The sequence below is a fragment of the Rutidosis leptorrhynchoides genome, chromosome 3 (assembly GCF_046630445.1).
Source record: "Rutidosis leptorrhynchoides isolate AG116_Rl617_1_P2 chromosome 3, CSIRO_AGI_Rlap_v1, whole genome shotgun sequence".
NCBI classification, from domain to species: Eukaryota; Viridiplantae; Streptophyta; class Magnoliopsida; order Asterales; family Asteraceae; genus Rutidosis; species Rutidosis leptorrhynchoides.
The window spans coordinates 486,006,435-486,078,523 of NC_092335.1; the positions used below are offsets into that span (position 1 = coordinate 486,006,435).

At 35.9% G+C, this 72,089-nt stretch overlaps 2 protein-coding genes across 2 annotated transcripts; both read right to left on the reverse strand.

Moving 5' to 3' along the window:
- Nucleotides 1–1,849: 1,849 nt before the first annotated feature.
- On the reverse strand, nt 1,850–39,482 carry LOC139898177 (probable aspartic proteinase GIP2). Its single transcript, XM_071880894.1, has 3 exons — nt 39,075–39,482; nt 16,261–16,264; nt 1,850–2,742 (listed from the first exon to the last, which is right to left on the reverse strand). Exons 1-3 carry the CDS (start codon nt 39,480–39,482, stop codon nt 1,853–1,855), a joined length of 1,302 nt encoding a protein of 433 aa, XP_071736995.1. The 3' UTR covers nt 1,850–1,852.
- A 3,131-nt stretch (nt 39,483–42,613) lies between these two features.
- On the reverse strand, nt 42,614–44,134 carry LOC139898178 (probable aspartic proteinase GIP2). The gene has a single exon (XM_071880895.1). The coding sequence runs from the start codon at nt 43,987–43,989 to the stop codon at nt 42,688–42,690; it is 1,302 nt and encodes a 433-aa protein (XP_071736996.1). The 5' UTR covers nt 43,990–44,134; the 3' UTR covers nt 42,614–42,687.
- Between the last annotated feature and the right edge of the window lie 27,955 nt (nt 44,135–72,089).

The following is a 72,089-nucleotide window of genomic DNA, read 5'->3' on the forward strand; positions in this document are numbered from 1 at the left end:
AACGAGCAACCGAATCACTAGTGTGTTCACAACGCTCATTATATGATGTACTCATACGTTTGTAATCATAAGATAATTTAAGATAATTTTGGATGTAAGTTATGGTAAGTTTGTAACCGTTTAATATTTTGGCATGTATATTAAGTTTGTAATGAATAGCTGACTGTTGGTAAGTTTTTAACCATGTAATACTTTCCCATATAAACTGATTGTATAATAAATAACCATTAATCACATACAATTATCAGCAACGAAGCGCGCATCCCTACGCTTTGGATTAAATTACAATAAGTTTTTAACGTTTAATATTTTCGCACATAATAAATACTTTGTAATGAATATCGCATACAATTTTAAGCAGCGAAGCGCGCACCCCTACGCTCTTGTTGGAAACCATTACATATAAACCACTTTTGGTACTTTTTTTCTTTCATTTTTATTTTTTATGCTCCTAATGTTTTGGGCATCCGAATATATACCTGTTAATCCGATGTTCACTCTGCCTCATATTGTACCGACAAATACAACAACTGAATCACCCCAAACACCAAACACTGCGTAAAGCGAGAAACAAACTGCAACCAAGTTAGACAAGGAATCACCTAAACTACTTCTAGAAATCGCAAGTCCTAATCCAGGACCGTTGAACACGAACAACAGTTGAACAAAAGGTTGAGCCCGGTCGATATACACCAAAAACCTCTAGGGGAAAAGCAACATATGAATGGATTTCAAAAAAAAAAAAAACATCCTGTAAGCCCACAAACACCTAGCAATCGACAAAAACAGCAACACCAAGATTCAAAGCCCACTAAAGAGGTAGCGACAAGGTGAAAAAGCTGCGGCACAAGGCGACATACAACCGAAGAGGAACAATGAGGATAGCGAGACGGGTAAAGGAAGTTGACCAACCAAACTTTTACCACATAAACCACGACTGTAAAAAAAAAAAAAAATCCTAACAATTACCACGTGAATCGGTCAAATACTTGAAGAAACAAAAACCATCACATTAACAAAACGAAATCGGATGCAATTGAGAACTTTTCCGGCCAAACACTAGTTGAAACAACCATCAGCAACTACCACATAAACCTGACCGACATATATCTCCATGCTCGTCGCTTGTGACCGAGCGACGGGAGATAGCGGACGACAAACGCCTACCCTGAAAAAGAAAAGAAAAACCCAAATGCCGATGTATGAATTAGGAGGAAAGCCAGAGATTGACGATCCAGCAGAGCTTACAGAGTACAAATGTACTCGCCGCTCGAGGAACCGGTGCCAGAAAGAAAAGTCATAGGCAATATTTCTGCCAAACGTCGAAAAAGAAAGAGAAAATAAAGGAGGTGAGAGAAGGAAGAAAACGAAGGTTGAAAGAAGAAACCGAACCACCAACGAAGATGCCGATGGCTGGAGAAGGAAAATCAGGGAGCGAAGCTAGTTTTCTGAGTTTTTGGAAAAAGCGTGCAGGAAAGGAGTGTAGTCGAAATCTAGTTGACTGCGAGTTGTTCCCAACACTGATGGATGTGATTACAAGATCCGAACGAGAATGAATACCACAAAAAAATGAAGTCTAAAAAATTTGCTGTAATCTGTAAACTAAGTATATAGATAAATTTTCACCAACTAAACTAAGTTTTGACTTATTAGATTTATTTAGTTGATTTGATCACTGTTTTTCCAAATAATTACAACTTTGGTTTGATCTGTGGACTCAAAAAAATAGGACTATGCTGATTGAGACGATTGCACAACAACATTAATGACAAACAGTTGAATTACAAATAAAGAACTTCAAATCAAAATACAACATTATATGGTAGTTTCAAATAATTCATACTTCAAAACCTTACGCATTTAATGTGAAATTAAAGTTTCCACATGTTGTTTGTCGACCAAACAGAAGAGAGCTGAACCCCAATCTCGATCTAGTAAGATCGAACTGCAGTAAATTATTATCAATCTGATATCCACCTAAAACTATTGACGTCATCACATCAACTCCTCCATCCACAACCCCTAAACACAAAGCATCCTCACTAACTTGCACCATCGAATTAGCACCAAATATTCTCCATACAACATCCTTATTCTGAAGAACCAAATTAATCGAAGGCACACCAGCACCAAGCCAAGTACTTCCAATAAACGTCGAGTTAAAACACAACCCAAAAGGCGCAACAGACGACACTCTAGGCACCGCAGAAAGCGAATAACCAAATGCTTTAATAACCGCTTTGTAGATCGAACTATGCAAAACTGTGTACGGATTCACAGTACTAATCTTGGTCCCACCAAATCCTGTATTGTTGATTTTCAACAAAGTCTTGTTTACAGGAACATCCTTTTCGTTAACCTGAATCGATTTAACACCGACAAAGTATTCAGTAGACGTGTCACCTTGTATGAAAGCTGAAGCTGTGCTAACCGGGTTTTTTATTAACGGCGTGTATTGAAGGTTAGTAGACGCATCAGCGTTTAGTAAAAATTTATACGCGCCAGGTCCGAAGAAAACGACACCCGGAGAGTTAGTAGATGCAGACAAACAAATAGCGAAAATTTTGGGGAAGCTAAACACCGAAGAGAATTGATACGGTAACGATATTTTAGTTCGTCCTAGGCCTGCCATGCCCATAACGCCACTAGCAAGCCCATCTAGTAAAGCCCCGCAAACAAACAAGAACCGTGGAATGGATACAACCCGACCCGGGTTCTTGCCATTGGTTGATTGGATCGTAACTGATCAATCATTAATTAGTGATGTTACTTAATTACGGATTGAGTGCAATAAGATTACAATGGAGGATGGAATGTTTGATGATTATTTTGGGCCCCGATGATCGTCTTTCACTTTAACTATTAAGTGATCAACCACCTCGACCCGGTCTTGATTGTTAATTTGCATAATTCACCTTTGTGCAATGTAAAAATCCCTTGGGCAGGATCACAAGTGGAAATTACAAAGGCTTAGGCAAAATGGCAGAGAATCAACAACCCATAAATGAGAGGTCATGCTCCCTATTTATAGTATTTAAGATATCCGCGGTATGCGAGTCACTTAACTATCCGCGGAAACTCAGCGGATTAAACCGCAGTCATTTATTAGCGCGGGAATCCATCTGCTGATCTTATTTTCAGCGAACCCTTCATAACTTTGCCTTATAGTTCGCGCAGTTCTGCCCTTGGCCTTTAGCAAATAAAATATACATATACAATGCTATGTATATGATCAAGTCCCCCCAGTTTATTATGATACATATCGCAAAGCAGATGTATCATGATAAACTCTTAAAAATGCGCAGTTTTTGCAACCATCATCCGCATTTAGTCATTTTCGCATTTACTTAGTTACCGTTGCAGGACAAAAGTGTGATGACCCGGGAATTTCCGACCAAATTTAAACTTGATCTTTATATGACTTCGACACGATAAGCAAAGTCTGTAATGTTGAGTCTCAAAAAAAGTTTGAACTATGTTCATATATATTGACCTTTGACTATTCCCGACGATTCACGAACAATTAATTGTAGTTTGATATGAAACATATATATATATATATATATATATATATATATATATATATATTATAATATAAGTAAATTGTAAATAATATATATATATATATATATATATATATATATATATATATATATATATATATATATATATATATATATATATATATATATATATATATATATATATAGAAATTTATAATATTTCAGCCCATATAAATAGGTATGTAGTAATATTATTGTGTTATATTAAAAATTATTATTATTATTATTATTAAGTATTAGCATTATTTTTATTGTTTTATTTTATTTTTATCATTATCATTATTAATAAAATTATTATTTCTATTAAAAACTATTATAAGTATTGTTATTTTATACAACTTATATTATTATCATTAATATTATTAACTATAATATTAACATGAATATTAACAATTATTATTATCCTTATTATTATCAATTATTATTATTAATATTAATAGAATTTTTATTATTAATATATTCATATTTATTTATATTAAATCATACAGAAAGATACAAATACTGTTATCTATAGAATATTTCCTGTCTTTAATCTAATTATATGTCCAAATCGATTCACCATTCAAACAAAGTTAGTTGAGGGTCGATATCAACTTTTAAATTATATATTATTATTTTTTTTTTTGTTTTTGTACCTGATTGCACAATTCTTGTCGACAAGCTTTTGGCTACTTTACTTAAATTATGAATCACTGAATTCTAATATGATATTATAAATGATACAGTGTTTTTAATATAAATATGCTATATATGATTATATGCGCACGATCGTCATTATCAAACCCACATACCAACTACACATGTTTCTGTTTCTAATTAAACAAACCATCACTACCCTCTTTAAACTCATATTGTTGCTGGTAATTACGGCTGTGAAACAATATCAAGATCAACCATCGACCACCGAGACCATTTTAATCATCCTCCATCAACAACCACGATCACCACCACACCTGTATCAACACCATCCCAACGTTCCACCACCACCTTGTTCTTCTTCCTGTTTTCGCAGTTATAACCACACGCACCACCACCTTAAATCACCACCCAACCAACCGTCACCATACTCACATCGACAACCACTATACTGCTACGTGTAACGACCCTAGAATTTCCAACATTTATTTATTAATAATTATTATTATTAATACGTGTGATTAAACGAATGTACGTTATTACATTTACATGTTGCCATGATTGCCCGTACTTGACTTTAATTGCCCGAAACGTCTTTGTGACACCCGGAACTTGCACGAATAATATTTTTAGATATTATTTACATTCATGATTAAATTTATTAATCATTTTAATTAACTAAGGCTATTGGTTAATTACTTGGGCTTTAAATGGATTAATTTGTTAATTAAGTGAACTTGGGCTTTATTAGTGTAATGGACTCTTGATGTTGGGCTTCTAAGCCCACCCTACATTACTAATGAACTTGGTTAGTCCACTAAGATCATGTAAGTGTCACCTTAAATTGTAACTAGTTAGTTTCATACAATAGGAATCTAGTTTGCATGTGATCCCCATGTAACTCCACCCATTAACCACCTTTATGAACTTTACATGCTAATAACCATTAAACTTAGCCACCCACCCTTTGAAATGCTGCAGGCCGTGGCCTAAGATGGGCACAAAGGGTGTTCATATTTTTTTTTCATTACTTGTTTACTAGCATAACTCTTCTCTTTTCAAACACTCACATACTTCTCATTTTCTCTCAACCATTTTCTCTCTTTTCTCTCTTTCTTGTAAGTATTTTGAACATCTTTTTCTCTCTTCTTTTCCTTGTAAAAACTGAATATATACACCTCTAAATCATCATCATCTTTTGTTAGTTGCTTGATTAATTACTTGTCTTGTTGTTGTAGTTACTTACTAGCTTTCAAGAACCTAACTTTCTAGTTTTGGTTCTTCTATTATCTTGTAAGTTCAAGAACACAAGAACATAAACTCACTAGTTTATGATTCTACTTCAATTGTTTCAAAAGTTGCAAGTTCCATGTGTTGATTAAAGACATACTTGAAGCTCATGAAGTAAACTTTAAAGTTTACTTTCTAAAGATCAAACTTTGGTTTGAATCTTTAAAGTATGAACAACCATGAACCTTTTCTTGTTTATTTAAGTTTACTTCTTCAATTTATGCACTTTAATTTCATGTAGTTAGTTTATATGGTCAAGTACTACAAGTTAGTCTTGATCTCATATCTCTTGAACAAATTAAGTTAACTTTGAAAGTTCAAGAACACACAAATAAGTTTTCTTTAAATATAACTTTGGATCTAGACTTTTGAGTCTTGGATCTTCAAGATCAAACTAAAAACTATGTTCTACTACTTATGATCTTGATTAGTTAGTTTACTTTCAAGTTTGTAACTTGTTATTAGCTTTAAAGTCCATGTATGTGTTAGATCTAAGACTTTGATGCAACTTTGGTTCATCAAACTTCATACAACTCTTAAGTGAGTTGTGCTTCATGTCTTAGACTTGCACATGGGTTATGATGGTCAAGACTTGGTTAAGATGATGTAGATACATCAATGAGTTGTACACTTGAAGCTATATGCATCAAGGATGAGAACCATGATGAACATCAAGCACCAAGACCACCGGAACCCTTTTAAACTCACTGTTCAGTCCAAAAGCTACAGGTCTGGTGATTCTGTAACAGACCAGTAGACCTGGGATGTTCTAACCTTGATTTTTAGATAGATCTTTTCTAGTAGATAACTTTTCATATAGGACTCGTCTTAATCCGAGTTACGGTTTAAGATTTATGGCCCTCCGATCGTTACTATGTCCTTTAACGTTGTGCAGAAATTTCTGACCTACTTGCACTTAGACCGTCGCCACGGTCAAACCAAGACGAGTTTGCTTCTGTAAATTTTACCAATCTTAAGGGACTCATAGACGGAGCCATGGCCACTGGTCTCACCTTAATTCAGTAAGGGTAGAGGCCGTGGTGACTGACTGAAGTCAGACTTTGTTGAAAACTACTTTCATAAACGAAACTTACTTTACGCCTTGTGTTTGATGATGAATGATGATGACCCTTAAGACCTTAAATACATACTTTTAAACCTATTAAGACGATTTACTGACTTAGTACTATTTGACTTAGGTTGAGGACTTCGGACCATTTACTTGCACACCTTTCCCGACTACTACTTTACCGCTACATATCATTGTGAGTTATAGCATTCCCTTTTTTACTTTAACTTATTTTGGGAACTGAGAATACATGCGGATTTTATGTTTTACATACTAGGCACGAGTACTTAAACTTTATATATGTGTGGGTTATATTACGGCAGAAACATTCCCTTTAGCTCGGTAACGTTTAATCATTGGTTTATGAACCGGTGAACGCGAATCTTAGATATGGATCCATAGGGTTTGACATCCCCACTTGGGCTAGTCGCGCTAGCAGTCAACGAGTGTTTAATACTTCGTAAACATACGCACTAGCCAAGTGTACTTTCAGGGGGTATTTTAAACGTTAAGTTAGTTACCAAGTGCCCACGGTTAACATATACTTTATCATACTGTTTTGAAATGCTCTTTGTAGCACTGAAATCTCGTGGCCTACCTTACATACTGTTATACTTAAACTATAGCTCACCAACCTTTGTGTTGACGTTTTTAAGCATGTATTTCTCAGGTGCTTGAGGTTGCTTCCGCTGTCTTACTTGTCGTGCTGTAGAACCCGCTGCTTAGAGTTGTTATCGCATGACTACTTATCTTGCATTCAAACTTGTTTACTTTTGAAACTATGTTATGTAACGACCTTTGGGGTCACGTACACTTATTTATTGCTTCTACTTAGCGAAGCATGTTTTTGAAATGTAAAACATTTGATGTCGGTTATGACATCACCTTTTTATCATGAATGCAACTTCTTTAATTACAGCATATAGTACTTAACCTTGTAATGATCCTGTTGTTGATGATTCGTACATGATGGTTTTGTACGGGGCATCACATTTGGTATCAGAGCATTGGTTGTAGGGAATTAGGTTGCATTAGTGAGTCTAAGACCGACCCGAGTAGGATTCACTAATAGGACTAATCTACAACTTGCTAGTTAACTTGTTTCCGCTGAATTTACTGCATGCTACTGCTTACTTTTTCTGCTATATGCTGTATGCTACTACATGATATCACTACTGCATGATGCTACTTGCTTTCGATTGCATGCTACTTTCATATGAATTGCTATTATTGCCATGCTAGTTACTGTTATACATGATTTAAACTGTTGGCCTATTATTTGCTTGCTTTATGACATACTGACATGGAAAATTTATATTTCCTTGTTCAGATGTCGGATGTTTCACCTGCTGGCATTTCGGGCAGTATAGACTCAGACCCCGTCGCCCTACCTACTGCTACACCTGCTGCTGCTACTGCCGATACACCGGCCCCGACACCCACTAGTGATCCCGGCGCTTCCACTTCCGGAGCTGGTACTAGTGCACCTGCCCCAGTGTCTGCTCCCGGACCCTCGAGGTCACAGCCCCGCATGGTGGTATTGAGATCCCCGCGGAGTTCGGGGAAGGGCCGTTTCGTAACCACATGCGCACGCCTTGCCGACGCACTCCCGACGGACGTTTAGTCGTGATTCCGCCAGGCAGACACAGACAGATGTTGGCCACCTTCGGATGCTTCGGATTACCAGCTCAGCCACCAGTGTCACCACCACACGATTCGGATGACTCATCAGACGACTCCAACGATGATGAGGATCCTGCTGATAGACCTATTCAGGCACCCTCCACCCCGCCGAAGAAGCGGTACCGTTTCGATGGCACCGTCATTTCAGGGGTGAATGGAGGTCGTGCTTTTACTGATGCATTTGGCCATCGTCGTAGGGTTACTGCTCGTAAACGAGTTGTGCCATACCCTGCCGACCCACAGATACGTAAGGTTCCCCGTTACGTATTGACTATTCCTGGAACCGTACCACCTAGATTTAGATACGGACCACTTACATCTAGGGACGTACCGTCTACATCCGGAGCCGGACCATCTACATCAGCACCACCGGCACCACCCGCACCACCCGCCCCACCTGCACCGCCTGCCCCACCAGCTCCCTCTAACGAGGAACTGATGAGGGAGATTGAGAATCTCTGAGCTCGAGTCACTGAGCTCGAGGAGCAGTTGGCTCGAGGAGCAGTTCACCCGCCTTCACCGTAGGACCTTGTATTTAGATTTCATGATGTAATCTAGCTATAGTTTCATGTATTTCATATGTATTGTACGAACTTATTCAGATGTATGAAACTTATTATTATTAATGAATGGAACTTTGCGTTATTTAATTCTTGCACGATGTTCTATTTACATTGCTGTACGATGATTCTGTGGTATTTGTACCTAGATGTATTATTTAATAACATGTGATGTTTTGATTCCATGTTGGTCACTATATACTGTATTATTACTACTTGCATACTGGATTTTGACTTGAGTCAAAATTTTTGTTTAGATCCAGGCTAATGGAAGATCCACACCTACCGCCACCCAGATTGAGGACATGATCAACGAACGGGTCGCTGCAGCCCTAGCAGAAAGAAATCTCGAAGCTCCACCGCCACCACCACCAGTTATTCCACCCATTCGAAATGGGTGTACATACAAGGAATTCCAGAGCTGCAAACCGCATAACTTCAGCGGCACCGAGGGACCAGTTGGTCTCACCAGATGGTTCGAGAAACTTGAATCAGTATTTTGAGTTAGCAATTGTTCGAAGGATAATAAGACCAAGTTCGCATCTTGCACACTATCTGACGGCGCGCTAACGTGGTGGAACACGTTAGCTCAAGCAAAAGGGATTGATGAGGCGTATGCTACGCCTTGGGAAGAGTTTAAGTGTGCTATGATTGATGAGTATTGTCCAAGAACCGAAATTCAGAAGATGGAAATCGAATTTATGCAGTTAAAGGCTGTAGGGAACGACCTTAACAGTTACAACCGTAGGTTTTTGGAGTTGGCTCTTATGTGTCCGACCATGGTCACCCCCGAATTCAAGCGCATGGAGAAATACTTCTCGGGACTCCCTAAGTCCATCAAAGGAAATGTCACCTCATCCAAACCACCGAATGTTCCCGAAGCAATGCGCATGGCGCATACTCTCATGAATCAGATCCTTATTGATGAGCCGGAGAAGGCTAAGTTTGAAGCTGGTAGTAGCGAAAAGAGGAAATGGGACAACAACCACAACAACCACAACAACCACAACAACCACAACAACAACAACAACAACAACAACAACAACAACAACAACAACAACAACAACAACAACAGGGGGAGAAACTACGATCAAACCCCCGCCAAGAGGCACAACAACGGTGGAAACCCTAATCCCAACAACAACACCAACACCAAACCGAACTACAAAGGAACCTTACCACAATGCAAGAGGTGCTACAAGCACCACACCGGATATTGTAATGCAGTTTGTGAGAAGTGCAAGAAGAGCGGGCACATCGGTAGAGACTGCAAGACTACCATAATGACAGGGAGGCCGAACACCAACGGGCCGAAAAAGTGTTACGAATGCGGGCAGACGGGCCATTTCAGAAACGAGTGCCCGAACAAACGAAAGGATGGTGGACCACCGCGTGCTAGAGCTTTTAATGTTAATGCAAGGGATGCACGCGATAACCCCGACTTGGTGACAGATATATTCACAATCAACAATCTTTTAGCTTCTGTCTTGTTTGATACTGGTGCGGATAAAAGTTATGTATGTAGACATTTTTGCGATAAGATTAATTGGTCATTAGTCCCGTTAAAAGAAAGTATGCTTGTCGAGGTCGCCAATGGAAAACTTGAAAAGGTTGACCATATTAGTCGTGGAGCTATTATCAACATAGCTGGTGCAGATTTCGAAATTGATTTGATACCTATCAAACTGGGAAGTTTTGACGTGATCGTCGGTATGGATTGGTTGAGCAAGATAAAGGCCGATGTTATATGTGGAGATAAAGCACTTCGCATACCACAAGGAGATGGCGAACCACTGGTTATCTATGGAGAGAGATGTACCTCGAAGTTGAACCTCATTAGTTGCGTGAAAGCGCAAAAGATTATGAAGAAGGGACGTTTTGCTGTCCTAGCACATGTGAAAGTAGTAGAAACTGAGGTAAAGAGCGTGAACGACGTTCGAATTGTGAACGAATTTTCCGATGTCTTCCCAGAGGAATTGCCTGGATTGCTGCCGCAGAGAGCCGTAGAGTTTCAGATTGACTTAGTGCCAGGAGCTGCACCTGTAGCTCGCGCACCCTATAGACTTGCACCTTCCGAGATGCAAGAATTACAGAGTCAACTACAAGAGCTACTTGACCGAGGATTTATCCAACCAAGTTTCTCGCCTTGGGGCGCACCGGTTCTGTTTGTGAAGAAAAAGGATGGATCCTTTCGTATGTGTATCGACTACCGTGAGCTCAACAAATTGACTATCAAGAATCGGTATCCTCTTCCACGAATTGACGATCTTTTTGACCAACTACAAGGATCGAGTGTCTACTCAAAGATCGATTTGCGATCCGGTTATCACCAGTTGAGGGTGAAGGAAAGTGACGTGATGAAAACTGCATTCAGAACCCGCTATGGTCATTATGAGTTTCTGGTGATGCCATTCGGTTTGACAAATGCACCTGCCGTGTTCATGGACCTCATGAATTGTGTCTGCAAGCCTTATTTGGACAAGTTTGTTATCGTCTTCATAGATGATATCCTCATCTACTCTAAGAGCGAAGAAGAACATGAGAAACACCTCCGATTAGTGCTTGAACTCTTAAGACAAGAACAACTTTACGCGAAATTCTCCAAGTGTGAATTTTGGTTGAAGGAAGTACAATTTTTGGGTCATGTTGTAAGCGACCAGGGTATCAAAGTTGATCCCGCCAAGATTGAAGCCATCAGCAAGTGGGAGACCCCCACTACTCCGACGCATATTCGCCAATTCCTAGGTCTCGCCGGTTATTACCGAAGATTCATTGAAGGATTTTCTCTGATTGCGCGTCCTTTGACCGCGCTGACTCACAAGGGCAAGAAGTTCATTTGGGAACCCACACACGAATCAGCATTTCAAACTTTGAAGAAGAAGTTAACCTCCGCACCTATCCTATCACTTCCTGAAGGCAGTGACGACTTTGTTGTTTATTGTGATGCATCGAAGAGTGGTTTTGGTTGTGTACTGATGCAACGATCAAAGGTTATTGCCTATGCCTCCCGCCAATTGAAGATTCACGAGCAGAACTACACTACACATGATCTTGAACTTGGAGCCGTTGTCTTTGCGCTCAAATTGTGGAGACATTATTTGTATGGAACTAAGAGCACTATTTTCACCGATCACAAGAGTCTCCAGCACATCTTTGATCAGAAGCAACTGAATATGAGACAGCGTCGATGGATCGAGACGCTCAACGACTACGATTGTGAACTCCGTTATCACCCTGGCAAGGCCAATGTTGTAGCTGACGCTTTAAGCCGAAAGGAGAGGACGTCACCTCTTCGTGTTAGGGGTCTGAACATCACCATTCATTCGAACCTCAACAACCAAATCAGAGTAGCCCAAGTTGAGGCTCTCAAGGAGGAGAACATATCTCACAAACATTTGAACATACTTGTCTCTCGATTCGAGGTTAGGGAGTCTGGACTCCGATGTTATGCCGAAAGAATTTGGGTACCTTATTATGGAGATCTACGAAACCTGATACTTGATGAAGCACACAAATCGAGATATTCGATTCACCCCGGTGCGGGCAAGATGTACCACGACCTTAAAGAACAGTATTGGTGGCCGAATCTTAAGAAGGACGTTGCGACTTATGTTGGTAAGTGTTTGACTTGCTCAAAGGTTAAAGCCGAGCATCAGAGACCTTTTGGGTTACTTCAACAGCCGGAAATCTGACAATGGAAGTGGGAAAGGATCACAATGGATTTCATTACTAAGCTGCCAAAGACGGTGGGCGGATACGATACTATTTGGGTTATTGTTGACCGCCTTACCAAATCTGCACACTTCCTGGCTATGAAGGAAACGGATACAATGGAGAGACTTGCTCAGCTGTACATCAAGGAGGTTGTATCTCGTCATGGTGTACCTTTATCGATCATCTTCGATCGCGATCCCCGTTTTGCCTCTAGATTTTGGCGTTCTTTGCAAGAAGCCATGGGAACTCGTCTCGACATGAGCACTGCTTATCATCCCCAGACTGACGGGCAAAGTGAACGAACGATTCAGACCTTGGAGGACATGTTGCGTGCATGTGTCATTGATTTTGGAAAGGCCTGGGAAAGACATTTGCCACTCGCCGAATTCTCGTACAACAACAGTTATCACTCTAGCATTAATGTTGCACCTTTTGAAGCATTGTATGGCCGTAAGTGCCGATCTCCTATTTGTTGGGCCGAAGTAGGCGAAAAGCAAATCATCGGACCCGAGGTAGTCCACGAAACCACGGAGAAGATTGCTCAGATTCAAGCTAGACTTAAGACTGCCTGTGACCGCCAAAAGAGTTATGCCGATCTTAAACGTAAGGACTTTGAATTTAATGTTGGTGATCGTGTAATGTTGAAGGTTGCACCTTGGAAAGGTGTGATCCGTTTTGGAAAACGTGGAAAGTTGAACCCACGATACATTGGTCCTTTCGAGATCTTGGAACGTGTTGGACCAGTTGCATACCGTTTGGATCTACCAGCACAATTGAGCTCAGTTCATCCTACCTTCCATGTATCGAACTTGAAGAAGTGTCTTGCTGCACCCGAACTTATCATACCATTGGAAGAACTTACTATTGACGACAAACTCCACTTTGTGGAGGAACCTGTTGAAATTATGGATCGTGAGATCAAAACTTTGAAACGCAACAAGATTCCGATTGTACGGGTACGATGGAATGCCAAACGAGGACCTGAGTTTACTTGGGAACGAGAGGATCAAATGATGCGAAAGTATCCTCACCTTTTCCCGACTCCTCCATCTACCTCAGCTTAAATTTCGGGACGAAATTTTCTTTAACAGGTGGGTAATGTAACGACCCTGGAATTTCCAACATTTATTTATTAATAATTATTATTATTAATACGTGTGATTAAACGAATGTACGTTATTACATTTACATGTTGCCATGATTGCCCGTACTTGACTTTAATTGCCCGAAACGTCTTTGTGACACCCGGAACTTGCACGAATAATATTTTTAGATATTATTTACATTCATGATTAAATTTATTAATCATTTTAATTAACTAAGGCTATTGGTTAATTACTTGGGCTTTAAATGGATTAATTTGTTAATTAAGTGAACTTGGGCTTTATTAGTGTAATGGACTCTTGATGTTGGGCTTCTAAGCCCACCCTACATTACTAATGAACTTGGTTAGTCCACTAAGATCATGTAAGTGTCACCTTAAATTGTAACTAGTTAGTTTCATACAATAGGAATCTAGTTTGCATGTGATCCCCATGTAACTCCACCCATTAACCACCTTTATGAACTTTACATGCTAATAACCATTAAACTTAGCCACCCACCCTTTGAAATGCTGCAGGCCGTGGCCTAAGATGGGCACAAAGGGTGTTCATATTTTTTTTTTTCATTACTTGTTTACTAGATAACTCTTCTCTTTTCAAACACTCACATACTTCTCATTTTCTCTCAACCATTTTCTCTCTTTTCTCTCTTTCTTGTAAGTATTTTGAACATCTTTTTCTCTCTTCTTTTCCTTGTAAAAACTGAATATATACACCTCTAAATCATCATCATCTTTTGTTAGTTGCTTGATTAATTACTTGTCTTGTTGTTGTAGTTACTTACTAGCTTTCAAGAACCTAACTTTCTAGTTTTGGTTCTTCTATTATCTTGTAAGTTCAAGAACACAAGAACATAAACTCACTAGTTTATGATTCTACTTCAATTGTTTCAAAAGTTGCAAGTTCCATGTGTTGATTAAAGACATACTTGAAGCTCATGAAGTAAACTTTAAAGTTTACTTTCTAAAGATCAAACTTTGGTTTGAATCTTTAAAGTATGAACAACCATGAACCTTTTCTTGTTTATTTAAGTTTACTTCTTCAATTTATGCACTTTAATTTCATGTAGTTAGTTTATATGGTCAAGTACTACAAGTTAGTCTTGATCTCATATCTCTTGAACAAATTAAGTTAACTTTGAAAGTTCAAGAACACACAAATAAGTTTTCTTTAAATATAACTTTGGATCTAGACTTTTGAGTCTTGGATCTTCAAGATCAAACTAAGAACTATGTTCTACTACTTATGATCTTGATTAGTTAGTTTACTTTCAAGTTTGTAACTTGTTATTAGCTTTAAAGTCCATGTATGTGTTAGATCTAAGACTTTGATGCAACTTTGGTTCATCAAACTTCATACAACTCTTAAGTGAGTTGTGCTTCATGTCTTAGACTTGCACATGGGTTATGATGGTCAAGACTTGGTTAAGATGATGTAGATACATCAATGAGTTGTACACTTGAAGCTATATGCATCAAGGATGAGAACCATGATGAACATCAAGCACCAAGACCACCGGAACCCTTTTAAACTCACTGTTCTGTCCAAAAGCTACTGGTCTGGTGATTCTTAACAGACCAGTAGACCTGGGATGTTCTAACCTTGATTTTTAGATAGATATTTTCTAGTAGATAACTTTTCATATAGGACTCGTCTTAATCCGAGTTACGGTTTAAGATTTATGGCCCTCCGATCGTTACTATGTCCTTTAACGTTGTGCAGAAATTTCTGACCTACTTGCACTTAGACCGTCGCCACGGTCAAACCAAGATGAGTTTGATTCTGTAAATTTTACCACACTTAAGGGACTCATATACGGAGCCATGGCCACTGGTCTCACCTTAATTCAGTAAGGGTAGAGGCCGTGGTGACTGACTGAAGTCAGACTTTGTTGAAAACTACTTTCATAAACGAAACTTACTTTACGCCTTGTGTTTGATGATGAATGATGATGACCCTTAAGACCTTAAATACATACTTTTAAACCTATTAAGACGATTTACTGACTTAGTACTATTTGACTTAGGTTGAGGACTTCGGACCATTTACTTGCACACCTTTCCCGACTACTACTTTACCGCTACATATCATTGTGAGTTATAGCATTCCCTTTTTTACTTTAACTTATTTTGGGAACTGAGAATACATGCGGATTTTATGTTTTACATACTAGGCACGAGTACTTAAACTTTATATATGTGTGGGTTATATAACGGCAGAAACATTCCCTTTAGCTCGGTAACGTTTAATCATTGGTTTATGAACCGGTGAACGCGAATCTTAGATATGGATCCATAAGGTTTGACATCCCCACTCGGGCTAGTCGCGCTAGCAGTCAACGAGTGTTTAATACTTCGTAAACATACGCACTCGCCAAGTGTACTTTCAGGGGGTATTTTAAACGTTAAGTTAGTTACCAAGTGCCCACGGTTAACATATACTTTATCATACTATTTTGAAACGCTCTTTGTAGCACTGAAATCTCGTGGCCTACCTTACATACTGTTATACTTAAACTATAGCTCACCAACCTTTGTGTTGACGTTTTTAAGCATGTATTTCTCAGGTGCTTGAGGTTGCTTCCGCTGTCTTACTTGTCGTGCTGTAGAACCCGCTGCTTAGAGTTGTTATCGCATGACTACTTATCTTGCATTCAAACTTGTTTACTTTTGAAACTATGTTATGTAACGACCTTTGGGGTCACGTACACTTATTTATTGCTTCTACTTAGCGAAGCATGTTTTTGAAATGTAAAACATTTGATGTCGGTTATGACATCACCTTTTTATCATGAATGCAACTTCTTTAATTACAGCATATAGTACTTAACCTTGTAATGATCCTGTTGTTGATGATTCGTACATGATGGTTTTGTACGGGGCATCACACTACGTCTAAGTTGCTGTTCCTAATCGACTTCCAACTCACAAACAAGCAAAAGGAGTGTTAAAATGCACCTATTACTAACTTGTATGTTGTTTCTGCTTGATCAACTTCAACCACCTGCACAATATTTCAAACCACCAATCCAAATGTCACAATTCAAATCTATCTCACAAGTTCACAACAACAAATATAATTGCAGTATTCTCTTTTTCATATTCATTCATATTCATAATATACTAGAATTATAAATTAATCAATTCAAAAGGCAAACCAGGCTACTATTGCATCTGTTGTTCCTCCTGTTCGATGTACACCCTCCCTGCAAAATAATGCTCTGTGTATGTTTGACAAACCATCAAACAGCCACCCTCAAAACACCACGAATATATCCTTTAGTTTACTTCTGTTCTAATATGCAAATTTGCTGCAACCATCTTATTATCCATTTGAATTCGATGAAACCCAAACCCAATTCAAAACAAGTCGAAGTTACTGCCATAACTCTAGTCAATTTCGGGTACCGATCACAACAACCGAACACCATCGAATAACTATACCTATCACCACTCTTGTTAGATATCAAACACCTACTTGCATCTCTCTATCTCTATATGCCACTCGATAATCACAATCCAAGAAAACCAATTATTACCAGTTATGTTTAATACAATAAAAAAAAATACAGAATATATATATATATATATATATATATATATATATATATATATATATATATATATATATATATATATATATATATATATATATATGAAGAAATTAAGAAAATATCATTGCACCAATTACCTACTTGATCAATTAATGAACCGATCACATAGTTGATTGATGATGGATGACGAGCGATGAAGATGATTCTGTAAAACTTATGATCCTGGTAATGATTTAAATATGACGATGAATCAAGGTCGAATTGGTTGTTTATGGTTACCGGTGTTCGTGATAATCGATGCTCGAACGATGATGATGATGGTGATGAATCAATAACCTACGGTACCTGTGATTGTTGATCGAGTGTTGAATCGAAGAACCCTAAATCGAGAGATGTGTCCTGCCCTTTTAACTTCGATCTGTTTTGGGGAAACATCACCAGACGCCTATTTCTTTTATTAGGTATAAAATTAGTATTGTTATTATTATTATTATTATTATTATTATTATTATTATTATTATTATTATTATTATTATTATTATTATTATTATTATTAAAATAATAGAATTATCATAAATATTAATACTAACTAAAATATTGATATGATTATTAGAACTAGTATCATTAATATTATTATTATCATTGTTAGGAAAATTATCATTTTATTTAAAATAACATTATTATTAAATTTATTATTAAGATTATTATTATCATTACTATATTATTATTATAACAAATAAACACCTTTTTATATGAATAACTATATTTATTACATATACCATATCAATAATAATAATACTAAACACTAATTTTATTTTATTTTATTTTTTGTTATATAAAAGGTTATTAATATTTAATATTAATTAAGTTATATATAAAATATATTTTAATATAAACATATATATAAGTATTAATAATAATACATTATATGATATTTTTGTGAACATGAATATATAATAATTATCATAAATAACATACCTTATACTAAACACTTTAATATCAATCTAATATATATAAAAATATTAAGTAGTTATTCAAATTGTATATATAATACATAAAATTTATTTAATTATTAATATGACATTTAAACTAATTATTTAAACATTATGATATGTCTTAATATATATACCAATGATATAGGTTCGTGAATTCGAGGCCAACCCTATACTTGTTCAATGTCGTTCTATGTATTTTTACTACAAAATATATTAGGTGAGTTCATTTGAATCCCTTTTACTCTTTACATTTTTGGGGCTGAGAATACATGCAAATGCTTTATTAACTGTTTTACAATACTTATATGCGTGAGTTTCATTAATCCCTTTTTAAATGCTTTTGCAATATATATTTTTGGGCTGAGAATACATGCGCATTTTTTTTATAAATGTTTTACGAAATAGACACAAGTAATCGAACTGCATTATATAGTTGAATGATCGAAATCGAATATGCCCCTTTTTATTAAGTCTGGTAATCTAAGAATTAGGGAACAGACACCCTAATTGACGCGAACTCTAAAGATAGATCTATTGGGCCTAACGAACCCCATCCAAAGTACCGGATGCTTTAGTACTTCGAAATTTATATCATGTCCGATGGAGGATTCCGGAATGATGGAGATATTCTTATATGCATCTTGTTAATGTCGGTTACCAGGTGTTCAATCCATATGAATGATATTTTTGTCTCTATGCATGGGACGTATGTTATGAGAAATGGAAATATGAAATCGTGTGGTCTATTAAAATTACGAAATGATTATTTATGTTAAACTAATGAACTCACCAACCTTTTGGTTGACACTTGAAAGCATGTTTATTCTCAGGTATGCAATAAATCTTCCGCTGTGCATTTGCTCATTTTAGGGACATTACTTGGAGTCATTCATGGCATATTTCAAAAGACGTTACATTCGAGTCGTTGAGTTCATCAAGATTATTATTAAGTCAATTATAGTTGGATATATTATGAAATGGTATGCATGTCGTCAACTTTCGTTGTAAAGAAAGATTGTCTTTTAAAATCGGATGCAATGTTTGTAAAATGTTTCATATAGAGGTCAAGTACCTCGCTATGTAACCAACTGTTGTGAATCGTTTATAATCGATATGGACTTCGTCCGGATGGATTACGACGGGTCTTCACAAAAAGTTACCGTTTGAGTTATCACAACGGATAATTAATACAATCGCTTACCACCCTTATTTCCCCTATATATATCGTGATTCACAATCACTAATTTTCCACTTGCTTTCTCTACCACAATTCGCAATTATATACATTCGCTATTAACCTTTCAAAGTTCTTCAAACACAACTTCTCCACTTTAATCAAAAATGAAAATTGACGAGGTCGATCGTAAGGTGGATCCTAAAGCTTTAATTACAAAGTTGCTAACGAGCCCGGAGGCTAAATCAACAGCGTCCTCCGGCAGCCAAATCAAGCAGGAAAAACAGGCAATTCCTGTCGTTGATTTAACATCAAAGTCGCCATCATCACAGCCAAGTTCTGGAAAACGGCCACTTCAAACTCCACCATCATCTCAGAGCAAGAAGCTCAAACAAAGCACTCCCTGGTCGATAATCCAATTATATCGGATTATGAAGTGGAGAAACAAACTGGTATATCACGTATTTTCATTTATATGTATGACCTTGCTTATTACACATTTCACTACTATAATACTTGTTTTGTTTTGTAGGAGGCTCCCCATTCAATCTACGCTACCCAAGCCCGGAGTCGATGGAGCAGATTACAGAGCTGTTCCGCACTCCTCCAGACTCATATGGGGTGCGGATTGATGGGTTATCAGGGTATACTTATGCCTCTGCTGCTGCTGCACTTGACCAGCGTCAACAGATGAAGTTGGCTATTCCAGGCGAGCTTCGTCGTGAATTTTCCAAGCTCTCTGCACTTGATGCGCATAACAGTTTTGTTCAAAACTTTTATATGTGTTTCAACTTGGCATACGATGTGATATGCCAGCAAGAACAATTTTTCAATGTGCTTGAAGCTGAACAGTAGAAGTACAATGCTGAGAGGATCAAGGCTGAAAACAACGAGAAATGTTGTGTTGATCTCTCCTATGAGCTCACCGCGGCCAAAACCGCGGTAGATGAATTGAAGCTACATGTGTCTACTGCAGCTGACAAACAAAACAATCTTCAGACAACAATCTCCTCGCTACAAGAGGAGGTTTCAAAGCTTACTGCGGAGCGAGGCAATGCTCTGGCTTCCGCAGCCTCTGCGAAATTTGAGTTCTCCCAACTCCACAAACACTTATCGGAGTTTGCTAAAAAGGTTCTTAATTCGCGTCCCGTGAATGTTCTGTTTTCTACTTATGCAGCTGCTTTACGACTGCGCGAGAGAGTAGAGTTTCTGGATGAAATTGCTCCACATTGCACCATACCAAATCCGCTACCTCCCGCCATTGGAGATCGCGTTTGTTCACTTGCAGAAGCACGTGAAGCAGCTGCTACTGCAGAAGCAAGCTTAGAGGATATTCCAATCGACAAAGTTACTGCAATAAGTCAACAAGATGATGCCACTTTAAAAGACATCTTTGAACTTGAGTTATCTAAGCTAGAATAGAATATTGTAGAAATTAGCGCGCAGCTATCTCTGCGCCGTTATCAATGAAACTTTATTTTTTCAAATTTATTCGCGAGTACTCTTTATTTATATAGCGCTTTTATCAACAATATTCATAACACAAACTTGTCCTTTGCAATTTCCAACATATATTATTGTGCACATAATAAATGCGTACTTTTGCGAAACAATCTGTATGCGTATATGCTTATACGTTATGAATCTTCTAAGTCCATCGAAACGATCCTTAGGCAATTAATCAGCATTGCGAAGCATCTAATCATTGGCAAAATCAAATACTTAGGATATAAAATTCCTTTCGCAATAATTCGCATGCAAAAGTGGGCAATTTCATCACTTTGCTATTTAAACACTGCGAAATACTATAGCATTATGAAACAAACTGTAAAACATTTCATAATCATTCGCATTTCACAAATAAACTTTTCGCGTACTTTTACAAGTGTTTATTTTTTAAAATTCCTATAAGCGTGATCAAGACTTGCAAAAAATTAAAAACAAAAACACCTAATAAGTATATCAGCCATATGCCTTGAATCTAATTTCGCACTTTGTTCATATATCCTTGATAGTTTTCGCAAAGCTACGCGTAATATCGCTTTAACAAAACGGCATGCCACGCATTAGGTAAAATTCGCCCTTCCATATCCGCGAGCTTATATGAACCTGCGGTATTAATTGCCACAATTTGATAAGGGCCTTCCCAATTAGGACCCAATTTGCCAAGCTTTTCTGCTCTGCTTCCTTCATTGTTTCGCAGCACCCATTCGCATATAGCGAAAGACAAAGCACGCACTCTTTTGTTATAATACTTAGCAATTTGCTGCTTATTATTCGCTTCTCTGATAGCAGCCAATAACCTCCGCTCCTCAATGAAATTCAGGTTTTCGCTCAACGCAGCATCATTCGCTTCTTCTTCAAGGTTAACTATTCTATGCGTTGGTACCAGAATTTCTGCGGGAATTACTGCCTCAGAACCATATACCAAGCTAAAAGGTGTTTCCCCTGTGCTTTTCTTAAATGTTGTGCGATGTGCCCATAACACATTGGGTAATTCATCTACCCAGCCAGTTCGCTTTTCGCACAACCTCTTTTTAATACCGCTTACTATATCGCGGTTGGTTACTTCGCATAAACCATTAGCTTGTGGGTGCGCCACTGACGTAAACTTTTGTATGATATTTAAATCAGTGCACCATGTCTTAAAAGGATCTTTCGCTATTTGAGAACCATTATCGCTAACCAATTCTCGCGGAATGCCAAATCGGCAAACAATGTATTCCCATACAAAATTTCGCACTTGTACACTAGTAATAGTGCGAACCGCCTTAGCTTCAACCCATTTGGTAAAGTAATTGATTGCGACAATCAGGAATTTAACATTGCCAGGCCCTGCAGGAAATGGCCCTACAATGTCAATAGTCCATTTATTAAACGGCCATGGTGAATTAACAGGAATCATATCATACCGCGACATTCGATTTTGCAGAGCATGCCTTTGGCAACTTTTACAGCGTTTAACAATTTTCACTACATCACGGTATAGGGATGGCCAAAAGTATCCCATTCGCATAATTTTCGCGGCGATAGTTTTGTAGCCTGAATGCAGTGCACAAGTACCATTATGCACTTCTTCTATAATCATTTCTGCCTCGATTGGGCCAACACAACGCATCATTGGTCAGCAATATGATTTGCGATATAAGATATCATCTTGAATGATGTACATCGGTGCTCGCTCTCTTACTAAACGAGCTTCGCGACTATCATCTGGCAAAATATCACTGCGGATATATTGTAGAATTGGGTCCATCCAGTTTGGATGTTCTTCTGTAACAGATGCGACCATTAAGTCACTATCTATTGATTTACTTGGTAATTCCTCAACCCATACTTGTTTTTGAAAGTGCGAGAACGTTAAAGCAGCCAATTTGCTAAACGCATCCGCCTTTTTATTTTGGCTACTTGGCACTTGTGCGAGTTCGAAATGCTCAAATCGCGCTGCCATTTCTTTCAATAGCTGCAAGTATTTCTGCATTGAGGGATCGTGTGCTTCAAAATATCCATTAAACTGATTCGCTACTAACTGCGAATCTGTAAATACACGCAGCTTAACAATATTCATTTTTCGTGCAATATTTAAGCCTGCGAGAAATGCTTCATATTCGGCCTCATTATTTGTCACATCAAAATTACACCGCAATGCGTATGTATGCTCCTCACCGCTTGGGCTTGCCAAAACCAAACCCGCACCTGCACCTTCTGCGCACGAAGCACCATCAGTAAACAAATCCCAAGTTTCGCCGAGTAATGGTTTTAGCGCGGTTCGCTCATTAATCACCTCTAACTCTCCAGACAGTTCAGCAAGATAATCCGCCATAACCTGACCTTTTTCAGCACTACGCGGAAGGTAAGATATTTGATAAGAACCTAATTCTACTGCCCACAATGCGAGTCTACTAGATATCTCTGGTTTGGTTAAGACTTGCTTGAATGGCATATTAGTTAATACATGCACTGGATGCCCTTGAAAATACCTTCGTAGCCTTCGCGTTGTTAAAATAAGCGCATACAGAAACTTTTCAATCTGCGCATAGTTTATTTCACTTCCCGTAAGAGCTTTACTAACAAAATACACCGACTTTTATATTTTGTTCCTTTCCGCGATCAAAACTGAACCGAAAGCTTCGTTTGCCACTGAGATATAAAGATAAAGAATTTCGCCCTGAACTGGTGCTGTTAGTGTAGGCAAAGTTTTCAACAACTTTTTCATATCTTGAAACGCGGTTTCTACTTCACTGGACCAAACAAAATTCTTTTGCTTCAAACACCCTTTTAGAGTTTTGAAAAATGGCAACTGCTTTTCGGCAGCTTTAGACAAGAAACGCGTTAATGCGGCTAGTTTTTCCGTCAAACTTTGCACTTCTTTAACCGTTTTTGGCGCGGTCATATTTTCTATAGCCGCGATCTTTTTCGGATTAGCTTGAATACCTTGTTCTGTAACAAGATATCCCAAAAAATTTCCTTCAGTTTCGCCAAAGCTACCTTTTAGCGGATTAAGCTTCATGTTTATTTTTTGCAGTTTGTCAAATGTTTCGCGCATATCTTCAATGATTCGCTCTTGCATCGTGCTTTTGATGACTAAATCATCTACGTAAGCTTCAAGATTACGCCCTATTTGTTTGTCAAACGCGGTATCAATCAACCGTTGATATGTCGCACCCGCATTGATTAAACCGAAAGGCATCATTATATAGCAATATATGCCTTTACCCGTATGAAATGCGGTTTTATCTGCGTCTTCTTGCACCATAGGAAGCTGATGATAACCTCTTGCCGCATTCAGAAAACATTTATATGGAAAAGCATGTAAAGATTCCACTTTTAAATCAATTTCTGGAAGCGGATAGTTATCCTTGGGGCACGCTTTATTCAAATCTTTGTAATCAATATACATTCTCCAGGAACCATCAGGTTTTTTCACCAACACTGGATTTGCAATCCATGATTGGTATTGAACTTCGCGCAGAATTCCAGCTCTCACCAATTTTGTTACTTCTTCGCATAGCCATTTTACACGATCTGGGGCCATTGTAGTGACCCGAACTTTTCCATGTTTATATATATTAATTGAGATTGATATTTACATGATTAAATGTTTCCAACATGTTAAGCAATCAAACTTGTTAAGACTTGATTAATTGAAATATGTTTCATATAGACAATTGACCACCCAAGTTGACCGGTGATTCACGAACGTTAAAACTTGTAAAAACTATACGATGACATATATATGGTTATATATATAGTTAACATGTTTTTATTATAAGTATGTATCTCATTAGGTATTTTAACAATGAGTTATATACATAAAAATGAGACTATTAATTTAAGAAACTCGAAAACGATATATATAACGATTATCGTTATAACAACGTCTTACTAGGTACATATGAATCATATTAAGATATTGATACACTTGTTTAATTATTAAATAATAAGTAAATATATTATTAAGTGTATTAACAATGAAATACATATGTAAAAATAAGACTACTAACTTAATGATTTCGAAACGAGACATATATATAACGATTATCGTTGTAACGACATTTAACTGTATATACATCATACTAAGATATATTATATATCATAATATCATGATAATATAATAATTTAACATCTCATTTGTTATAATAAACAATGGGTTAACAACATTCAACAAGATCGTTAACCTAAAGGTTTCAAAACAACATTTACATGTAACGACTAACGATGACTTAACGACTCAGTTAAAATGTATATACATGTAGTGTTTTAATATGTATTCATACACTTTTGAAAGACTTCAAGACACTTATCAAAATACTTCTACTTAACAAAAATGCTTACAATTACATCCTCGTTCAGTTTCATCAACAATTCTACTCGTATGCACCCGTATTCGTACTCGTACAATACACAGCTTTTAGATGTATGTACTATTGGTATATACACTCCAATGATCAGCTATTAGCAGCCCATGTGAGTCACCTAACACATGTGGGAACCATCATTTGGCAACTAGCATGAAATATCTCATAAAATTACAAAAATATGAGTAATCATTCATGACTTATTTACATGAAAACAAAATTACATATCCTTTATATCTAATCCATACACCAACGACCAAAAACACCTACAAACACTTTCATTCTTCAATTTTCTTCATCTAATTGATCTCTCTCAAGTTCTATCTTCAAGTTCTAAGTATTCTTCATATATTTTACAAGTTCTAGTTACATAAAATCAAGAATACTTTCAAGTTTGCTAGCTCACTTCCAATCTTGTAAGGTGATCATCCAACCTCAAGAAATCTTTGTTTCTTACAGTAGGTTATCATTCTAATACAAGGTAATAATCATATTCAAACTTTGGTTCAATTTCTATAACCATAACAATCTTATTTCAAGTGATGATCTTACTTGAACTTGTTTTCGTGTCATGATTCTGCTTCAAGAACTTCGAGCCATCCAAGGATCCGTTGAAGCTAGATCCATTTTTCTCTTTTCCAGTAGGTTTATCCAAGGAACTGAAGGTAGTAATGATGTTCATAACATCATTCGATTCATACATATAAAGCTATCTTATTCGAAGGTTTAAACTTGTAATCACTAGAACATAGTTTAGTTAATTCTAAACTTGTTCGCAAACAAAAGTTAATCCTTCTAACTTGACTTTTAAAATCAACTAAACACATGTTCTATATCTATATGATATGCTAACTTAATGATTTAAAACCTGGAAACACGAAAAACACCGTAAAACCGGATTTACGCCGTCGTAGTAACACCGCGGGCTGTTTTGGGTTAGTTAATTAAAAACTATGATAAACTTTGATTTAAAAGTTGTTATTCTGAGAAAATGATTTTTATTATGAATATGAAACTATATCCAAAAATTATGGTTAAACTCAAAGTGGAAGTATGTTTTCTAAAATGGTCATCTAGACGTCGTTCTTTCGACTGAAATGACTACCTTTACAAAAACGACTTGTAACTTATTTTTCCGACTATAAACCTATACTTTTTCTGTTTAGATTCATAAAATAGGGTTCAATATGAAACCATAGCAATTTGATTCACTCAAAACGGATTTAAAATGAAGAAGTTATGGGTAAAACAAGATTGGATAATTTTTCTCATTTTAGCTACGTGAAAATTGGTAACAAATCTATTCCAACCATAACTTAATCAACTTGTATTGTATATTATGTAATCTTGAGATACCATAGACACGTATACAATGTTTCGACCTATCATTTCGACACATCTATATATATTTTGGAACAACCATAGACACTCTATATGTGAATGTTGGAGTTAGCTATACAGGGTTGAGGTTGATTCCAAAATATATATAGTTTGAGTTGTGATCAATACTGAGATACGTATACACTGGGTCGTGGATTGATTCAAGATAATATTTATCGATTTATTTCTGTACATCTAACTGTGGACAACTAGTTGTAGGTTACTAACGAGGACAGCTGACTTAATAAACTTAAAACATCAAAATATATTAAAAGTGTTGTAAATATATTCTGAACATACTTTGATATATATGTATATATTGTTATAGGTTCGTGAATCAACCAGTGGCCAAGTCTTACTTCCCGACGAAGTAAAAATCTGTGAAAGTGAGTTATAGTCCCACTTTTAAAATCTAATATTTTTGGGATGAGAATACATGCAGGTTTTATAAATGATTTACAAAATAGACACAAGTACGTGAAACTACATTCTATGGTTGAATTATCAAAATCGAATATGCCCCTTTTTATTAAGTCTGGTAATCTAAGAATTAGGGAACAGACACCCTAATTGACGCGAATCCTAAAGATAGATCTATCGGGCCCAACAAGCCCCATCCAAAGTACCGGATGCTTTAGTACTTCGAAATTTATATCATATCCGAAGGGTGTCCCGGAATGATGGGGATATTCTTATATATGCATCTTGTTAATGTCGGTTACCAGGTGTTCACCATATGAATGAATTTTATCTCTATGTATGGGATGTGTATTGAAATATGAAATCTTGTGGTCTATTATTATGATTTGATATATATAGGTTAAACCTATAACTCACCAACATTTTTGTTGACGTTTTAAGCATGTTTATTCTCAGGTGATTATTAAGAGCTTCCGCTGTCGCATACTTAAATAAGGACAAGATTTGGAGTCCATGCTTGTATGATATTGTGTAAAAACTGCATTCAAGAAACTTATTTTGTTGTAACATATTTGTATTGTAAACCATTATGTAATGGTCGTGTGTAAACAGGATATTTTAGATTATCATTATTTGATAATCTACGTAAAGCTTTTTAAAACCTTTATCTATGAAATAAAGGTTATGGTTTGTTTTAAAAATGAATGCAGTCTTTGAAAAACGTCTCATATAGAGGTCAAAACCTCGCAACGAAATCAATTAATATGGAACGTTTTTAATCAATAAGAACGGGACATTTCAGTTGGTATCCGAGCGTTGGTCTTAGAGAACCAGAAAATTTGCATTAGTGTGTCTTATCGAGTTTGTTAGGATGCATTAGTGAGTCTGGACTTCGACCGTGTTTTCCTTAAAAATGATTGCTTAACATTTTTGTTGGAAACTATATATTTTTAACATATGAATATTATGTGATATATTAATCTCTTATCGTGTTTGATATTATGTGATAGATGTCTACCTCTAGAACAAGTCCCATTGACTCACCTAATAATAATGAAGAGTCAAATGTAAATTGGAATGATTCGTGGACTGATTCACAAGTTCCCGAAGAGGAACCGGAAGAAGAGTCGGAACCGGAAGAAGAATCGGAACCGGAAGAAGAATCGGAACCGGAAGAAGAAATAGAACCGGTGGGGGAAATAATAAAACGGTTAAGTAAAAGAGAATCCTAGACCAACCGACCAAGGTTAATTATGGTCAATGGTGTTTCCGCCAAGGAAGCAAAATATTGGGAGGATTACCAATTCTCCGATGAATCGGATTCCGACGAGAATTCCGATGATGTTATAGAAATTACCCCAACTGAATTTAAAAAGGCAAAAGAAAATAATAAGGGAAAGGGCATAAAAATAGAGAAATCTAATTCCAACCCCGATGAACTTTATATGTATCGTCAACCCCCGAAGTCCTTAAGTTGTAACAATGACCCGGGAACCTCTAAACCACCAGGTTTTTCTAAACCAATGTGGAAAATTACGGCTCGTATTAGGGGAACATCATATATCCCTAGAAACTTGGCAAAACGAACCAAAACCGAAGAAGAAGAAACAAGCGAGTCGGAATAAGATAGTTGTATTCGTGTGGTGTAATATATGTAATATAGTGTGCTTATGCTTTATGATGTGTAAAAATTGCTTGTATTAATAAGTATTTTTTTTATGAATCTAACTCTTGTCTATTTTACAGTATAAAAACACAAAATGGATAGACAACCCAATATTTTAAGAGACCTACCCGGAGACATGATTGATGAAATCTTGTCTAGAGTCGGTCAGAATTCTTTGGCACAACTATTTAAGGCGAGATCAGTTTGTAAGACATTCGAAGAACGTTCCAAGAATGCCTTGGTTTATAAAAGGCTTTCGTTTGGAAGATGGGGAATATCACATTGGGAAATCCATAAGTTACGATGTGTTTACTTTGACGCATATATTGCGGGGAACCCAAATGCTATTTTACGCAACGGGTTAAGAAATTATTTTGACTCAGTATATCCGAATATAGGACTTCGTGATTTAGAAAAAGCGGCTAACATGCAACAAAAAGAAGCATGTTATGCTTACGGGTTAGTAATGTTCGCTTCTCACCAAAGTGAGAACAAGAACATCGGGCTACAACTATTAAACAAAACGTTCCCACAAGTGACGGAGTCGGTAATTGGGGTAAGAAATGAGGTTTTTAGGTTATTACGTGACTGTTGGTCATTACGTAACCCTCGTCCCTTTGATGACGTTACAACACGCTGTCTTATCAACGGCCATAACGGTTATGTTCCACAAGACCAAGGATGGGAAGTAGTCCTAGTAAAAGCAGAATGCATGACTTGTTTCTGGACGTATGAATTACGTGTCTTTATTGCCTTTGCTGAACGACTTGTGTACTAGCTAGAATTATCTTCACAACTATCTTGTATCAAAGTTATTGTGTGCTATATTTCATGCTTTATGTAAAATAAGCGATATTGTAAGTTTGTAAAATATTGTATAAAAGTTTGAACGCGAAATATTATTACAATCAGTTTTTCATATAGAATTGTAGTAGTTGAATTGTATATTAGCTACTAAGTATGAACTTAACGGGTAGGTACTACCCGAATTTAAACTTATAAAACGCTAATATGAAGAAAAAAGCTTTTATAAATGAGTTCATATTATGCTACGAAATACTATTAACTACTCTTAATATTCTGTATGATTAACTTGTTCCATTTGACTATTTTGAAGGAAATGGCACCGACTACTCGACACACCGTGAATATGAATGAAGAGGAATTCCGTACTTTTCTAGCTTCAAACATAGCCGCAGTACAGGCTGCGCTACATACCAACAATAACCTTGGATCTAGCAGTACAGGAAATCGTGTAGGATGCACCTACAAAGAATTCACTGCCTGCAAACCTTTGGAATTTGATGGAACCGAAGGACCAATCGGATTGAAACGGTGGACCGAGAAGGTCGAATCGGTGTTTGCCATAAGTAAGTGTACTGAAGAGGACAAATTGAAGTACGCTACGCATACCTTCACAGGTTCTGCGTTAACATGGTGGAATACCTATCTAGAGCAAATGGGACAAGACGATGCGTACGCACTACCGTGGTCAGCATTCAAGCACTTGATGAACGAGAAGTACCGTCCCAGAACCGAGGTCAATAAGCTCAAGACAGAACTTAGAGGGTTACGAACCCAAGGATTTGATATTACCACGTACGAAAGACGATTCACAGAATTGTGCCTATTGTGTTCGGGAGCATTCGAAGATGAGGAAGAGAAGATCGACGCGTTTGTGAAAGGATTACCGGAAAGAATCCAAGAAGATATAAGTTCACACGAGCCCGCCTCCATACAACAGGCATGTAGAATGGCTCACAAACTAGTGAACCAGATTGAAGAAAGAATTAAGGAACATACTGCTGAAGAGGCCAATGTGAAGCAAGTCAAAAAAAAGTGGGAGGAAAACGGTGATAAGAATCACCAATACAACAACAACAACAGCAATCGTAACAATTATCCCAACAATCGCAACATCAATCGCAACTACAACAAACGGCCCAACAACAACAACAACAACAACAACAACAGCAACAGCAACTACAACAATCATCTCAACAACAATAATAACCGCAACAACAACAACAACAATCAGAAGCAGCTATGCCAAAGGTGTGAAAAGTATCACTCGGGGTTCTGCACCAAATTTTGCAACAAGTGTAAAAGAAATGGTCATAGCGCGGCGAAGTGTGAGGTCTACGGACCAGGGGTTAATAGAACGAAAGGAACAAATGGTGTCGGAACGAGTAATGGCGGAGCAAGTAGTGTCGGAGCAAGTTATGCCAATGTAGTTTGTTATAAATGTGGAAAACCGGGCCACATTATTAGAAATTGCCCGAACCAGGAGAACACGAATGGACAAGGCCGCGGAAGAGTTTTCAATATTAATGCGGCAGAGGCACAAGAAGACCCGGAGCTTGTTACGGGTACGTTTCTTATTGACAATAAATCTGCTTACGTTTTATTTGATTCGGGTGCGGATAGAAGCTATATGAGTAGAGATTTTTGTTCTAAATTAAGTTGTCCATTGACGCCTTTGGATAGTAAATTTTTACTCGAATTAGCAAATGGTAAATTAATTTCAGCAGATAATATATGTCGGAATCGAGAAATTAAACTGGTTAGTGAAACATTTAAGATTGATTTGATACCAGTAGAGTTAGGGAGTTTTGATGTGATAATCGGTATGGACTGGTTGAAAGAAGTGAAAGCAGAGATCGTTTGTTACAAAAATGCAATTCGCATTATACGAGAAAAAGGAAAACCCTTAATGGTGTACGGAGAAAAGGGCAACACGAAGCTACATCTTATTAGTAATTTGAAGGCACAAAAACTAATAAGAAAAGGTTGCTATGCTATTCTAGCACACGTCGAGAAAGTACAAACTGAAGAAAAGAGCATCAATGATGTTCCCATTGCAAAAGAATTTCCCGATGTATTTCCGAAAGAATTACCGGGATTACCCCCACATCGATCCGTTGAATTTCAAATAGATCTTGTACCAGGAGCTGCACCAATAGCTCGTGCTCCTTACAGACTCGCACCCAGCGAGATGAAAGAACTGCAAAGCCAATTACAAGAACTTTTAGAGCATGGTTTCATTCGACCAAGCACATCACCGTGGGGAGCTCCTGTTTTGTTTGTCAAGAAGAAAGATGGTACATTCAGGTTGTGTATCGACTACCGAGAGTTGAACAAACTTACCATCAAGAACCGCTACCCACTACCGAGAATCGACGACTTATTTGATCAACTACAAGGCTCGTCTGTTTATTCAAAGATTGACTTACGTTCCGGGTATCATCAAATGCGGGTGAAAGAAGATGATATTCCAAAGACTGCTTTCAGAACACGTTACGGTCATTACGAGTTTATGGTCATGCCGTTTGGTTTAACTAATGCACCAGCTGTGTTCATGGACCTTATGAACCGAGTGTGTGGACCATACCTTGACAAGTTTGTCATTGTTTTCATTGATGACATACTTATTTACTCAAAGAATGACCAAGAACACGATGAACATTTGAGAAAGGTGTTAGAAGTATTGAGGAAGGAAAAACTGTACGCTAAGTTTTCAAAGTGTGCATTTTGGTTAGAAGAAGTTCAATTCCTCGGTCACATAGTGAACAAAGAAGGTATTAAGGTGGATCCGGCAAATATAGAAACTGTTGAAAAGTGGGAAACCCCGAAAACTCCGAAACACATACGCCAGTTTTTAGGACTAGCTGGTTACTACAGAAGGTTCATCCAAGACTTTTCCAGAATAGCAAAACCCTTGACTGCATTAACGCATAAAGGGAAGAAATTTGAATGGAATGATGAACAAGAGAAAGCGTTTCAGTTATTGAAGAAAAAGCTAACTACGGCACCTATATTGTCATTGCCTGAAGGGAATGATGATTTTGTGATTTATTGTGACGCATCAAAGCAAGGTCTCGGTTGTGTATTAATGCAACGAACAAAGGTGATTGCTTATGCGTCTAGACAATTGAAGATTCACGAACAAAAATATACGACGCATGATTTGGAATTAGGCGCGGTTGTGTTTGCATTAAAGACTTGGAGGCACTACTTATATGGGGTCAAAAGTATTATATATACCGACCACAAAAGTCTTCAACACATATTTAATCAGAAACAACTGAATATGAGGCAGCGTAGGTGGATTGAATTATTGAATGATTATGACTTTGAGATTCGTTACCATCCGGGGAAGGCAAATGTGGTAGCCGATGCCTTGAGCAGGAAGGACAGAGAACCCATTCGAGTAAAATCTATGAATATAATGATTCATAATAACCTTACTACTCAAATAAAGGAGGCGCAACAAGGAGTTTTAAAAGAGGGAAATTTAAAGGATGAAATACCCAAAGGATCGGAGAAGCATCTTAATATTCGGGAAGACGGAACCCGGTATAGGGCTGAAAGGATTTGGGTACCAAAATTTGGAGATATGAGAGAAATGGTACTTAGAGAAGCTCATAAAACCAGATACTCAATACATCCTGGAACGGGGAAGATGTACAAGGATCTCAAGAAACATTTTTGGTGGCCGGGTATGAAAGCCGATGTTGCTAAATACGTAGGAGAATGTTTGACGTGTTCTAAGGTCAAAGCTGAGCATCAGAAACCATCAGGTCTACTTCAACAACCCGAAATCCCAGAATGGAAATGGGAAAACATTACCATGGATTTCATCACTAAATTGCCAAGGACTGCAAGTGGTTTTGATACTATTTGGGTAATAGTTGATCGTCTCACCAAATCAGCACACTTCCTGCCAATAAGAGAAGATGACAAGATGGAGAAGTTAGCACGACTGTATTTGAAGGAAGTCATCTCCAGACATGGAATACCAATCTCTATTGTCTCTGATAGGGATGGCAGATTTATTTCAAGATTCTGGCAGACATTACAGCAAGCATTAGGAACTCGTCTAGACATGAGTACTGCCTATCATCCACAAACTGATGGGCAGAGCGAAAGGACGATACAAACGCTTGAAGACATGCTACGAGCATGTGTTATTGATTTCAGAAATAGTTGGGATCGACATCTACCGTTAGCAGAATTTTCCTACAACAACAGCTACCATTCAAGCATTGAGATGGCGCCGTTTGAAGCACTTTATGGTAGAAAGTGCAGGTCTCCGATTTGTTGGAGTGAAGTGTCGGACCAGTAGCTTACCGACTTGAGTTACCTCAACAACTCGCGGCTGTACATAACACTTTCCACGTCTTGAATTTGAAGAAATGTTTTGCTAAAGAAGATCTCACTATTCCGTTAGATGAAATCCAAATCAACGAAAAACTCCAATTCATCGAAGAACCCGTCGAAATAATGGATCGTGAGGTTAAAAGACTTAAACAAAACAAGATACCAATTGTTAAGGTTCGATGGAATGCTCGTAGAGGACCCGAGTTCACCTGGGAGCGTGAAGATCAGATGAAGAAGAAATACCCGCATCTATTTCCAGAAGATTCGTCAACACCTTCAACAGCTTAAAATTTCGGGACAAAATTTATTTAACGGGTAGGTACTGTAGTGACCCGAACTTTTCCATGTTTATATATATTAATTGAGATTGATATTTACATGATTAAATGTTTCCAACATGTTAAGCAATCAAACTTGTTAAGACTTGATTAATTGAAATATGTTTCATATAGACAATTGACCACCCAAGTTGACCGGAGATTCACGAACGTTAAAACTTGTAAAAACTATACGATGACATATATATGGTTATATATATAGTTAACATGTTTTTATTATAAGTATGTATCTCATTAGGTATTTTAACAATGAGTTATATACATAAAAATGAGACTATTAATTTAAGAAACTCGAAAACGATATATATAACGATTATCGTTATAACAACGTCTTACTAGGTACATATGAATCATATTAAGATATTGATACACTTGGTTAATTATTAAATGATAAGTAAATATATTATTAAGTGTATTAACAATGAAATACATATGTAAAAATAAGACTACTAACTTAATGATTTCGAAACGAGACATATATGTAACGATTATCGTTGTAACGACATTTAACTGTATATACATCATACTAAGATATATTATATATCATAATATCATGATAATATAATAATTTAACATCTCATTTGTTATAATAAACAATGGGTTAACAACATTCAACAAGATCGTTAACCTAAAGGTTTCAAAACAACATTTACATGTAACGACTAACGATGACTTAACGACTCAGTTAAAATGTATATACATGTAGTGTTTTAATATGTATTCATACACTTTTGAAAGACTTCAAGACACTTATCAAAATACTTCTACTTAACAAAAATGCTTACAATTACATCCTCGTTCAGTTTCATCAACAATTCTACTCGTATGCACCCGTATTCGTACTCGTACAATACACAACTTTTAGATGTATGTACTATTGGTATATACACTCCAATGATCAGCTCTTAGCAGCCCATGTGAGTCACCTAACACATGTGGGAACCATCATTTGGCAACTAGCATGAAATATCTCATAAAATTACAAAAATATGAGTAATCATTCATGACTTATTTACATGAAAACAAAATTACATATCCTTTATATATAATCCATACACCAACGACCAAAAACACCTACAAACACTTTCATTCTTCAATTTTCTTCATCTAATTGATCTCTCTCAAGTTCTGTCTTCAAGTTCTAAGTGTTCTTCATATATTTTACAAGTTCTAGTTACATAAAATCAAGAATACTTTCAAGTTTGCTAGCTCACTTCCAATCTTGTAAGGTGATCATCCAACCTCAAGAAATCTTTGTTTCTTACAGTAGGTTATCATTCTAATACAAGGTAATAATCATATTCAAACTTTGGTTCAATTTCTATAACTATAACAATCTTATTTCAAGTGATGATCTTACTTGAACTTGTTTTCGTGTCATGATTCTGCTTCAAGAACTTCGAGCCATCCAAGGATCCGTTGAAGCTAGATCCATTTTTCTCTTTTCCAGTAGGTTTATCCAAGGAACTGAAGGTAGTAATGATGTTCATAACATCATTCGATTCATACATATAAAGCTATCTTATTCGAAGGTTTAAACTTGTAATCACTAGAACATAGTTTAGTTAATTCTAAACTTGTTCGCAAACAAAAGTTAATCCTTCTAACTTGACTTTTAAAATCAACTAAACACATGTTCTATATCTATATGATATGCTAACTTAATGATTTAAAACCTGGAAACACGAAAAACACCGTAAAACCGGATTTACGCCGTCGTAGTAACACCGCGGGCTGTTTTGGGTTAGTTAATTAAAAACTATGATAAACTTTGATTTAAAAGTTGTTATTCTGAGAAAATGATTTTTATTATGAACATGAAACTATATCCAAAAATTATGGTTAAACTCAAAGTGGAAGTATGTTTTCTAAAATGGTCATCTAGACGTCGTTCTTTCGACTGAAATGACTACCTTTACAAAAATGACTTGTAACTTATTTTTCCGACTATAAACCTATACTTTTTCTGTTTAGATTCATAAAATAGGGTTCAATATGAAACCATAGCAATTTGATTCACTCAAAACGGATTTAAAATGAAGAAGTTATGGGTAAAACAAGATTGGATAATTTTTCTCATTTTAGCTACGTGAAAATTGGTAACAAATCTATTCCAACCATAACTTAATCAACTTGTATTGTATATTATGTAATCTAGAGATACCATAGAAACGTATACAATGTTTCGACCTATCATGTCGACACATCTATATATATTTCGGAACAACCATAGACACTCTATATGTGAATGTTGGAGTTAGCTATACAGGGTTGAGGTTGATTCCAAAATATATATAGTTTGAGTTGTGATCAATACCGAGATACGTATACACTGGGTCGTGGATTGATTCAAGATAATATTTATCGATTTATTTCTGTACATCTAACTGTGGACAACTAGTTGTAGGTTACTAACGAGGACAGCTGACTTAATAAACTTAAAACATCAAAATATATTAAAAGTGTTGTAAATATATTTTGAACATACTTTGATATATATGTATATATTGTTATAGGTTCGTGAATCAACCAGTGGCCAAGTCTTACTTCCCGACGAAGTAAAAATCTGTGAAAGTGAGTTATAGTCCCACTTTTAAAATCTAATATTTTTGGGATGAGAATACATGCAGGTTTTATAAATGATTTACAAAATAGACACAAGTACGTGAAACTACATTCTATGGTTGAATTATCAAAATCGAATATGCCCCTTTTTATTAAGTCTGGTAATCTAAGAATTAGGGAACAGACACCCTAATTGACGCGAATCCTAAAGATAGATCTATCGGGCCCAACAAGCCCCATCCAAAGTACCGGATGCTTTAGTACTTCGAAATTTATATCATATCCGAAGGGTGTCCCGGAATGATGGGGATATTCTTATATATGCATCTTGTTAATGTCGGTTACCAGGTGTTCACCATATGAATGAATTTTATCTCTGTGTATGGGATGTGTATTGAAATATGAAATCTTGTGGTCTATTATTATGATTTGATATATATAGGTTAAACCTATAACTCACCAACATTTTTGTTGACGTTTTAAGCATGTTTATTCTCAGGTGATTATTAAGAGCTTCCGCTGTCGCATACTTAAATAAGGACAAGATTTGGAGTCCATGCTTGTATGATATTGTGTAAAAACTGCATTCAAGAAACTTATTTTGTTGTAACATATTTGTATTGTAAACCATTATGTAATGGTCGTGTGTAAACAGGATATTTTAGATTATCATTATTTGATAATCTACGTAAAGCTTTTTAAAACCTTTTTAATCTATTGTAAACCATTATGAATGCAGTCTTTGAAAAACGTCTCATATAGAGGTCAAAACCTCGCAACGAAATCAATTAGTATGGAACGTTTTTAATCAATAAGAACGGGACATTTCAGCCATGCCCCTTCGCTTTTGCACTACGGGTTTTAGAGCTAGATTTACATTAAGCCTGTGTTCCGCAATATGACGCGGAACACCAGTCATATCGTTTTAGCACCAAGCAAAAACATCCATGTATTGGACAAGTAATTGCACGATTTGTTTCCTAGTATCCGCACTAACATTGCGTCCTACTTTGATTTTCTGCTCTGGATATGCAGGATTGATTATTTCCATAGTATCCGCATCATCAACAGGTTCCTGCCCTGCGGTTTTTACGTTAATAGCCGCAAAAATAGGCATAATGCTCATTGAACATATTGTGGCAACCCCTTTATATGTTGAAAACTTAATCATGCCAAGAATTGTGGACGGGACAATTCCAAATTTACTTATAGCGGTTCTTCCCAGCAGCATGTTATAACAAGATGAGGCTCGCATAACATAAAAATCTAACCGCGCTTTTCGCACCAAAACATCATCGTTTACATCAGCTAGCTCGACGTTTAATGGCAAAACACCTATTGGTAATGAAGATTCTCCTGCAAAATCGGTTAGCGAAACCGCGGTTGTTTGCAGGTTCGTTTTAATACTTTCTGGCAGTTGAGCGAAACATTGTTCGTAAATAATATCGACGCTACTGCCGTTATCGACATGGACTTTCATGACTGTGATGTCAGCTTCCGCGATTTTGCACGATACCACTATCGGCATTTCAGAGAAATCATCGCTCTGCATTTTCGGGAAACTAATTCGCGCAAATTGCCAATTATGATACATTTTAGCGGACTTTCGCTTTTTTCCTCTTTTTTGGGCATTCGCTCGCACAGCGACCACTATATCACTATCATTTCCAATATTACTCATTATTCTAAGCAATCAAGCAATTCACCGCCGATTTTAGATGTATGCACCTGCAAATCATCACAACAAAAACACGATTGAAATTAAACTAAAGAATTAATTGTTTGACAGCGCAAAACAAATAATTTTCAGTTTAATTCGTAAAACGCGTCCCACGGATGGCGCCAATTGATCAATCCTTAATTAGCGATGTTACTTAATTACGGATTGAGTGCAATAAGATTACAATGGAGGATGGAATGTTTGATGATTATTTTGAGCCCCGATGATCGTCTTTCACTTTAACTATTAAGTGATCAACCACCCTGACCCAGTCTTGATTGTTAATTTGTATAATTCACCTTTGCGCAATGTAAAAATCCCTTGGGCAAGATCACAAGTGGAAATTACAAAGGCTTAGGCAAAATGGCAGAGAATCAACAACCCATAAATGAGAGGTCATGCTCCCTATTTATAGTATTCGAGATATCCGCGGTATGCGAGTCACTTAACTATCCGCGGAAACTCAGCGGATTAAACCGCAGTCATTTATTAGCGCGGGAATCCATCTGCTGATCTTATTTTCAGCGAACCCTTCATAACTTTGCCTTATAGTTCGCGCAGTTCTGCCCTTGGCCTTTAGCAAATAAAATATACATATACAATGCTATGTATATGATCAGTAACAACATCTGAACCAACATCACCAACCGTGGCTTGATGGGTGACGGTGTTATCAAGCATTAGAGCACCTGTATTATTGTTGCAATTTGAGGCGGGTTTTCCGGGACACTCGGTGGAGCACGCGGTAAGTTTAGCCAACGAGCATTGTGCGGACCCACAACGGGCTGGACGATATGTGGTGGAAACGTAGTTGGTGACGCAATCCTCCCACATGAATTGACCGCCGAGGTCAACGGTAAGGGTCAAGGGGACTAGAGGGGTTTGTTGGTTGATTCGGGCTATATATTGTAGAGTTGATGCGTCTTTAGTGACTGGAAGGATGAGTGCTTTGGGTCTGAAACTGGTTTGGGCTGCATATGATGAAGTTATCGCAAGCAGTGAACATGAAATAAAATAATGAAATACAGATGCCATTTGATTTTTGGTGAATTTTGATGGTTTGAAGTGGCCCATTTAATAGAACTTATAGTGGTTCATTAAATTTAAATGTTTGTATAATTAGATAGAAATGAATGAGATTCATATCTTAACTGTAAAACAACCCATCGAAAGTACGTGGAGATGAGATCTCCAGGAAAGATCATTGACAAAAATGGCAACTGGGCAAATAAAGTAATAAACTACTATACATAAAGACAAAGAGATGAACATTTATAGTTTGACTTTTTGACTTTTTATACATTATCTTTTTAAACTACTATAAAGACAAAGAATGTTTTATCTTTTATTTGTTTATGTTTTGGCATCGTTAATATGGTTAACTATCCAATAAAAGTAAACTTACTCAAGTGGAACCTATAGAGATATGATAAGTTCGACCTTTGTATTAAACTATGTCTGGCAATTGGGTCAAGTTGGGTTGGGTTGGGTCGGGTCGGCCAAAACAGGTTTCGGCAAGCGTGATCCAAATGGGTAAGATTTTTCAGACGGGTCAAACAGATTAGGTCAAATCTTGGTCAGGTCAAGACCTGCTTTTTCCTAAAATTTTACATGACCAACATCATAAAACTGTCGTTAGAGAATTAGAGATCATGTTCCTAAGACTTCTGTCACCTTCATACAATTGAACTAATTTGAGTTCTCATTTCACCTTTTGCTAGAAGACTTTGCCAAGCCTTTACTTCAACATCTCGGTATTTCATTCGCATTAGGTATAAGGTTTTCTCTGTTCAGACTACCTGGGAGGGTGAGTAATCCGACCTCATACTATGATGTACGCAGCCTAACAGGATTACTACCTGGTTGTTTCCAACCCTTCGCTGGCCACCACAAAATATTCGTCCTAGACAGGATTTGAATGTGAGACCTCTTGCAAGGAACTCAAGGGCCCAACCACTGAGCAATCCTGTGATGGTTTATTTCATTCGCATTGAATTCTAAAAAAAAAAAAAACACATCATTAACCAAGCTTTTGGAACAAGTTTCTCCCACCGAGTAGTTTACATGTTTTAGTTTTGGCTTTTAATCGTCCGTCTAATTTCTAATTCGCAGTGAGACTCAAAAGGGGAGATGACTTGTACAGTCGAACAAATGCAACACTAATTTTACAATTCATAGGCTGGATTTCATTGCTACATAAAACATTGAAATCTGATACTATTTCTTGTTCATGACATGTCCCCTATGAAGTCATAGGCTCAAATTCTGCAATAAGCTCTACCAGTGACTCACTAATCTACTCTTGAAGTAAAAACTTCAGCCTGACTTTTTATTCCATCAGTGAGGAAGATGACTAGCACCTCAAAAGGTGGGTCTTGAACCAACACACCTATGGCTAGCCATCAACGATATCTTAAAACGCAGAATTAAATGATGATATGATCATATAGATAAGATCATTTTTGCTCATATGCACTTTGAAATAAACTCGAAAAGGGTAGCATAGTTCCAAAGAAATCTACTGTATTTGAAACATTTGATTCCTTTTCAACTTTCATTTTAGGAAAGAAAAAAGTGTGCCCTTTGGAACTCAGTTAAGTGATGCCACTAGACTCTAGTAACAAGACATAAGCATAACTCATACTCGGTATTATGCAATTCTCAATTCTTATGATTAAGATAACTTCATCACCACCAATGCATTATCAAAACCACAGTTTCTATCCTCGTTAAGGTATTTAACCAGCCACCATTGAGCTTGTAGCTCAACGGTACCAGGGCTTGTAAAAGTCAATGGGTCCTACTGAGTGGAAGCTATGCTTGCAAACCCCTTTGCGCAGGTTCGATTCCTACCGGGGCGTGTCTCACACTCTTTAGGGTTTAGGACCAAAGTCTAGCCAGGTATGCGCCTATCGGGTATGGTGGCATAGGTTGCAACATAGGGCAAGTGTTTCCCTGTCAATCTACACGTTTTTTTGCCAAAAAAAGTTATTTAACCGGCCAATTAATTACTCACTATTCTCAGAACACGTTAATGGAATCATTCCCATATGCAAGTACTTATGAGTTAGTGCAATCTTTCATGTTCTAATCGACAATTCAAAATCAAACACCAACAAATACTCTTATTTTTGATCAAAGATAACATAGGGGAAGGTGTGCAACAAAGACAATAACAAATACTCTTAAAGTTACTGTATATTTTTAGTCCTTCATATGAAAAGTTAACTAGCCGTATTATAAGTACCGTGAAGTGATGATAGCTGTTGGATTTTAATAAGTAGTGATTGCATTGCGCGGATGAGATTTGTGATTGTGATCATGTTTTTCTCAGTTGACCCGTTCGACCTGTTTCGACGATCTATGGTACCGGAAACATATACAGGTCATTTTTCATTCAAACTGTGCTGGACCCGTTATTGAAATTGTAGTATTAGTGAACCCCACAGGTTCTTATTACTTACCCACTAGATTTTTTAAAAGTAAATTATGTTTTTTAATAATAATTTTGCTTTCTTGTGGTTTCGGTTAGGCTCGTTAGTAGTTAACGGTTGCTCGGTATTATAGGGAGTTAAAAAAAAAAAACTTTAAAAAAAAAAAAAAAAAAAAACTAAAAAGTCTGAGATGCCGAGATTTCACCAAAAATGTCCAAACGAGATCTCGATCCGAGTTCTCGATCCGAGTTCTCCAACCTCACCAATAACAATAACTTCTACTTCATACTATTTATACTAGAAGAATTCGGTTCACTTAGAATGACTAATCATTCTATGTATTCATAAGTTCTTTTCGAAGATCAAGTCAAATGCCTTGATATTAATCTTCTCTTTGGAGATAGATTTAATATTCAATTTAAATATTTGTTACGCGAAGTTGAAGACTGGTTGGAGGCTGAAGTCTAACTGTAATCCGGAAAATAAGTATAGTTTATGTCCATTCAGATTAACTTTCACGAAGTCTGATAAATTCCAGACTTTTTCGCCAATTAGAATTGATCATTTAATCACAACTTTGATTTGACCCCAGGACGCAAGGCTACATACTCTAATAAAAAACAGGACTATGCTGATTGAGATAATTGTATCACATCATTTATTGCAAACAGTTGAATTACAAGCAAAGAACTTCAATAAAACAATAATATATATAGTAGTTTAATATAATATTTCATATGAAATATAAATATGAATATGAATATGAATATGATATGATGATATGATATGATTCAGACTAAAAAACCTTAGGCATTTAGTGTGAAATTAAAGTTTCCACATGTTGTTTGTCGACCAAACAGAAGAGAACTGAACCCCAATCTCGATCTAGCAAGATCGAACTGCAGTAAATTATTCTCAATCTGATATCCACCTAAAACTATTGACGTCATCACATCAACTCCTCCATCCACAACCCCTAAACACAAACCATCCTGACTCACTTGCACCATCGAATTAGCACCAAATATTCTCCATACAACATCCTTATTCTGAAGAACCAAATTAATCGAAGGCACACCAGCACCAAGCCGAGTACTCCCAATAAACGTCGAGTTAAAACACAACCCAAAAGGCGCAACAGTCGCCACTCTAGGCACTTCAGAAAGCGAGTCACTAAACGCTTTAATAACCGCTTTGTAGATCGAACTATGCAAAACTGTGTACGGATTCACAGTACTAATCTTGGTCCCACCAAATCCTTGATTATTAATTTTCAACAATGTCTTGTTTACAGGAACGTCCTTTTCGTTAACCTGAATCGATTTAACACCGATAAAGTATTCAGTAGACGCGTCACCTTGTGTGAACGCTGAAGCTGTGCTAACCGGGTTTTTTAATAATGGCGTGTATTGAAGATTAGTAGACGCATCAGCGTTTAGTAAAAATTTATACGGGCCAGGTCCGAAGAAAACGACACCGGGAGAGTTAGTAGATGCAGACAAACAAATAGCGAAAATTTTCGGGAAGCTAAAAGCCGAAGAGAATTGATAGGGTAACGATATTTTAGTTCGTCCTAGGCCAGCCATGCCCATAACGCCGTTGGCAAGCCCATCAAGTGCGGACCCACAAACAAACAAGAACCGTGGAACGGATACAACCCGACCCGGGTTCTTCCCATCGGTTGATTGCATCGTGACGACATCTGAACCGAGATCACCACTTGTGGCGGTTCGGGTCACGGTGTTATCGGGTAGTAGTCCACATGTGTTGTTGTTGCACCCTGGTGCAGGTCTACCGGGACAGTCAGTGGAACACGAGGTCGATTTGGCTAGTGAGCATTGTGCGGACCCACAACGGGCTGGACGATAGGTAGTGGAAATGTAGTTGGTGTAGCAATTTTCCCACATGAATTGACCGCCGAGGTCAACGGTTAGTGCTACGGGAACTAGTGGGGTTCGTTGGTTGATTCGGGCTACATATTGTAGAGTTGATGCGTCTTTAGTTACTGGAAGGATTAGTGCTTTGGGTCTGAAACTGGTTTGGGCTGCATATGAACAAGTTATTACAAGGAGTGAACATAAAAGGAAATAACGAAATATAGATTCCATTTGATTTTTGTTAATTTTGAAGGTTTGAAGTACCGGCCCAATTTATAGTAGCTTAGTCAACTGGTTCATTAAATTTAATTGTTTTGAATAAATTTGTAGCTTGAATAGTACAAGTTTGAATTTGTTTCCTTGAAATTAATAAAATGAATGAGATTCAGATCTTAGCTGTAAAACAACCCAAAGCAGGTACGTGGAGATCTCCGGGAAAGATCACCGATAAATATGGCAACTAGGCAAATAAGTAATATATAAAGTCAGAGAGATGAGCATTTATGGTTTGACTTTTTGACTTTCTGACTTTTATACATTATCTTGTCTTAGTTGAGATGACAAATACGGTTACGTGATCAACATCAATTTTTATACAGGTATAGAACTAATTGTTGTTGGCTTGTTGGTTCGTAAGGCTTAGCAATGACCGTTCAAAGGTCTATATTTGATAAATAACTAGCGACTGGTCATTGAGCGTTTCAGCAAGTGGCCCGATCAGTGTTTATATGAAAGTTTTAATCATTGTTGCAGAAAATATAAATATAAATTAAATATCATTCGAGTACTCGTATTAGATGTGACATGTGCATTGACGGAAATCGTTTACATCAACATATTGTTTCTGGTATACACATCTGATGAAGCATAGATTAGATTCGAGAGGTTCGGTCCACACTGTTCAACAAAGATTGAGGATTTAAGAGTCTTTCAAGTTTAACTTTCCGGTCTGGATTCTCGTGAATAACCCACATATGAGATGATGATCTCAGATAGGGTGGATAAACGTAAATCAACCATCATCGGGTTAGCCGGTAAACGATGGCTCAAGGGGCGCAAGAATCGAAGAAAACGGAGAATAACAAAGAAACTAGAGCAAAACTAAAAAAGACGAATTGCTTAGACACCAATTAACTATTTGAAATGACTCGTTCATATACATTATAAACGATTCATAATAGTTGATTACATCGCGAGGTATTTGACCTCTATATGATACATTTTACAAACATTACATTCGTTTTTAAAAGACAAACTTTCTTTACAACGAAAGTTGACGGCATGCATACCATTTCATAATACATCCAACTATAATTGACTTAAAAATAATCTTGATGAACTCAATGACTCGAATGCAACGTCTTTCCAAATATGCCATGAATGACTCCAAGTAATATCCATAAAATGAGCTAATGCACAGCGGAAGATTTCTTTAATACCTGAGAATAAACATGCTTTAAAGTGTCAACCAAAAGGTTGGTGAGTTCATAGGTTTATCATAACAATCATTTCAATATATTAATAGACCACAAGAATTCCGTTTATAAATATATGTACACTCGCAAGTGTATAAAACCGTTCTGCTTATGTTGAGGCCTCAGTAACCAACCTTAACAATAATATAATAAGTCATCTTCGCAAAGATGGATACGTACACTCGCAAGTGTATAAATAATCCTCGAAGTACTAAACATTCGCCCACTAGCTCTTATGTCTAGTGCAGCCTACAGGATGGGGGTGTTAAGCCCGATAGATCTATCTTTAGGATTCGCGCTCACATGCTCTTATAACATGTAACTAAATTACCTAGCACATCAATCCGCAGAATTATCATTTTTGATCACTTGTCTCTATTTCGTAAAGCATTTATAAAAGCAGCGCATGTATTCTCAGCCCAAAAATATATATTGCAAAAACAATTAAAAAGGGAGCAAATGAAATTCACCATACTGTATTTCGTAGTAAAAATACATATAACGTCATTTAACAAGTGCAAGGTTGGCCTCGGATTCACGAACGTATCAATATTGAGATTTAATATTGCAGGAAAGTACGTAGACGCAACGGAGATGATAAACACTAGATTGACCTCACGAGCATACCCATGAACCATACCCATCACCTCCATAGCTATAACCCATAATTTCCTTAGCTTCGACTCATTCAAAAAACTATTTTGAAATCACTCGGACATCACTCCGTCGTAATATTTTATGTATACTAATAATATCTTGAAATAATACAGAGCAAATATATATATATATATATATATATATATATATATATATATATATATATATATATATATATATATATATATATATATATATATATATAAATATGTAAATCGATTGAGAGAGTTTAGAGAAATATATTTTCAAGTTTCTATGAAATAATGAAACCTATTGAATTCTATTTTTAATAGATTTTTGAATTATTAAAGTGAATTATTAAAGTATGAATTATTAAAGTGAATTATTAAAGTATGAATTATTAAAGTGAATTATTAAAGTATGAATTATTAAAGTGAATTATTAAAGTATGAATTATTAAAGTGAATTATTAAAGTTAAAGTAAAGTAAAAGTAAAGTAAAGGTAAAGTTAAAGTATAGTAAAAGTATAAAAACTATGTATGTATAATACGCGTATAAATATATATAATATTAATTTAAATCATTATATATATTTAATGAAATAAAATATAAATATCATTATATTTATTATACTGGTTAAGTAATGAGTTGTCAAAAGTGATTCTAGATATTTATAAAAGTTATATATATTTTAATAATAAAGTTCTTTTTAAACTGAAAACGTTTTTGTACGTTTGAAAATAGATTAATAGAATATTATGGAAACCAATTCTCCACTAACTTTTGTCTAACTTTCGTAAATGACACTTTTTGTTTTTATTTATAAATAGCTTTACAAATTATTCCGAATATCGTTAAAAGGAATAGATTTTCTCAATCATAGTGGACCTCTCAACAGAGACTTGTAATCATAATTCAATGTTTCTGATAATTCAAGCATTTAATATATATTTTTTAATTTCGTCGATAATCATATTGAAACAAATACGTTCATGTAAAGCATTATACGTTTAAATACTTTTTTGACATTTTCAATTTATAATATATACACATATACATACATATTCATATATGTTCATTTAATGGTTCGTGAATCATTGGAATTTGGTCGAGGTTTAAATGAATGTATAAACATAGTTTAAAATCCTTGAGATTTAACTTAACAAACATTGCTTATCGTGTCAGAATAATATAAAGATAAAGTTTAAATTTAGTCATAAATTTCTGGGTCATCACAATACCTACCCGTTAAAGAAATTTCGTCCCCGAAATTTGATAGAGGTCGTCATGACTAACAATGAGAATGTTATTATGACGATTATAAAGTTTTATCATGTCTAAGAAGTATGGATAAAATAATTCGATTACTCGAAGCGTATGAGGGAAGTTATCGTAAATGAAGGAAATAAGATTATAGTGATTCGTCGTATCTTTTGACGTCATCACAATTGATCTCCGAATTTAAAGAAAATCTTTGTAATCTATGTTGGATTTGATGCTTCGGTGATTAAGGAGATTATGATTCTCTTCGAATTAATACGATAATCCATCTTGATTTCTCTGTCGGGTATTTCACTATAAATCCACCTCCTTCGTTTCTTTACAACTCACACCTTCTATTCTTTCTCCCTCAACTCATATTTTAAAGTATTTGTCAATATGCTTCATCCAGTACTGATTCTCGATATACTCCTCACTTTCATATCTGTCATTCTTCTTTTTCATCTGCCTCCGGAAGAATCTATTTACTTCTACTATACTCTTGGTTTTATAGTGTTTTTAGTTCTCCCGTGTCTTTATATTGCTATATGCATTGATATATACGGTTTGTGATTTCTGGGTTGTTGTTCGGTTTTATATCTTCCCTTATATTTCAAAGTCCTTGCTTCTTCTATAATCATTGTCATCCACAGTTAATGCTCTCTTCTATTTGCTATGATTTATACTCCCATTTCTAGTTCGGAGCTTTGTCCTTTCGTTTCTTCTTCTTGCGATTAAGCACCGCTTGTAATGGTCCAGAATTCGCAGATATAAATTTCGGAATGAACATTGTTAATGTTCTAGGAAGGAAATTGTAATGACACGATCTTGATTTGTTAATTTACCAAAATACCCTGAAAAGACCGAATCATCAAGAAAATATATTCTTGATATTTTTAGAGATTAAATAGAATACAAGAGTCGTGTAACATAGCACATGATGACGTTATGATCTGTGAATCATCATGTTCCATTTAGAAACTCAGCATGAATTACTGTAATATAATCACGTTGATCAAGTGTCATTATATTATACTAACTCATGCTTCAGCTCCCAACACTTCTTCAAGAATATTCCTATTTTAAACTCGAATGTTTCAGAATTTAGAAACTAAAATAGTTTCCTTTATGATATAATACAGATAGCGCGAAGAGGTAAATGATTTTAGATAAGAATAATTATAAAAATATCTTCAGAAGTATGGATGATATTTATAATGAAAGATACGATGATATCTTAGAATGTCTAATATCAGAGGATGATGAAGGATATTGTCCGCAGGGGTTTAGAGTTAGGAGCAAGGTATTCGTTAATGACTTCAGCAAGTAATGATTCATTTGGATCCTTTGAAGGCAGGTTCAGCCTTTATGATTTGTCCACAGCCTCCTTCATACTTTGCTCAATCCGTTTTCCAGTTCTAAAGCTTCTCTTTTTCTGAGCTTTGCCAATATACTATCCTTTATAATCCAACTTTTTACTGTTAAGGTCGTTTACAGTTTTTGTTGCTTCATCAGCATTTTTCAAAATTTCGAGAACTGGTTCGCAGTTTAGGGTGTTTTTCAGAAACTTCACATTCAAAGTATATAAGTCCAGAAGATAGACACATATAATTGTTGGCGTAGACATGCTGCGAGATTTCAAAATACTTATTGCTAATTTTCGACGATTCGTATGGCAATTCTCGTTACAAGATGCAGGTGAGTAAATGATGAGGTTTTGATAAATATAAAGATTTTTCGGAAAGTCAAAGATCAATGAAGTTATTAATAAGTTTACTGCTAATGTGGCGAGATATGAAAGGTTCCCCTGTAATATTGATGAAGATGTAATCATTATAATAAGGCTTATTCGATTGAACAATTGAAGTTGGTTTGCTGGAGCTGTGACAAAACCGTCTATTTTAGAAGGGATTGAAAAGTTATTTTAGCTAGTAAATGCCAAAAGGTCTGACATGGATACATGTTAAATTATGACTTTGGTTTCAAGAGTTTTTCAGGTACGTAACTGTGGATAACATGTGGTTGGATCATCATCTCGATTGTTCATTATTTGAAGTGTCTTCAGGTATTTCGAAGGGCTTGAACACAGATTATAATCGTTAATATACATACGATGTTCTAACACAGTTTTGAAGTCAAAGTATAGCTTTGAAAGATGTAGGAATCTAAGAGTGATGTCTTCTGTTAAATCATGACTTGGATTTTGATTTGTCAAAATCAGAATGCGTAATCAAATTTGGGTGAGAATGGTTGTTTTGATTACTATACAAGAATGTATATTGTTGTGAGATTTTGGGAGTATAGTTGATGATTTGCTTAATCAGATTCGAAAAATGTAACATGTGACGATCGCTCCAAATCCATATGGACGAACACGTCATTCATTGATTTCATTGCGAGGTATTTGACCTCTATGTGATACATTTTGTAACATTGTATTCGTTTGAAAAGGTATTTCATAAATGAATATATAAATTCCAGGTTTTTAACATCTGATGATTCCTACGTATAGACAATCACCATTTAAATGGTTTACAATAATACATCTATTGACAATACAGTCAAAATAAGATACATGGTAATGGTTTGGTGAATGCAAGTTTCTTGTATATAGCATGTATGACTCCAAGCACATATCTTGTATCACGTATAAGCAAACAGCGGAAGACTTCTAGAAACCTGAGAATAAACATGCTTCAAGTGTCAACACAAAGGTTGGTGAGTTCATAGTTTTAATATTACACATAATCTGTATATCAATGTGGATTACAAAAGTTCAGTTGTTTTATTCAAAACGTTTATCAATAGGTTTTACATAAAAGGTGGATCACAAGATTTCAGTTGTTTCATCCGAAACGTTTATCAATCAGTTCTACAAAATTGAGCACCCTGGTAACTAAACTTTAATGTTTATATAATTTGTACCCTTTGTATAATCATCTTAATAATACACGCAAACCAACGTGTACGCTTCTCAAATAGCATACGTCCGTTAAAAGGCTAGCGCTCTAGCTCGGACGGGGATATCAAGCCCTATGGATCCATATACTACTACTCGCGCCCACCAGTTCTTATAACTGGCAGTTAACAGTTACCAAAACTAAGGGATTTTCGGTTCAAACTCAGTGTAGAATTTAGTATGTACTTGTATCCATTGTGTTTTAAATAAAGTGCATGTATTCTCAGTCCAAAAATATATATTGCAAAAGCAATTAAAAAGGAATCAATGAAACTCACGCATATAGATATTGTAAAACAGTTATTAAATCATTTGCATGTATTCTCAGCCCAAAAACATAAAGAGTAAAAGGGATCTTATGAAACTCACAGTTTAATATTGATATACAATATTGCAGGAAAGCACGTAGACGCATCGGAGATGATAAACACGAGGTTTGATTCACAAAAATACCCCCGAACATTACCCATAATTTCCTTGGCAATAACTCATATTTTCCTTAGCTCTTTCCCGCTCGAAAACATATTTTGAAATCATTTGGACATTACCTCGTCGTAGTATTTTATGTGTAATACTAATAATACAAATACTACTAATAATAATAAGATTAATAATAATATTAATCTTAATAATAATAATAATAATAATAATAATAATAATAATAATAATAATAATAATAATAATAATAATAATATAAATTATAATAATAATACGGAGTAAAAATAAAATGAAAAAAAAGAATGGAACCAGTCGAGCTTTTATAGGTGTCTCCTGAATTCAGACCCCATGCGATCGCATGGGTTCTGTGCCTATATGCCATGCGATCGCATGGCTGCTCCTGCCAGCTCACATTTGCTTTGTAATTTAGCTCGTCGACATAATTAAATATTAATATAATATATATAATTTAAATAATTAATTATATATTATATTAAATTCACGTGCATAGTTGACTTGTAATTTTTGTTCCGATAAGTCGTACGTCATCACTCGACTTATGTCCCGGTTCTGGTTTTTCGAATGTCCTTTCGTACGCTGAGAAAACTTGCATTTTACGTTTCGTGACACGTACCTTTGTCAAGATATAGCCTTAAGTTATCCATAAACTATACCACTCATAGTATATCTTAAACTTTCGAGTATTTTGGTCATTTACTTCTATAAATCATCGTCTCGTTATTTGTTAAAAATACATTTTAAAATAGCGTTTTACTGTAGCAAAGTTACTGTAGCAAAGTCAAATTTTACTGTAGCAATTCACTGTAGCAAAGTCAATTTCACTGTAGCAAATAGTGATTTTCGAAAACACTGTAGCATTTTGAGTAATGTGGCAATTTGAAAACACTGTAGCAAATTAGTGTTTAACTGGTTCATCTTAAACGCTTTAGTTAACTTATCTAAATATCAATTGAATCAATAAACGAATGTTACTATCGTTTATTATATATATGTATATATCTTTTTAATATACATAAATCAGTTTTTAAATACACATTGGACGTTATTTATAAATAAATTTTAATAATAAATATTTCAACTTATCATATACATTCAAATAGATATTTAAACCAATAAGTTTAATGTACGGTATCAAACAATTAATACATTGTTACCTTTTCATGTTATAGTATATATGTATCTTTTTACATATAATTGTTCGCGAATCGTCGAAAACAACCGAAGGTATTTAAATTTATAAAAGTAATTCAAAAATTTTGAGATTCAGTTTTACAGACTTTGTTTATCGTGTCGGAAATGTTAATCATACAAAGATTAAGTTTAAATTTAGTCGAAATTTCTGGGTCATCACATAACATATTAATTGTGAATTTATATATCTCTCGGGTATTACCTACCCGTTAAATTTTTTTTTTTCACAATTAATATTTTGTACAACAGAATTTTATTACAGTCTTTATGAAAATATATATGTGCATATTTTCTTCGGATGTAACATAGATTTAATGAGTTAATATTAAATTAAACTCATTTGATTTACGGTTGAAACTAGAACTGAATAATCCCTAAAGACTTTAGAAATTACATAACTTCTACGGAGTATTTATTCAATAAAATTGAAATTATGAATTAATACTTCGTTATTTGTTGGTGTTTGTAACCCTTGCACCATATTCTCTAAAGCCACTACTCGAGCGCGAAGCGCGTTGACTTCTTCTGTTACACCGGGGTGATTGTCGGTTCGGACGAGCGGATAAATAAAATCTAGAATTTGGTGTAGTATATAATCATGACGAGATACTCTGGAAATGAGAGAGAAAATGGTGTTTCGAATAGGTTCGCCGGTAAGTGCTTCAGGTTCTTCGCCAAGAGGGCAATATGGTGGATGGAAGGGATCGCCTTCTTCTTGTCTCCAATGATTAAGGAGGCTACGAACCCATCCCCAATTTATCCAGAATAGATGATGGCTGATTGGTTGATCCATTCCAGTCACACTGCTTTCGGAGCTTGAGTGGGATTCCATTTCGGAATCCGAGGAACTTGAACTGATGACGAATTCCATTTCGTACGATTTGATAAAGGATTTTTTTGATACGAAATGATTTTTGGCTATCGGGTGGTATTCTAACTACATAGAATATCTATATATATATATAGATCAAAAGATTTCATAGATTACGGAGGAATTTACGGAATATGTCAGGCAAAGTTTACGGTAATAGATACGATAAGATATGATTTAGCAGATACGCTAAGATATGAATTTTGTCTATACACTATTCATGCAATCAATGCAATAAGATGTGTCTAGACTAAGAATGATAAGCAAGTAATTTCTGACAAGAATGATGAGCAAAACTTTTGACATGCAGACACGGTCGAAGTCCAGACTCACTAATGCATCCTAACGACTATCAGTTAGACACACTAATGCAGACCTGGTTCGCTAAGACCACCGCTCTGATACCAACTGAAATGACTCGTTCATATACATTATAAACGATTCATAATAGTTGATTACATCGTGAGGTATTTGACCTCTATATGTTACATTTTACAAATATTACATTCGTTTTTAAAAGACAAACTTTCTTTACAACGAAAGTTGACGGCATGCATACCATTTCATAATACATCCAACTATAATTGACTTAAAAATAATCTTGATGAACTCAATGACTCGAATGCAACGTCTTTCAAAATATGCCATGAATGACTCCAAGTAATATCCATAAAATGAGCTAATGCACAGCGGAAGATTTCTTTAATACCTGAGAATAAACATGCTTTAAAGTGTCAACCAAAAGGTTGGTGAGTTCATAGGTTTATCATAACAATCATTTCAATATATTAATAGACCACAAGATTTCCGTTTATAAATATATGTACACTCGCAAGTGTATAAAACCATTCTGCTTATGTTGAGGCCTCAGTAACCAACCTTAACAATAATATAATAAGTCATCTTCGCAAAGATGGATACGTACACTCGCAAGTGTATAAATAATCCTCGAAGTACTAAACATTCGCCCACTAGCTCTTATGTCTAGTGCAGCCTACAGGATGGGGGTGTTAAGCCCGATAGATCTATCTTTAGGATTCGCGCTCACATGCTCTTATAACTTGTAACTAAATTACCTAGCACATCAATCCGCAGAATTATCATTTTTGATCACTTGTCTCTATTTCGTAAAGCATTTATAAAAGCAGCGCATGTATTCTCAGCCCAAAAATATATATTGCAAAAACAATTAAAAAGGGAGCAAATGAAATTCACCATACTGTATTTCGTAGTAAAAATACATATAACGTCATTTAACAAGTGCAAGGTTGGCCTCGGATTCACGAACGTATCAATATTGAGATTTAATATTGCAGGAAAGTACGTAGACGCAACGGAGATGATAAACACTAGATTGACCTCACGAGCATACCCATGAACCATACCCATCACCTCCATAGCTATAACCCATAATTTCCTTAGCTTCGACTCATTCAAAAAACTATTTTGAAATCACTCGGACATCACTCCGTCGTAATATTTTATGTATACTAATAATATCTTGAAATAATACAGAGTAAAAATATATATATATATATATATATATATATATATATATATATATATATATATATATATATATATATATATATATATATATATATATATATATATATATATATATATATATATATAAATATGTAAATCGATTGAGAGAGTTTAGAGAAATATATTTTCAAGTTTCTATGAAATAATGAAACCTATTGAATTCTATTTTTAATAGATTTTTGAATTATTAAAGTGAATTATTAAAGTATGAATTATTAAAGTGAATTATTAAAGTATGAATTATTAAAGTGAATTATTAAAGTATGAATTATCAAAGTGAATTATTAAAGTATGAATTATTAAAGTGAATTATTAAAGTTAAAGTAAAGTAAAAGTAAAGTAAAGGTAAAGTTAAAGTATAGTAAAAGTATAAAAACTATGTATGTATAATACGCGTATAAATATATATAATATTAATTTAAATCATTATATATATTTAATGAAATAAAATATAAATATCATTATATTTATTATACTGGTTAAGTAATGAGTTGTCAAAAGTGATTCTAGATATTTATAAAAGTTATATATATTTTAATAATAAAGTTCTTTTTAAACTGAAAACGTTTTTGTACGTTTGAAAATAGATTAATAGAATATTATGGAAACCAATTCTCCACTAACTTTTGTCTAACTTTCGTAAATGACACTTTTTGTTTTTATTTATAAATAGCTTTACAAATTATTCCGAATATCGTTAAAAGGAATAGATTTTCTCAATCATAGTGGACCTCTCAACAGAGACTTGTAATCATAATTCAATGTTTCTGATAATTCAAGCATTTAATATATATTTTTTAATTTCGTCGATAATCATATTGAAACAAATACGTTCATGTAAAGCATTATACGTTTAAATACTTTTTTGACATTTTCAATTTATAATATATACACATATACATACATATTCATATATGTTCATTTAATGGTTCGTGAATCATTGGAATTTGGTCGAGGTTTAAATGAATGTATAAACATAGTTTAAAATCCTTGAGATTTAACTTAACAAACATTGCTTATCGTGTCAGAATAATATAAAGATAAAGTTTAAATTTAGTCATAAATTTCTGGGTCGTCACACTATTTGATGGAAACAAAAATTGTTGAGAAAAGCGACACCGAATTATAGCAAACCGCTAGTAATACTCGAAATAATGACAATAAAGGAGCACCAAGATTTAACGTGAAAAACCCCAATAGAGTAAAAACCACGGGCAAGGAAAGAAACGTTTCACTAATAAGAAAAATAGGAATTACACTTTCTCTATAATTACAAGGATAAGTATCAATCTTTATATCTCTTGTAATTAGGAGATTAATACTCACAACTCTCTATTTATCTACTAGAATACAAGATTGAAGAATGAATATGGGATGTATAAATGAGTTTACATGTTGCTCTATTTATACTAATTCAAGATGGCTAAATGGTAAATATTTAGTAGACAATTTGGTAGGTATAGTATGTTAAGTTTTACCAAGTCTTATACCACAATATACATGTGTATTTTTGACTATAGAACTCACCAACCAAGGCCACCATATTTGATAATCTCCCACTTGAAGATTCGATTGAAGCTCAATCAATCTTCAAACGATAATCCTTCCTTGCCAATGATGTTGCTTACGTCTCTGCTAGGCCGCATAAGGAACGGCTTGTCACGGTTGATTGACTTTGTTAGAAAATCAGCCGCATTGTCGTCAATATGAATTTTCTGCATATCCACGGTTCCTTCTTTCACTTTCTCGCGAATGAAGTGATACTAAACTCGTATATGCTTTGTCTTTGAATGAAATGCCGGATTCCTTGCAAGATGCAAGGTACTCTGGTTGTCACAAAATAGAGTGATATTCTCATGTTTGTGCCCAAGTTCCTCTAACAATATTTTTAACCATACTGCCTCTTTAGTAGCTTGAGTAGCTACTACATATTCTGCTTCTGTTGTTGACGTCGCCACAACTGACTGCAGTTTTGACACCCAGCTTACTGTTCCACCACAAAATTTGAAAACATATGCAGTGGTAGATTTACTTTTGTCGATATCCCCTGCATAATCAGAATCAACATACCCTTTGACAATAAATTCCGGTTCTCCATAACATAATGCAACATCTAAGGTACCCTTAATGTATCTTAGGATCCTCTTTACCGCATTCCAATGCTCTTTACCAGGATTCGCCATGTACCGACTAACTACTCCCACTGCATGTGCAATGTCTGGTCTTGTACATATCATTGCGAACATTAAACTTCCCACTGCTGATGCATATGGTACGTGAGACATCTCCTTCCTCTCGTATTCACTGCTAGGACACATAATGGAGGATAACTTGAGATTAGTAGGAAGTGGGGTTGAGATTGGCTTACTATCTTACATATTGAAATGCTCCAAGATTTTCCTCAAATAATTCTTTTGAGAAAGCCAAATCTTCCTATTATCTCTGTCTCGGTGAATTTGCATCCCTAGAATCTTGTTTGCGGCACCCAAGTCTTTCATTTCAAACTCCCTAGCCAATTGAGCCTTCAGCTTATTAATACGATCTTTGTTGGGGCCTGCAATCAACATGTCGTCTACATATAATAGCAAAATGACAAAATCATTGTCCCCAAACCTCTTGAAATATGCACAATGGTCTGCATAAAGTCTGTTATATTCAAGGCTCATTATGAAAGAATCAAATATCTTGTACCAACATCTCGGCGCCTGTTTGAGACCATACATAGATTTCTTTAACCTGCAAACCAAGTTCTTTTTTTCCTTGTAGTTCAAAACCTTCTGGTTGAAGCATACAAATTTCTTCTTCAAGATTTCCATGAAGAAATGCAGTTTTCACATCTAGCTGCTCTAGATGCAAATTAAATGTAGCACACATCGCTAGAACTACTCGAATTATTGTAAGTCGAACCACGGGAGAAAATATTTCATTAAAGTCTTTACCTTCTTTCTGAGCATATCCTTTAACCACCAGTCTTGCACGATACCGCTCCACTTGATCATCGCCATTTCGCTTGATATTATACACCCATTTATTTCTAATAGGTTTTCTGACACAAGTTCCTATGTTTGATTTTTATGAAGAGCTTCAATTTCTTCCTGCATAGCTGTCATCCACTGAGATGCATCTGAATGATTCAGTGCCCCGCGAAGAGTTGTTGGTTCTCCTTCCTCTGTTAGAAGACAATATGCAACATTTCTTTCCATAATATAATCCGAGTGCCACCCTGGACGTTTCCTTTCCCGATTAGAAATACGAGTCGCTTTAGCTTCATCAACGACTACTTGATTTTCATCGTGCTCTGGTACTGCTTCAGAAGAATCTTTATGAAATTCATTACCCACCTGTATTGGTATAGTTTCTTTTGAAGTGCTAACATCTTCAAGATCTTTGTCTTCTGTAAAGACAACATCTCTGCTGATGACTACTTTGTGGGCAGTGGGATCCCACAAGCGATACCCCTTAACTCCATCAGCATACCCCAAGAACAAACACTTTCTGGACTTTAGATCCAATTTTGTCATTTCTTGAGAATTGTACATTGCGTACACAGGACTTCCAAATACATGAAGGTCAGAATAATCAACTAGTTTTCCAGTCCACATCTCCATCGGTGATTTCAACTCAATTGCAGTTGATGGTGACCGATTTATCACGTAACAGGCAGTACTTACTGCTTCTGCCCAGAATGATTTCCCCGAGCTTGCAGTTGCCAACATCGCCCTTGTTCTATCTAACAAGGTTCTATTCATCCACTCTGCCACTCCGTTTTGTTGAGGAGTGTATGTCGTCGTGAACTGCCTTTTGATACCCTCTTATTTGCAGAACTTATCAAATTCATCACCAGTGTATTCTCCTCCATTATCCGTCCTTAAACACTTGATCTTTTTACCAGATTCAAGTTCAACCCGCGCTTTTTAAACTTTCAAAACTTCAAACACATCTGCCTTCCTCTTGATTGGGTACACCCAACATCTCCTAGTGTAATCATCAGTAAATGATACAAAATACTTGGCTCCTCCTAGGGATTGAACTGGTGCTTGCCACACATCAGAGTGAACCAATTCTAGAACCAATTTACTTCTAGAATTTGATGTGTTAAACTTCAGGCGACTGCTTGCTGATTACATAATGCTCACAGAAAGGTAGCGATACCTTTGTAAGACCAGGAATAAGATTTCTTTCAACAAGAATCTTCATACCTTGTTCAGACATGTGTCCAAGCTTTTGATGCAATGTTATAGCAGTTTTATCATCTGAACTATTCGAAGAAATGGATGCTTCCGCTTCCCGTACCGTCTCGCCTTTCAGAATGTATAGATTAGCACCCACATTTTCTCCTTTCATAAGTACAACTGCGCCTTTCATGATTTTCATGATCTTGTCTTGTATCTCCATCTTACAACCAAGATCATCTAATTGTCCTGAAGACAACATATTCTTCTTCAAACCCTCCACGTGTCGTACACCTTGAATAGTACAAACTGTACCATTGTGCATCTTCAGAATGATATCTCCGATTCCAATAATCTTTAGTTCATGATCATTGAAACTGTATACAGATCCTCCTGAGATACGTTTATATTGTTTGAACCATTATCTTCTAGAGGTCATGTGAAAAGTAGCTCCCGAGTCAAATAACCAGACATCAACAAATGTCTTTCTTCCTTCATTTGCTACCACTGCCTCACTAACCAAAGCAGTCCCATCATCTGAAGTGCTTGCAATATTTCCTTTAGGATTTGAGTTATTTAAACTCCGACAATCCTTCTTCAGGTGACCTTTCTTGCCACAATTGTAGCATGTATAGGTCTTCTTCTTTTTAGACTTCGGTTTACCATGATTGTGACTCCCACTTGGGCCACGTTCCGTTGATCTCCCTCCTAACACCACCAAGGCCTCCATTTGTCGTGATCCTACCTATTTGTCCTCCTTGTTATTGCGCCGATTTTCTTCTTCTAGAATAGCAGCCGCAACTTCATCATAGACTAGATACTTCGAGAGAACATTATTAGTTAAGTTAATAATGAGTTGATCATACGAGTCAGATAGACTCTGAAGTAAAAGTTCAACACGTTCTTTTGGCTCTATATTGCAACTTAATGAAGCGAGTTGAGAAAATAGAATATTCAAAGAATTAATGTGCTCATTAACTGAAGTAGATTCATTCATGCGTAGCGCATAAAGTTTCCTCTTAAGGAATATCTTGTTGTGGAGTGATTTGGTCTCGTACAATTTTACGAGGTGATCCTAAATCTCTATCGCCGTCTTCTTTTCTTCAATGCTAGACAAAACGCCATCTTCTAGTGCCAGATGAAGATTTGCGATAGCCTGGCCATCCATCTCTTCCCATTTTTCATCAGTAACTTCGGCGGAATGTCCACTGATGGCCGTCAAACACTTATCCTTTCTCAGGATAGCTTTCATCTTTAGTTTTCATAACGAGAAGTTACTCCCGTTGAACTTTTCAATTTCAAATTTCGTAGACATTGCTATAATTACAATCTTCTTTTCGACAATACTATTTTTCGAGAAATAGTACCCACGGAAATTTTACCTTATCGAGTGAAAATAATCTTACTTATTTTCTGATGTGGACGATCCACTCCTGTGGCAACCACAGAGCATACGATAAGTAGATTAATACATACTAGATATTAGACCTTAGCTCTTGATACCACTTGTTGAGAAAAATGGCACCGAATTATAGCAAACCGCTAGTAATACTCGAAATAATGACAATCAATGAACACTAAGATTTAACGTGGAAAACCCCAATAGGGTAAAAACCACGGGCAAAGAAAGAAACGTTTCACTAATAAGAAAAATAGGAATTACACTTTCTCTCTAATTACAAGGATAATATCAATCTTTATATCTCTTGTAATTAGGAGATTAATACTCACAACTCTCTATTTATCTACTAGAATACAAGATTGAAGAATGAATATGGGATGTATAAATGAGCTTACATGTTGCTCTATTTATACTAATTCAAGATGGCTAAATGGTAAATATTTAGTAGACAATTTAGTAGGTATAGTATGCCAAGTTTTACCAAGTCTTATACCACAATATACATGTGTGTTTTTGACTATAGAACTCACCAATCAAGGCCACCATATTTGACAAAAATAAAAATTCTACTCAAGACCATCTTGCAGATGATTAAATTATGGACGTGTGAGCACAAGAATCGTCGAAAACGAAGTCATAACAAAAAAACCAGGGGTAAAACAGTGAACGGTCGAGAAACGCACCCAGAACAAGCAAACCAACCGGTACCACCACCATGGGTACCAGGACCGACACATTTATAGGGTGTCAGGACCGGCACCCTTGTATCGGCCAGTGAGGAACCAAAGGAGGTCGGGACCGACACCCTTTGTGGGTATCGGGACTGTCACACCCCCAAATAGGGCCTGGGGTATTTGTGACTAATTATATCAAATCACAGTTGTATAAACGAGAACGACTCTATATGAGACGTTTTATATAACTTTTATTGAGTTTTTGCAGCGGAAGATAAATAGTCATTACATTTTATTGAATGAACAAAGCATTAAATGTTTTTAAATGGAATGATAAGTAATGCTTGAAGACTCCAAGCATAGCAAGCAATCATCATCAAAGCAGCACATCAACAGCTTCTAATTACCTGAGACAAACATGCTTAAAAAGTCAATACGAGATTGAGTGAATAACATAGGTTTAATTTTGAGTAAGTTTGTTAGACCACAAGATTTAAATAAAGTCGATATATCATGTATATCAAAAGTATGCCATGAGCGTATAATATCAAAACTAAATGATTTTACCCCGTAACAATACATATGTAATTGTCGAGATCATTATTATACCACCAATTGACCTGAGGTCAACAGTGCGGGACGTTACTCCCAATAGTGCTATTTATAATAATTCCATTTGCCACTTAATCATCTAGCAATTAATGATATTACAAAGCAGGGATTTGTATGTTTCAAATGAACACAATAAAAATACTCATGTTGGTCGCATAATAGTATGTACTTGTGTCTAGCATGTTAAAGAATTTAAAATAAAGCATGTGTCTCACCCCAATGTAAAAACATAAAAATGTAAAAGCGGGGCTATGAAATTCACCTTAAATAGCAGTTGAAGTATTCCACGCAAGAAGGAAAGTAAAGCAAGTAAGTGATCTGGATATCAACCTAGAGATATAACGTTTGATTAGTTAATGGTCTAACTTGACATAAAGTATGTTTATTAATATAGCAACTATATAGACAGTGACGGTTTTCGAGAAAAGTTCCTATTTCTCAAAAGTTTCTATTTTTGGAAACCTACTATTTATGAAAAGTTTCTACTTATAGTAAGCTTCTAGTTTAAGAATGTTCGGGTTATAATTCTTAACAAAGATGTTGTACAATCTCGCCCAAACTTCGTCGCTAACATGCAAGTCACTCGAATGATCTATTGTTACCGAGCGGCCTAGGATCTCTTGACCAGAATCTAAGTCTTGGCATTCGAGATCCACAAGCGTCCCATAATGGTAACAAGGATAACCCTAGGCCACAAGTAGCGGTGATGTTTGTAGTCTTTGCACGCTATCTTTAATTATAACCTTCACGTTAGGTGCGTATATACATATATATTCATTAATTCGATTTTAATTATAATTCCTATATATTAATTCATAAAAATACTTTTATAATTTTTAGTAACATATATTACTAATTATAACATGTTATTTATTTTTATTTTAATTGCATATAATTTATAACATTATTTACATGTTTCGGTAAAAAAATAATAATAAACCGAAGTAAATAGTAAAAAGTACAAAAAAAGTATGAAAAGAATACTTACTAGTAGTAATTCTTCAAAGAGAGAATAAGAGAAATTTTAATGTGAGTTTGAATGAGAAATGAGGGGTGTTTATACTTGAAAAAAATTAGGTAAAAAGAATAAAATAATTAAAAGAAAAAATATTTTAATTCTTAATGGGATTTTAATAATTAAAAGTATTAAATGTTAGGTCATGAGTCATCTACAAAATAAAATAATAAAAGTAGTAGTCCATTATAATTTTAAAATAAAAAAATATATTTTTTAAATTTTTTTTAATTAATAAATACGAATTTTTTTGTAAAATATTAAATAATTTCAGTATTTTACATTTTTAATACATAATTATGATTTATTTCAGTATTATATATATGTTAATTAAAAATTATGATTTTAATTTAATTATGATTATTACATATGGTCTTTATTAGGTTTACTAACGTTATTACATTTTTTTAATTGTATTTATTAAATTAAAAGTAATTTAAAGTTTAGATAAATTAAATTATGTCAAATTATATAAATTAATATTATATAATTTATTTAAGCGTACGTTGTTGACAAAAAATTTCTATTCGGTCAATGTTTAATTGTATATAACAACCCTTAAATAATCAATACATATAGTCAGGCAGAAAACCCTAGGGTCAATTCAGTAAATTTAGAAGTCGAAAAGTGAGGGTTGTTATAGTACCTCCCCGTTAATAAAAACTTCGTCCCGAAGTTTTAGGTAGACTTCTCGGATGCATCAGCGGTTGAGAAGAGATGGGGATATTTCTCTTTCATTTGGTCTTCACGTTCCCAGGTATACTCGGGGCCACGTCGTGAATTCCAATGGATCTTAACAATAGGTATGGTGCTTTGTTTCAAGCGTTTAGCAGATCGGTCCATGACTTCTATGGGTTCCTCTATGAAGTGCATTTTATCATCAATGCGAATGTCATCCAAAGGAATAACGAGAGTGTCATCAGTGAGACACTTTTTAAGATTCGAGACATGAAATACGGCGTGTACACTACTAAGTTCAGCAGGTAATTCTAATCGATAAGCCACGGGTCCGATTCTTTCAGTAATCTTGAAGGGTCCAACAAAACCCGGACTTAGTTTGCTTCGTTTACCAAAATGAACGACGCCTTTCCAAGGGGATACTTTCAACATGACTTTGTCACCAACTTGGAATTCCAAATCTTTTCGACCTTTATTAGCATAGCTCTTCTGTTGGCTGCGGGCAGTTTCTATTTGTTTCTTAATCTGAACTATCTTTTCGGTTGTCTCGTGTATGATTTCAGGACCGGTTAACAGTCTGTCCTCTAATTCATCCCAGCACAGTGGGGATCTACATTTTCGTCCGTATAAGGCCTCAAAAGGTGCAGCCTTAATACTTGAGTGGTAACTATTATTGTAAGAGAATTCAACCAAAGGTAAATGTCTATCCCAGCCTTTGCCGAAGTCGATAACACAAGCACGAAGCATATCTTCCAATGTTTGAATGGTTCATTCACTTTGACCATCGGTTTGCGGATGATAAGCAGTACTCATGTCGAGTTGAGTTCCAAGAGCAGTTTGTAAGGATTTCCAGAATCTGGAAGTGAATCTACTGTCGTGATCGGATATGATTGATATAGAAACACCATGACGAGAGACAAATTCTTTGATATACAGTTGTGACAATCTCTCTATCTTGTCGGTCTCCTTGATCGGTAAGAAATGAGCAGATTTAGTAAGATGATCTACTATGACCCATATAGTATCATTGCCACTAGAAGTTTTGGGCAATTTAGTAATAAAGTCCATAGCGATACATTCCCACTTCCACTGTGGAATATCCGGTTGTTGCAGTAAACCAGACGGCTTTTGATGCTCAGCCTTAACTTTTAAACAAGTAAGACACTTGCTCACATATTTAGCAATATCAAATTTCAGATTAGGCCACCAATAAAATTCTTTCACATCGTGATACATCTTACCGGAGCCTGGGTGAATAGAATATCTAGTCTTATGTGCTTCATCCAAGACTAGCTTTCGCATATTTCCGAATTGAGGAACCCAAATACGGTTGTTGTAGTACCGTGTTTCGTTCTCCTTGATTTGTAATTGGTTTTCAAATCCTGAAGGTCCTTCATGTTTGATATTTTCTTGCTTTATAGCTTCTAGTTGTGCTTCCCGAATTTTAGCTGTAAGATTTGTTTGAATGATCATATTCAAAGCTCGCACTCGGATAGGCTTGACTTGATCCTTTCGACTGAGTGCATCAGCAACAACATTTGCCTTACTAGGATGGTACTTGAGTTCACAGTTGTAGTCATTTAGTAATTCGACCCAACGTCTTTGTCTCATGTTCAGTTGCTTTTGATCAAAGATGTGCTGGAGACTCTTATGATCGATGAATATGGTGAATTTTATTCCATAAAGATAGTGTCGCCATATCTTTAATGCGAATACTATAGCTCCTAGTTCCAAGTCGTGGGTAGTATAGTTCTTCTCATGTTTCTTTAATTGTCTGGATGCATATGCAATGACTTTCTGGCGTTGCATTAACACACACCCAAAACCTTGGTTTGAAGCATCACAATAGACTACGAAGTCTTCAGTTCCGTCGGGTAGTGATAAGATTGGAGCGGTAGTCAACTTTTCTTTCAGGGTCTGAAACAGAGATTCCTGTTCAATCGACCACTCAAACTTCTTATCCTTATGAGTCAACTTGGTGAGTGGTTTGGCAAGAATGGAGAAATCTTTGATAAATCTCCGATAGTAACCGGCAAGTCCTAGGAACTGACAAATGTGTTTCACATTCTTAGGTGTTTCCCAGTTCTGAATAGCCGAGATCTTCACGGGGTTGACATGTATTCCATTACTGTCAACTACATGCCCCAAAAACTGAACAGTCTTCAACCAAAACTCACACTTGGAGAACTTAGCATACAACTGTTCCTTCTTTAGCAATTCCAGAATTTGTCGGAGGTGTTGTTCGTGTTCTTTCTCACTCTTAGAGTAGATGAGAATATTCGATGAAAACAATCACAAACTTATCGAGATAAGGCTTGTATACACGGTTCATGAGATCTTTGAACACAGCAGGAGCATTAGTTAATCCAAAGGGCATTACCAAAAATTCGTAATGTCCGTAACGAGTCCGGAAGGCAGTCTTGGAAACATCGGATTCCTTAACTTTAAGTTGATGATATCCAGATCTCAGCTCGATCTTGGAATAGATGCTTGATCCTTGTAACTGATCAAACAAGTCATCGATTCTAGGAAGAGGATAACGATTCTTGACGGTCAACTTGTTTAGTTCGCGGTAGTCGATACACATCCTCATTGAACCATCTTTCTTTTTGACGAACAATATAGGTGCTCCCCACGGTGATGAGCTAGGACGAATGAATCCTTTCTCCAGAAGCTCTTGTAGTTGTATAGATAGCTCTTTCATTTCTGATGGAGCTAGCCGGTATGGTGCCTTTGTAATAGGTGCACCACCGGGGATCAAATCGATTTGAAACTCAACTTGTCTTTGTTGTGGAAGACCAGGGAGTTCATCAAGAAAAACTTCAGAAAAGTCTTTAACAACAGGAACGTCTTCAATACGCCGTTCATCTGGCTGGACTTCCTTTATGTGAGCCAAAATGGCTTGACATCCTTTCATAAGGTACTTTCGGGTTTTGATGCATAAGATAAGATTAAGTTTGGAACCACTCTTATCTCCTTGGATAACAAGAATTTCACCAGTTTCGAGAGGAATATTAATTGTCTTATCAAAACACTGGATACCCACTTTCATCGGGGATAACCAATCGATCCCTAAGACTACATCAAAGCTTCCTAGTTCAATAGGCAATAAGTCAACCTTGAAGGTTTTATTGGCTAGAGTCAGATTACATTCCTTGTAGATCCGGTCAACTTTTATAAATTTCTCGTTGGCCATTTCTACAAGACACTTAGTGTCTAAGTTTTGAGGTTTCTCGTCAAATAAGGCACATAATTCAGTAGACACATAACTTCTATCAGCACCAGTATCGAATAAAATAGAAGCATAGCAGTTGTTGACAAAAAACGTACCAGTGATGACGTCTTCGTCGTCCCTAGCTTCTTCAGCAGTCATGAAGAATGCTCGAACCTTAGCCTTGCCAGCATCTGCATTCTTAGTGATATCCTCCTTCTTAGGACAATTGGGTTTTGTATGTCCTATTTCACCACAAGAATTGCAAGTAGGAACAAAGGGCTTGTCTTTAGTTGCAGGAGTATATGTTGTAACAGCAGGAAGTCTACAATTTTTACTCAGGTGACCCATCTTCTTACAGTTTCCACATTAAATATTACACTTCCCATTGTGATGTTTTTCACATCTTGAGCAGTAGGGAAGTTTACCGGCATAACCACCCGTTGTAGTATCACCAACTTTCTTGTTTGAATTCTGACCTGAACCTTGAGTAGGCTTAAACTTTCTTTTGTTATCAATAGCCTTTACTTCGGTTTGTTTTTCCTTGGCTTTTCTTCTCGCAGCCATAACCAGATTTTGAGTCATCAACATCGTAGCCTCAATGGTTTCTTTACCAGCAGATATAACATTCCCCTGAATCAGAGGAGGAAGACCGATGATATACTTTTCAATCTTCTTGCTCTCAGGAGTAACCATACTAGGGCATAGAGCAGCTAGCTCCAGAAATCGATTGTTGTATTCCTCAACTTCAAGATTTTTCATTCTTAACTCCCAGAATTCGACTTCAAATTTTTGGACTTGATTCCTGGGACAATACTTGCCAGCCAGCATGGTTTTTAATGTTTCCCAGGGTATGGCTAGAGCAGCAGTCCATCCAACTGTACCAGCATATGCCGTCCACCAAGTTAAAGCTCCACCAGATAGAGTTCCAGTAGCATACTTGACCTTGTCAGCTTCACCACAGTTACACAGATGAAACACAGATTCCATCTTTTCGAACCAACGGTTTAGTTCAATTGGTCCTTCAGTTCCTTTATAGCTTGGTGGCTTACAACTCATAAATTCTTTATGTAAGCATGAGTTCGGAGAGTTTCAGTTTCCGTTGTTGTTGTTTTGATTATTGTTGCTGCCTTGAGCGGCAGTAAGGAGTTGTTGAAATTGTTCATTTGTGAGAGTAACGTTATGAGTGTTGGTGTTGTCATTTGGTTGTCGTCCTCCAGCCATTGTTCTTCAATACATAATTACAGTATTAGTTGAAGAGTTATGGTGCAATAAATATAATTTGTAATAATACTCACATAATCACACACATATGGCTAAGGTAAGATAAGTCAAGATATATAACCACTTAACTTGTTATTAACAACGAATGGATAAATCATCCTTATTACACAAAGGAAATGAGAGGTACGGTAGGCAATGCCTTTACATAAATGAAATAGACATAATGGATGAAACGAAAATCCTGAGGATTATCAATCCTTCTTTGAAATGGAGGGTTTGTGTTGATCCTTTTTCCCATTCGGGTGTTAATGCTTGTGGTGGCCTACTCCTCCACTGGTTGCATTAGCTTTGGTTGCAGAAGTTTGAGTTGAGGGAATCATAACTCTACAATTTTTGGCTATGTGACCCACCTTTATACATTTGGAGCACACAACGTTACATCTCCCAAAGTGATGTTTCTCACACCTTTGGTAACAAGGACTGGTTCCTTTATAGCATTTATCGGGTTCACCCTTAGTGTCTTTTTGCTCTATCTCTTCCCACTTTCTTTTAGAATCTCCTTTCCTCCCACGTTTGTTAATTAGCTGGTTTTCCATACAAATGGCTTCTTGTATGGTCCTTGGGTTTAATACGGCGACGTCCCTTCGAAGGCCATCAGGTAACCCATTGATGTAGTGTTGGATCCCTAGATACTCGAGAGTAGTCATGTGAGGATTCATGAAAGCAAATTCTTGGAATCGGTTGGTGTAGTTTATGAGATCAGCATCTACCATTTCCATGTTCCCAAACTCAGGTCTTTCAATACCCTTGTATGTAGGGAGCTGGTAGTTCATAAAATTCTGATACGAATAAATATTCGAAAGATTTCGCGTTGCGCTGTTGTTGCCATTGCTTCGTGCCGCAGCCAGCAGTTGTTGGAATTGGGGAGATGTCAAGGTGACGTTTGGAATTGCGTTGCTTGATTCGCCGTGAAACATGTTTCTTCGAAACACCATAAGGCAAGAAGTAAAAGTATGGATAACAGATAGCAAGATAATAAGGAAGAGGCAAGTAAAACTAAAGCAGGAAAGGCTATAGTCCTAAAGATTGCTAAGGCACCCTAGCTAACACATAAGGCACACATAAAATGCAATCCTGGTTCTCTATAACAACCTGCTCTGATACCAATCTGTCACACCCCCAAATAGGGCCTGGGGTATTTGTGACTAATTATATCAAATCACAGTTGTATAAACGAGAACGACTCTATATGAGACGTTTTATATAACTTTTATTGAGTTTTTGCAGCGGAAGATAAATAGTCATTACATTTTATTGAATGAACAAAGCATTAAATATTTTTAAATGGAATGATAAGTAATGCATGAAGACTCCAAGCATAGCAAGCAATCATCATCAAAGCAGCACATCAACAGCTTCTAATTACCTGAGACAAACATGCTTAAAAAGTCAACACGAGGTTGAGTGAATAACATAGGTTTAATTTTGAGTAATTTTGTTAGGCCACAAGATTTAAATAAAGTCAAAATATCATGTATATCAAAAGTATGCCATGAGCGTATAATATCAAAACTAAAAGATTTTACCCCGTAACAATACATATGTAATTGTCGAGATCATTATTATACCACCAATTGACCTGAGGTCAACAGTGCGGGACGTTACTCCCAATAGCACTATTTATAATAATTCTGTTTGCCACTTAATCATCTAGCAATTAATGATATTACAAAGCAGGGATTTGTATGTTTCAAATGAACACAATAAAAATACTCATGTTGGTCGCATAATAGTATGTACTTGTGCCTAGCATGTCAAAGCATTTAAAATAAAACATGTGTCTCACCTCAATGTAAAAACATAAAAATGTAAAAGCGGGGCTATGAAATTCACCTTAAATAGCAGTTGAAGTATTCCATGCAAGAAGGAAAGTAAAGCAAGTAAGTGATCTGAATATCAACCTAGAGGTATAACGTTTGATTAGTTAATGTCTAACTTGACATAAAGTATGTTTATTAATATAGCAACTATATAGACAGTGACGATTTTCGAGAAAAGTTCCTGTTTCTCAAAAGTTTCTATTTTTGGAAACCTACTATTTATGGAAAGCTTCCACTTACAGTAAGCTTCTAGTTTAAGAATGTTCGGGTTATAATTCTTAACAAAGATGTTGTACAATCTCGCCCAAACTTCGTCGCTAACATGCAAGTCACTCGAATGATCTATTGTTACTGAGCGGCCCAGGATCTCTTGACCAGAATCTAAGTCTTGGCATTCGAGATCCACAAGCGTCCCATAATGGTAACAAGGATCACCCTAGGCCACAAGTAGCGGTGATGTTTGTAGTCTTTGTACGCTATCTTTAATTATAACCTTCATGTAGGTGCGTATATACATATATATTCATTAATTCGATTTTAATTATAATTCCTATATATTAATTCATAAAAATACTTTTATAATTTTTAGTAACATATATTACTAATTATAACATGTTATTTATTTTAATTTTAATTGTATATAATTTATAACATTATTTACATGTTTTGGTAAAAAAAATAATAAACCGAAGTAAATAGTAAAAAGTAAAAAGTAAAAAGTATGAAAAGAATACTTACATTTTTAATACATAATTATGATTTATTTCAGTATTATATATATGTTAATTAAAAATTATGATTTTAATTTAATTATGATTATTACTTATGGTATTTATTAGGTTTACTAACGTTATTACATTTTTTTAATTGTATTTATTATATTAAAAGTAATATAAAGTTTAGATAAATTAAATTATGTCAAATTATATAAATTAATATTATATAATTTATTTAAGCGTACGTCGTTGACAAAAAATTTATATTCGGTCAATGTTTAATTGTATATAACAACCATTAAATAATTAACACATATAGTCAGGCAGAAAACCCTAGGGTCAATTCAGTAAATTTAGAAGTCGAAAAGTGAGGGTTGTTATAGGGACCGAGGAGTTAGGCAAAAACCGAGGGGCATGCCTCTCAGGACCGAGGGAGAACACGAAAACCGACACCCTCACATGCCAGGACCGAAAGAAAAAAGAGAGAAAGGTGTCGGGACGGAGGACCTTTATCACGATATCGTCCGGTATTTTCAAGATGCCATATTTATTTCTGTTTTCAACCCGAGACTTTACAAGATGTCGGTATCCCGACACACAAATTCAAGTGTTGAACTGCAATTATCAAGAGGAACTTGGGTGCAATTTTGAAGACTTTTAACTTTATAATTACTTCCATCCTTAATCATTTTCAAAACACTCTTCCACACTCCAATTTCATTATATATTCTTACTCCCGCTCATCTTTCTCACTCAACTTTTTCTAGAATTAGAAAGATAATTAATCAATTTTTCAGTGATAATTATTTAGAGTTAGCACTTTAGAAGACATAACGGGGTGCGATAGAAGTAGTGTCGGAAGTTTTCAACCTTTTGTAATATTCGACTTGTTATAATCCACAATTAATTATCTTACAACCACCCAAACCCTTTGAAAACCAACCCCCTCTTCACACACCAAACCTATTAATCCACCAGTCATTAGGCCACACGAAACCATGCTACAAATCATTCAGTTGATTATAAAGTGAAACAACTCAAAACTGTTTAATTAAAAACTGACAAATTATATATATATATATATATATATATATATATATATATATATATATATATATATATATATATATATATAGGAGCGGCGTACCAAACCCAGGTGCGGCGCTTTTGAAGACCCATTCACTCAACAAAAAAGTGTGCTAGTGGTTAACTAATCATTTAAGACCCATAAACACAATTATCACTTCAAAACCCTAGGTTAGTCATCCTTGGGTTCTCATGACCCAATCTTACCCAAACCCCCCCCCCCCCTCCCCTCTCCCCTCCCAAATCACCAACAAATGGGTTTTATGTTCACTACTAACCAAAACCCTAACCCTCAAACAAATCAAAGTAAAGAAAATGAAGATTAGGACATACTACTACAATCAAAACGTAGCTAGTAACGAGGTGAACAACTTTAATACTTGCACTTTGACCCGACTCACTCTCCTTCAACAAGTTCTTGAGCTTTCTCACACTAGGATCTCTTTCTCTCTCTAAAATTGAAGTGGAAAGGATGAGGTAGTTGAAAATGAAGTTAATGGTACTCTAGATCTGATCTTGTGGCTTTAAATTCATCCATATGCAAAAAGACCAAAGTTCCCTTCTTATTTTTACAATTTAAATAAAAGACCCATGATTTTCCCCGTACAGGAGCGGCGCTCCTGGACTTAGGAGCGGTGCTCCTAGTGTCTTTTCTTGAAATTTTTGGGTCATTACACAAAGAGACTAAATTAAATGATCGAACATAAATCTATAGTTAGGATAAGATTCATGTTGAGCGTCAGGTGCGAGCGTTTAAGGACAACGTGGTTTTAATGATCGAACATAAATCTATAGCTAGGATAAGATTCATGTTATGTCAAGTGCGAGCGTTTAAGGACAACGTGGTTTTAATCTCCGGTCCGATTTACAGTGAATAACTCTCGTTGAAATGATGATTTACGAAAGGGAAACTTAAACCGGTCCACCATTGATGGCACTTGCCACAACAATGGCCACTATGGTGATTGCATAGGGTTTATGTTCAAAGAACGTACATGTTACCGTAAGCTTGTTTGCTGAATGCAATCGAGAGTCGAGTTATACAGAAAACGCCATTATCGAATGAATGAGGTTAGGGTTGTATTCAAAGTGAAACCCTAACCTGAGCTATCCTTAATTCGTTATAGATCCTCCCAAATAATGACCATAAATAAGGGTATGCTAGTTAGGAAAGGATTACTATTTAATTAAGGTTAAGATCGCTTACTATTGTTTTCGTGCACGCCAAGCAAGGCTATACGACGCTTCCTTTATTATATGTAGGACTACTTAAATACACG

Coding starts and splice junctions, on each gene's coding strand:
- LOC139898178 (XM_071880895.1), bottom strand. CDS start 43,989: ATGGAATCTATATTTCGTTATTTCCTTTTATGTTCACTCCTTGTAATA.
- LOC139898177 (XM_071880894.1), bottom strand. CDS start 39,482: ATGGCATCTGTATTTCATTATTTTATTTCATGTTCACTGCTTGCGATA.